The sequence below is a fragment of the Xenopus tropicalis genome, chromosome 3 (genome assembly GCF_000004195.4).
Source record: "Xenopus tropicalis strain Nigerian chromosome 3, UCB_Xtro_10.0, whole genome shotgun sequence".
Classification (NCBI taxonomy): domain Eukaryota; kingdom Metazoa; phylum Chordata; class Amphibia; order Anura; family Pipidae; genus Xenopus; species Xenopus tropicalis.
In genome coordinates this window covers 42304169-42376257 of record NC_030679.2, presented here as the reverse complement: position 1 = coordinate 42376257, position 72089 = coordinate 42304169, and positions in this window count along the sequence as shown.

Sequence of the window (72089 nt, the reverse complement as noted above, 5' to 3'; positions counted from 1 at the left end):
GCTAATAACATTATATTACAGAGAGAGCTCTGCCTCATGTTTCTACCTGCTCAGAAGATAAGGAAGTGAGTGCTTTTCTGACATCACATCCCTCTCTTTCTCCGCCCCTCCCCAGGCCAGCCTTCTCCTGCCTTAACTCTTTCCTTCTCACCTAATCACGGTTGCACCTGGTTCTGCCAATTATTCGGATCCCTTGTCATGCAGCCCCTGTGCTTATATCTCCAGGGCTTTCCTATCCCCAAAATAACAGGCAGGATACAAGAAGGAAATATTGATAACAAAACAAATAATGCAATGCTTTAAAACTTTAAATAGGTCCTTCAACAGGTGTGCAGCGTCTGTACACACATTTGCATTATGTGTGCATCACGACATGTGCCGTGTCAAGTTATGTGTCATGTTATGTCGCAACATACATGAGTCACATGACATGTGTCCTGGAGCACTGAGAAACCTAGAACATCAGGTTAGTATTCTTACAGATTCTTTCTCCACAGCAGAGTACTGTCCTTAAGCAAGCATAAGTACAGGAGGAAGAAGCAGTCAATGCATAAGGTCACCATTGTATTACAGAAGTAATGTCTTTGCACCAGACTTACTCCATCTTCAGCTTTATACTTCTACACCCCACCTTGAGAAAACGTTGCCTTTCAAGCAAAAGGTTGCCAAGAATGATTTTATAAGATGTGACCCATATAGCTAGAAAGCAAAGAAATCAGTGCTTAAAAAATATGCAGATATGACCTAAATTGGTTTCATTATATATTGCATGTGTCCCTCAGGGCAAGCTTCCTGTCATTTATCCTCATTCTGCTGTTTAGAATGTTCTCATAATACATAAGAGATACCTATTTTATCTTATCAAATACAGGCATAAGGCAAATACCTCCTTATTAATACTCCAAGTTTAGCATAATCACTAACATTTTTATACATATGAATATAACATAAAACAAATACTGTACAACATTGTACATATATTAAAATAATTTAGTGTCATGCACATTCTCACATATATGCAGAGATGCATTGCTGGCAGCTAGCCTAATCTGTCTGGGGGCCCATCCCAACTTAAAGGAACATTAACACCAAAAAATGAAAGTGTATAAAAGTAACTAAAATATAATGTGCTGCTGCCCTGCACTGGTAAAAGTTGTGTGTTTACTTCAGAAAGTCTACTATAATTTATATAAATAAGCTGCTGTGTAGTATGGGGGCAGCCATTTGAAGGAGAAAAGACACAGGCACATAGCAGATAACAGATAAACAGTGCCGGATTTCAAACCTGGGCGCCCTTAGGCCGCCCCCCATTTGTGCCCCGCCCCCCCGCGCATGCGCAAACAAACCCACCTCCCCCGTGCCGCGCTGATGCAATCGCACATGCGAGGGCATTTAAACTCCCATACGGAGCAGTGGGGAGAAGTCTCCATTGCTCCGTTAGGGAGCAAAATGTCACAATTTTGTTGCGGTGGGGCGGCATGCCGCCCCTAAATTTCTGCCGCCCTAGGCCCGGGCCTTTGTGGCCTCGCCACAAATCCGGGCCTGCAGATAAAACACTATTGTATTCTACAGAACTTGTCTGTTATCTGCTATGTAACCTGTGCCTTTTCTCCTTTTTTCCAGCTTTAATGGCTGCCCCCATGGCTACACAGCAGCTTATTATATAAATTATAGTAGTGTTACTGTAGCAAACACACCAGTTTTACCAGTGCAGGGCAACAGTGCATTATATTTTTATTACTTTAAAGCTCTTTTATTTTTTGGTGTTACTGTTCCTTTAACTGCTAAAATCATTATCATTCAGTTTTTACAGATCATATGATTTTCATACTTACATAGCCTACGCATTGCATGATTCTCATTGGTTGATTAGAATGCCAGCTTTTCAGGAAAAGGCTTCATAACCATGAAACTAAGTAAATTATGAAGGTAGTTGTTGACATTTGTAGACAGCATTTTAATTTGAGTCAGGGGTATATGGGCAATAATGTATAACACCCACCCAATCAGCTGTTATCAGAAATTTCCATCCTTGCCACTTTTTGAACTTCTTGTTTCCATTTACTTCACCTCATGTCGCCAGTTTTGTTTAGCTCATTTGGAGCTAAGGATTGGACTGCAACAACTGTGCGGTGTATATTAATTCATGGATAACCCTTTTTCTCAGGGGGCATCTGCCATGAGACAAAGTATTAGGTGGCAGGGAGCGGCCAGTTACCAGGGGTGGCAAAAATCCACCTCTAGTAACTTTAAGAGCCAAATTTTCACTTTTCAAAATGAAAATTCAGCTCTCTGCACTAGCAACACAGCCCCCTCTGGACCCAATCTAGAGCTAAAATTGTAAGCACAGAGCAGAAAAGAGGGGGCGGCATCCGGGCATCCCCACAGTAAGTTGTACATAAAACCATAAAACCATTTAAATTTAAGGTACTTGCATGAAAATGCACTCCTTGCTTCTCCCTATAGTTGTGCAGGGCACTGCTCAGTCCTTCTTGCCTTTCATTTCAAATTGTGGGCAAACTTGCAATCTCTGGAGCAGTCAGTAGCACCAGGTTTCCCCAGAGCAATCAATAGGCCAGTCAATAGGCGCACAAGAATAGGGCTCACTTGTCACTTGCCTGCCAAACACTGAAATTGACACCAACAAACACTGCAAATGACGCCAGACAGACTTCAAAAATATTCAGTGTCCAATATGCAATAAAGTGCATGTGCAGTTGATTCCACTATGAATCAAAAGCAACTGCAGCCATGAGAATCACACATTTGTGTCTGCAATGACATGGGAATTGTGGGAGAAATCAGTGCACTGTAGGAGATAAAAACACAGTAATCAAAACTGCACTTTGTTCACTGCATTTGCGGACATAAACAAGTCTTTAATTCTTCATACAAACATTCTTGCTATAGGAGGTAATATCAATCAAAGAAAAAAATGCACATATAAAAAAATATAAGTCACACCTATTATATAAATTCTGTAGCCAGCAGGATAGCAGGAGTGTGGGAAGCCTTCCTAGGAAATCTTACACTACAAAAGTGCAGCTTTATTCTTCAATAAATGTAGCTTTTTTGCCATGTAACCTGCAATTCATTGTTACCAAACACTCCTTTTGAATGAATCGTGCTGTAGGTAATAGAAGAATATTTTAAGCAGAATATATGCATAAGCTTTCCATCAAGACAAAGTTAATTTTAATACAAGCACTGTGCATTTGCTGCTGCTGATTATATGCTCTACTTAGCTTTCCATTAAAATTAAAAGCAGTTGAATTATAGGTATATTAATGCTTTACTGGTCTGTGTGTTATATATGTCTCCCTTTATCTATCAAACAAGTAAAATGCCAATAATGAGAATTTATATTTCTGTAATTACTCTGAAAGAAAACACTCTGTTGGTGTCTTTACTTCGGCAAAGTTTTACTTGATTTTTACTCTGATGACTCATTTAGCTGGAAAGAACTGTTAAATGAATTCATATTGGTTTTTCTAGCAGGAGATACATGAGCACTGCTCTAGCCTGTTATTCAATTGTATTTATCATGAATGATTTATGGCAGCAGTGCATAATAATTCTGCCTGGTTTAAAACTTGTAACCAGACAAAAAATAGGATAATTACAGTCATATTTTTCTACTTATATATTAAGCCATAAAACATTTAACAATGAACCCCCCCACCCCCCATCAAGATGCATTTTTTTATGGGGCAAATGGTGAATGCCCAGATCAGTAGAATGGGCACACTTATGAGCTAATGTCTATATAAAATGGGCAGAGATATCACAAAAGCAAAAGTTGTAAAACACTAAATAGAATAGTGTCAGTATGGCCAATAATGAAAAACATTATATGCTTCTATGTGCCTCTGACTGAAATCGCAATAGCAAAAGCAATACAAGTTGCCAGTTGACCATCCCTGTGCAACATTTTGATAATGTAGGTAATAAGATAAGGAGGATCACCCATAAGACTGAAACATTGGACTTCTGGGCCATGTGGATCCCAGGTTTCCTGGAGCACATTCACACAGGCCAAGAAGAAAGATCCAGCCCTAACCAAACACTATGTTAGAGTGTGGTAGGAAGTGATTTAACCTATGAGCCAATTAGGTACAACATGTAAATATTGTTTATATAGATACAATGGCTTTTGCCTGGTAACAGGGAAGTAAGAAAGTGTAGGGTTTTAAGCCATAGAGGCATATTAACCCTATGGGTCCCTACAGACAATCTCTGGATCTCCAGTTCTTGTCTGATACGGATCCCAAGCAGCAAGACACTGCTCTCTTCATTGAGTCTTGTTTTTTTCTAATTAGTTCAGCCCAAAGGCTTAAATTAATAGAGAAACAAAATTCATACAATTTTTTACAGATAAAGTTCTACACTGTCCTCCTGCCATATTTGCACTAGTATTTATGGGCAGTTATATAAAAATTATGTGATGTTACATGATAATTAGTGAATTTGTCTCATTTTGCTTTGCCAAAGAATTTGCGAATAACAGCAAAAAATTGCAAAACAATGAAAGTGTCATGGGCTGCAGTTTTTTTACACACACAGCAATTAATTTTTTTACGTGGACGACCACTTTCATGAAACAATCCACTGATGGAAAAAAGTGAAAATTTGCTGCAAATCTTTGCCTGGCCAGTTATTTTGCCCATCACTAATGATAATGTGTTACATACATGTTTTGTTTACCTTGTGTATGAGATAGGCTTCAGATTAAAGGGGTGGTTCTTTAAATTAGATTTTCTGATGCACCTAATGTTATTCTGAGACAATTTGCAGTTGGTCTAAATTTTTAATTTTGGGATCTTTTTGAATTGTTTGGCTTTTTGTTCAGCTGCTTACCAGATTGGAATTTCAGCAGCTAGCAGGTTGCTATGGTCCAATTTATCGTATAGCAACTAGGCAGTAGTTTGAATGAGAGACTGGAAGATGAATAGGAGATGGCTTAGAAACAGACAGAAATATAAATAAGACTAAGGGGGCTATTTACTGATTCAGATTCCTGCACTAAAAGTCGCAGGAAAATTTGTAACTTTTTCAAGATTTACTGTGCAACAAAACGGCTAAAAATCCAAATCCAACAATTCGCCAACTAAACTTGCCAAGATCATATAGAAGTCTCTTCCCTGGAGGATTCATTTTAGATTTTTCTTAAAGGGTACTATAGATCGGGGGCAAAGTAATGCAGTAAAGTTTATAGAATGTGACAGTGAAGCTAAACAATCATACGCATAAAAACATGCTATGTTAACTGTACTACCTGCCATAAAGATATTTAAAGGAGAATGCAAGTCAAAATGTAAAAAGCATACTGCCCAATAGTCCTCCTATTATTTAGTAAAAACGCCACACTTTTGGCTCACCTAATCAAATATTTACTCAGTCACACTTACTTCACATTGTCTAGAACAGGCAGCCATCTTTAAAAAGGTATTCTCCCTTCCTTTCCCTCCTTGCTTCATACTACACATGTGTTTCATTCCCTCCCCCCTCCCCCCTCCCCTATGCCAGATCTTCTTCTGATTGGCTGGTGGGCATGTGTAGCTCAGAACAGGAGACAGGATCAAGTTACACACATGCTCAGAGAATAGGACGGCTGCCGCTGGCACCTACAGGAAGGGGAGAGAGATTTCAGTGATGTTACTGTAGGCTTCACACTGCTGTAGGCTGCCAGCACCATATCTCAGAGAAGCAAGCAGGGATCTGGGAATTTAAATATGCAGTAAGTACTTAAAAAGAATGCCTTTAGACTTTCTTTTAATTTATATTAACCTTTTATTGTCCTTTAATCCCAGTAGCTATCATTTATTCTATACACAACATATGCAAAGAAGACACAAATTAAACATACAAATCTGTAATGTAAATAAATGGACATAAAATGAATATTCATGAAATTGTTTCTTTAATATGTGTCATATATCATATATATATATTATAGGTGTTGTTTTACTGATTCTGTGATAAGATTCATATTCTGTGCGACATGTCCTCCCACATCATTTATCATTTGAATTGTAAATGCACCTTAAAATAGAAGGGTATAAAATAGCAATGAGGGGTATAAAAAGAAAAGATTACAAATGACAACAGGGAAGGCTGAGAGGATGATGAATTATTTATTTTATTTTTATCATTGTCAGAACATAACTAGTACTGTTTGGATTTAACCATTTTTTTTTTTTTATCCCAGGAACAATTCATTCCAAAGTGGAACAACAGTAGTCCAATAACTTTTTCCCCGGAATGTACATTTTCTGTCCAGTAAAAAGAGTTTTAATAAACTGGTAAAATATTGAGCTCCTGTGAATGCTGCAGGATTTCCTAAATCAGTATTTGATCTGCCTTATAGAAAAAGTTTACACGAGAAAATTAGAAAAGTTTTAGCAAATCCTACACAAGAGGGCAGAGATAACTGAATAATACCTGGGGAAATATGTATTTAAAGTAAACCTTTTTTTTCTGTCAGTAAAATGACTCTAAATAACCTACAAAATTACCTACCTTTGTCCAAGCATTCTGTCTGACCTGGTTAGAAGTTTATAATTTCCTTTGCTTCCTTGTGCAGAGTGAAGCCCCGCCCTCACTTCCTGTTCAGTTCTCTCATCACTTCGACTACTGTAGTCGAAGCGGTGAGCCTTCTGCTCATGCCTGGAGGCAGCAGGAGCCAGTCTGTGCATGAGCAGGTTTTTTTTTTTGATGAGGGGGGCAGGGCTTCACTCTGCTCAAGGAAGCAAAGGAAATGAGCAGGAGAATTCAACTTCTAACTAAGGATCCAGGTCACTCTCAATGATGGAACAAAGGTAGGTAATTCTGGAGGCTGTTTAGAGTAATGATAGAAAAAAAGGTTTACTTATTCTTTAAAGAGGGATGGTATAAAGACAATTTGCAAAAGGCAAGTGCAAAAGTACATGAGGCAAGGGATAGAAGGGAATAACTTAATGGACATTGCATTATACAGTATACACATTGCATTATGTGTACATTGCATTATAAACACAGGCAATGCACATGAGAATGAGAGATCTAAGGGCATATTGCTAAAAGATGAGTATTAAGTTAAATGTTGCACGTTATTAGCCTGTTTAGTGTATTTTAGATGGCTACCATCAGGATCCCTCTGTTCTAGGTCCTTGGCCTAGGCACTGGATGCAGCTTAATTCAAGGGACCTCAGATCTGAGAGATTTTCAATAGCATTACAAACAACAAGAATATAGTGGTCAAATCATGAGGTTCAGTCACTATTATAATTAGTGTGAGATTAGTTTAAATACTCATATCCTCATTTATAGTCCATTTACATTTCTTGAGACAATGGATAAGGACATTCAGAGAACCAGTCATTCACAATTTACTATTACTATTATTTACTGTTTAATAACAATTCTTAACAAGTTTCAGATAAAAGTGCAAAAGGCATAAATCGCTGCTTTACAGTTATTCAGGGCAGACAACTCAAGGATAGCAGAAATTTATGACTTGGGAGCCTATCTTCTCATTTGGGCTAATTTTAAGAAAACTTAACCTTTGTAATAATGGAACCAAAAATAATGTACGTCTATTTTTAATAGAAACTCTGTTTTCCAATAATCATTTCACGGATGAAGGAAATGATAATTCTTTATATCAAACAAGATACTTGTCCTGGGAGGGTAGTAACAATGAAATATAAAAGAAAAAAAAAAGTACAGTTGAACCCCACATTAGTGATGAACGAATCTGTCCAATTTTGCTTCACCGAAAAATCCACTAAACAAAAAAATTAAAGAAGCGGCGAAAAATTTGCGAAATGTTTTGTCGCATGCAACTTTTTTGACATACCCAATTTGATATGACCACACCCATTTTGATGCTGCAGTGCCTATTTTTATGTCACCGCCCCCAATTTGACACAACCTCGCCTATTTTGATGGTATAGTGCATATTTTGGCATGTCCATGACTTTTTTTGTCCGTGATCCGCAATTAATTTTTTCACTGCAAATTTTCACTGAAGTTTTGCTAAACAATTTGCCAATGGCGAAATGCGGAAATTCACTGCGAATTCATGCCTGCTGAAAAAATTTGCTCACAACCCACAATTGTTACTGCTCTTAAAAGACATTTAATCTATGTTATGCCAATGAAGTGCACTACAAATATTTCAAAACAAAATTCAATAAGGCAGTGGGATCCCCAGTTTAAGATTAACCCTATTCCCAAGAGAAAGCCCTGGTTTTATGTTTCACCTACAACGTGCATTCCATTGGAGTAACATTGGTATTATGAACTGTTAACGGGAAAACAGTTTGAAGGGAGACATATTTCCCCAGGTTCATCTCCTACTCCCTGATGTATAATGTTCCTGAGTGGGGAATAGTTAGTAGGAGTTAGAGAGTGTAGGGCTCAGACTGAGAACTGAAATCAGTGTGAGAGCGCCTGTGAATGTGGGGAACAGTTTGGAGTGCTGCTGGAATTTTTCCCCAAACAAAAGGACTCTCTCAGGTACTGTGACTCTGGGGAGTTGTCTTTTTGGTGTAGCCGGTAATCCCAGTAGGGGACCGGTAATAGAGTAGAGAGGGAGAGCACCCTATGTATCAGTTAGAGCCCAAGTGTGGCAAGGGTTTTGTTTACTTTTGTTTTGCTTATGCTCCTGAATGATACCAGAGTCGATTACTGTACATAATAAATGGACTTCCCCCCCTAATTACTGTCTGTATGTCTGATTTCGCTTGCAGTATATATTGACTCTCAAATGCCAAAATTAACAAACTGACCTCAAGTCAATTACTTTTGTTATATTTGCAGAAGTTTATTTTTAACTTAAAACTAAACTGCTGCAAATATAACAAAAGTAATTGACTTGATGTTAAAGCAGAAGGAAAGTCATTTTTGGCATTTTATTGCCACTAGATTTTCCACATTAGTGCCACCTAGAACACTATATTTATTCTGCAGAAAGCTTTACCATACCTGAGTTAAGAGCCCTAGAAACTTTCTCTGTTTGCTTAAGATTGCAGCTGCCATTTTAGTCTGGTCTTCATAGCTTCCTGCTGTATAGCTCTAGCACTTATTGCTCAGATCACACATTCCTAAGGGAGGGGAAGGGCATTTTTAGCATTCTTGAGGGAGAGGGAGCAGGAGAGGGGAGAGAAAAGAGAGATGAGAACTGGGCAGACTCTGGGCTCAGGAATGAAGGATTTTTCTGAGAGAGGAAGTCAGATACCCAAAGGACATGTTTAGAAAATAAGAGACAAGAAATCCTGTGTTTCTTTTGATAGAGGACCTTTATGATAAAGTGTACTTAGTGTATACCTTTACTTATCCTTTAAGGCCAGTTTGATAATTTTGGCAATTTGAGAGACAATAAAAAAGTTGAAAAATGTATATTTTTTTAAATTATAAATTGAACAAAACAAGAACATAACCAAACAAATTTAAAAATACTGAGTGAGAAACAGGTTGATAATGAATGTTTAGAACCTTCATACCAACAGTTTTCACCATCTTTCATTTTAGAAAATGTCTGTTGAGAAATTATGTAAAGCTGCTTGCTTCTTGGCTTTCCTCTGGCAAGATAAATTACAATTCTCCTCAATGTCATCCACTTCATGTTCAAATAGTTTGCAACATGTGACAAATGTGTACAGATAACAATTTCTAAGCAATTTAATTCCATCTCGAAAGAAATTTATTTTCAAGTCAGATGCTTCATCAATTATAATAGTTGAAATATCATTTATCCAACATGCACACTATGTCAAAAGTAATACAATTCAGGGGAAATGAATGTGAGGACATAATAACATAGCTAGAAAATATTATGTTGTCCAGTTGCAAGACATTTTTTTTTCACTTGCCATGATCATTCTATCCCTCTATTAACCTTTCAAGAAAATGAGGGGTTATCTCATAATAAGTTTTCAGTGACAGGCAGTGCTGCCCTATTTAGTAGAAAGTATTAATGGAAGGCAGCTCTTGGAAAAGTCAAAATTCTCATTCATTATTTTAATTTCACAATTTAAATTGAATGTTCACTGTAAATTAGATTTAAGTAGCTATAAAAAGAGAGGGTTTAAGATATATAGGGGCTGATTTATTAATCCTCAAGCCTTCTTGCTTAAGCAATTGGTTACTGCAGTCGGGAGTTCCTGATGCTGACGTTTTTTTTTTTCCAAATGGGTTTTTCAAAAAGGTATAAAGCTTGTCAAGTTTTAGCTTGGGAGGTTCAAGCATTAATAAATCAGCCCCATAGTTTTATTTTATTTTGATGTTTTTCTGTTATTTAATATATTGTTGTCCAACTTTTTAGTTTGAAATCTGGAATTTCTAGAGTTGTAAATAAAAAGAAGAATTAGCCTCTAGGGATGAGCAAAATTTTTCACCAGGCATGGATTCACTGCGAATTTCCGCACAAAAATTCACCTTGGAAAAAATTTGCAGTACGACAAAAAAAGTTGTGTGTGCAGAAAAATTAAAAACAAGGGGGCACATTTACTAATCCACGAACGTCCGAAAAGTGTCAGAATGCGTTTTTTTTTTAATGATCGGTATTTTGCGATTTTTTCGTAAATTGTTGTGACTATTCAAAGCCATTATGACTTGCTCGTAAATTGTCGCGACTTTTTCGTAGCTGTCGCGCCGAGTACGAAAGTTTTGGATTCATTTAAGCTTCAGTATCGTGACTTTCCTTGGGCCAGGTTGGAGCTGCAGAGTGCCATTGAGTCCTATGGGTGACTTTCCTTGGGCCAGGTTGGAGCTGCAGAGTGCCATTGAGCCCTGTGGGAGACTTTCCTTGGGCCGGGTTGGAGCTGCAGAGTGCCATTGAGCCCTATGGGAGACTTTCCTTGGGCCGGGTTGGAGCTGCAGAGTGCCATTGAGCCCTATGGGAGACTTTCCTTGGGCCAGGTTGGAGCTGCAGAGTGCCATTGAACCCTATGGGAGACTTTCCTTGGACCAGGTTGGAGCTGCAGAGTGCCATTGAGCCCTATGGGTGACTTTCCTTGGGCCGGGTTGGAGCTGCAGAGTGCCATTGAGCCCTATGGGAGACTTTCCTTGGGCCGGGTTGGAGCTGCAGAGTGCCATTGAGCCCTATGGGAGACTTTCCTTGGGCCGGGTTGGAGCTGCAGAGTGCCATTGAGCCCTATGGGAGACTTTCCTTGGGCCAGGTTGGAGCTGCAGAGTGCCATTGAGCCCTGTGGGAGACTTTCCTTGGGCCAGGTTGGAGCTGCAGAGTGCCATTGAGCCCTATGGGAGACTTTCCTTGGGCCAGGTTGGAGCTGCAGAGTGCCATTGAGCCCTATGGGAGGCTTCCAAAATCTCGCAAAGGTTTGCCCGCCGTTTACAAGCACTCAATACGAAAAAGTCGCGACAATATACGAGCAAATCGTAACGGCTACGAAAAAGTTGCGACAGTTCACGCAAGTCGTAACGGCTACGAAAAAGTCACGACAATTTATGAAAAATTCGTAACGGCGACAAAAAAATACGAAAAAGTCGCAAAATGTTCGTTTCCAATCCGAATTTTTCCCATTCGGATTCGTGGATTAGTAAATGTGCCCCAAATTGTTGCATGTGTCAAGAAATTGACATTAAAAAAGTCAATATGCTCATTAATTAGGCAAATTTCCTTTTCTGCAGTTAAAAGTCACAATGTTTTTTTGTGAACACTATAGAGATCAGTTTCTTGTTATTAAGGGCAGAGATTATTGGGTAGGAACTCTCATTCCATATCTTTATTACCCCAACATAGTAATTACAACAAATAACATTTGCTCTGTTTAGTTTTCTATTACCATAATTTAGCTCAATCCATGCATTAGATATTTGAATTGATTGTAATGGTTCTAAGGAAAATTATTACAGCTCTCATAAAATTCATTTCTGTGTTCATGTTAGCAATTTATGATACACAAAAACGCTTGCAAGATCAACAGTAAAATACTGAAAGGGCACATTTTGAACTGATTTGGCATCTTTCATGCATTTATTATCATTGCTGGGCAAAATAGCACATTGGCTGTTTACTTACAGTATGCATAGTCTGTTGCATTATAATTTTTATACAATAAATGATCATTTTTTTGTTAGTGGCAATGCTTTTCCAGGCTGTAGTTTCATAACTGAAAGTGCTGTTTTACAATTATAATCTAATCATTTAGCATTAATCTTTTTTAAAAAAGTTCTTGTCACTAAAATAGGCAGCTTTTTGTTTCCTTTTGTTGTTCACTATATACAAAAGCATATAACTGTTAGCATCAAAGTGTATGGCTGGTTATTAACTTCTTAAATTGCAACTAAAAACTGAGGCTTCAATGAAGTAACTGCTTGACAAGTAACCACAGGCTCCGCCCCATGCAATGCTCCTCCCAGAGTTTACCTTCCAGCTTTCCTGGTCTCTTACTCCAGTTTTTAAATGTGTCTGCCTGAAAAGGACCTGAGTCGACCCAAGGGAAGAAGAGGGTGACTTGAAAGGTTTAGACAGAAGAAAAAAATGGTATTGACTCCACAGACAGCCCTTTAGATAGTTTTATAATTGTAGCTATGGAAGTAGTTTGTCAATTAAAAAGACTGGGATGTTTGGGAATTTTAGCATGACTACCCTTTCAGCTCAGAGAACATTAAAAAAGCATGTAACACCCAGGTGTATGAAGTGCATGTCTTTTCAGTCAAGTAAGATTAGTGCCTATTCTCGTAGAAGAAGAAGATAATGGGCCAAGCAAGATACAAACCCATTTTAATGGCACCATACAAAAAGGCAATAAGCCTAGTTGTTTATTATGAACTTTTTGTGCTTGTGGATTTGTTTATATTTGAATATAAACATCATAAACAGTACCAACTATCATATTTCCAAACTCGCAACAAGTCCACCATATTCAACACCTCTCTGAAACAGCACAAGGGTCTGAACAAAGTGAAGGGATATGGGATGTAATTCATTCTTACTGTGAGTAACCAGCAGCGAAGAGAAGTGGCAGGGAAGAATTTTAGCTTTGTTTCTTTTGGTTCTGCATGATTTCACCTCCTTGTTTTATCAATTTCATTGTTGTCACTAGAATCTGAAAGGTTAAACAAATCCTCTGTGCAATTTGGCTTCCTTTGGAACGGGGAGAATATCATTATTGAAACATCTGTTACCAAAGTGCTATGACCAGAGCTATGCACTAAGACGATGTGTTATCAGTGTTCGGCTAAAAGATTATTTAATTTGAAAATCAAACTGAAAGGTTCTGTATAATGGAAAGGACAGAAATTAATGACTCTGCTTTATTATGTTTTTTTTTTTTTTTTGCTTCCTGTACTGTTTTCATTATAAAGAGCAACAGATGGCATGATGCTGTACTGAGCAGATAACTGTACAGTTAGTTGGATGTAGCAACTGCATGGGGCATAGAGTTGTCTTTCTTTTATGCTGCCCTGCTGTCTTCATATTTATAATCTCAGAGGAGTGTGCGGGATACCCCATTCTGAGATCAGTTTTTATGGCACATATACTACAGCCCAGACTCATTAAGCTGTTGTGTAGAAAACTATAGCAGGGTAACTCACTGGGGACAACCTTCAGAGACAATTTAAACCTCACAGGTATTGCAGAGCATCTATTAAGGTAGCAAAATAGGGGATGCCAAGAAGGAATAAAGTGGACACTCACTGGTAGTTGATCAAATCTTCTTTGCAGCCACTCTAGCTAAATAAGTGCACTCAGTATAGCAAATACTGAGTATAAAATATAAGAGGCAAGTTTACTAATGCTCAAATTCTTTATTTTTTTTTTTTAAAACCAAGAATAAGCTAATTTCCATGAATTTCAGACTTCGGCAAGAAGTCACAAAAATGACAACTTTTTGGAGCAGTTGCACAATAACTGCAACTTTTTCGAACTGTTTTAGATGGAGTATTTTTGCATTTGGAATTGTCACAGTTACATGATACATGATAAATCTCGGAAAATGAATGCTTGTGTGAGGAACTCCCAGAGGGGCTGGGGGTGCTGCCTGCCACTGCAAGGATCAGAGGGAACACATGTATGAGTGCCGGAACAACGAGACTGGGGGCAAATTCACCAAAAAGACAATCCTCTCAGCATTCACACTAGCTCAGCGCTAGTGAAACTTTATGCCTCTTCGCCACATGAATTTTTTCCCAGAACAAATTCTGTAATTTACTAAAAAACAAACTTTTCTTTTCCTTCCCCTTTTTGCTCAAATCCATTTCGCCAGCTTCTAGGTTAACCTAGATCTGTACAGGGCCGGATTTAACTTTTCGGCGCCCCGAGGCCGCCCCTGCCCCCGCCCCCCCCCACGAGTGCGCATGCGCAATCGGACATTTAAACTCCCATACGGAGCAGTGGGGAGAGGTCCTGACTGCCCCGTTTGGGAGCCAAATTTAAAAAATTCTGTTGCGGCGGGGCGGCATGCCGCCCCTAAACTTGTGCCGGCCTAATTGTATTAATGAAAATAAATCCTGCTTTCTCTCAAAAACCTCGTATCCGTAAATTGCGTGCATTTTTTCTTACTTACAGTATTATTCTGTATATAAGTTGTTAAAATAAAACCTATTAACACTACCTCACATACGCTAGCGAATTTTCGCTGAAAGATAGTGCCACTAGAAAAAATTTGCTAGAGAAAGGTATGCTCTGGCAAAAATTCCCCAGTATTCTATAGTCGCAGAAAAAATTTGAATTTTCATTAATTAAGCATAGGCCCTGCAAATAAACACATGCAAAGTTGCACGAGGTATGGAAAAGCTTTCTGAGGCAAAGCTTCACATCTTAGTAAATGTGCCCCTTAGTGAGAAGCCAAAGTGGGTCAGAAGCTGGTGAGCTGGTATCCCAGGAGGGGAGAGACAGCTGGGCTGAGTGTTCACGGGTGGGAGAGTCACTGTGGATGTGTGAAGTTCAATGGGGATGGTGAGAAACCCAGGGAAGGAGAGAGCCCCAAAATAGGGACAAATCGTGAACATGTTTGATGAACTGTTTGCTGATGTTTATGTTGGAAGGAGTTTGCCCCAAATAAACTTGTGTTTTTTTGCCTGAAGAAGTGGTGTCCCTGTCTCTATGCTCCTGGTCCTCTGCTACCCTGCCTACCATAGCTATATATATATAATCTAGACAGTATGCATATAAACAGGTTACAATAAATCTGGGGCTAAAAGTGTTACAGAAAAAGTATGCAAATGTCCTGTTATCCTTTTTTTAATGTGGCTATTGAGACTACTATACTAGTTGTATATATTTACTGACTTCACTGTGCACACTCTCTGCCGATAAGGAATCAGCCATGTTCTATGAGGTGAAAATCAAACATGTGTGCCTCTTCATAGCTTGCAGTGAATTGGCCTATCATCTGTTCCAAGCATCACATAAATGCTGCGGGTACTCCAGGGAGATCAAAGTGCTCCAATATCCATTAGCATTTCAAGAGTTTGCTTATAGTCACTTTCGGTTTTTATCTCTAAGTAAAACCTGTTACCAAGTGCATCAATTGGTTGCATTGCCCCAGACACCTGTTCACTTTAGCAATGCAACATTCCTTTTAATATTTGTCCTAGAAGCTCTAGCTAAGCCATTTATGCTGTAAGTAAATCTTTTAGTCATTCATTTTTAAACATGTTGGTGACAAATATTATCATATTGATTTCACCCTTTCCAGTACAGGTGGATACTCTCACAGTCAATTCCATGTCCAATTTTTTCTCTTTTTATGGTGTCTCCTTTGCAAGTGCAAATTCTGTCTCATCTCATTCCACATCTAATTCCGCAGACATATCTATTAAATTCTCTTCTCTTCCCTGTAATCACACCTGCGCCTTGAGCCATCTGGAGCTTTGTTTCAGTAAATAAGACTGCATATTTTTGAAGCTGCAATGAAAAAAAATTAATTGACTTTTTAATTAACTATTTTCTTTGCTTTTTCAGTGGTGTTCAACAAGGGTTCCTACACATAATCTCCAATTTCCTTACATAATTATATTAATTGTTGGTAATACTTCAGGCACTTGAACTTTTTCCTGTGTGAAATTTGTTTTATCCAATTAAACACAAAACCATTAGCTGGTTTCTCTGTTTTTGCTCCTTTTACAAGAAAAATTACATTTTTTAGAAGTAGGAAAAGGATCAGCATTACATTGCACCCATACAATCTTAACCCTAGTTCACTTACTTATTTACGGTGAATCTTCTAAAGAGAATATTCAAACCACAGTATTGTGACATTGTATACAGCTCATTTTTAGACAAGCTTTAAAAGTTTGTATTATTTTATGTCACATTAGAGCTACGCAGGAGATTTTGTTGGATTTGGTCAGATGTAGCTGCACATGTTCAGAACTGGACCAACACAGTGGCGTGCCCAAGGCAAGCCCCGGGCCTCATTCCCACAACCAACCCCCACTCACCGACTACTTCTTGCTCTACCAGTTCTCCACCCCCCTGCAAATCTCTCACACTGCTGCTTATGCACCCCCTAACCATACTCCTACTATGTTTCAGCTAGGCAATGACTCTCTCCTGCAACACTGTTGATCCACTGGGAGAAGATATAGGTGCCAAGGGTCCTACAGTGCCCCCTCCCATCCTTGTGTCCTAGGCACCTACCTCTGCCTACCTCTATTTCTGGCCCTGCACATGTCTAAAAATAATGAAACTTATATACTGAACTGAAAACTTGCCATCCGATGCAAACTTGAAGTTGCATTTTATCCAAAGACTTTTTTGGCCGTTAAAGTAAGCTCACTGTCAGACACATGAAACAAGAAACCACCTCTTTATTTGATGAAATTTTACATTACAATGTGGAGGGTCACATTTTGTGGTGTTGCATGGCATGATCCTGTAGGTCAAATAAAGTCTTATCCACAGGATCGAAATCTTCTCTGTAGTTCTAGGGTGACCAGATATGGTCCGGCGTTATGACCAATTTGAAATATAGTGCCTAATAATCTGGGTATGTATTGGCAGTTATGGGTCCATTCATACCTGCCATCCTGGTGGATCATTTCTAATGGAACATATTCCCATTCCTTGACCAAAAGGGAGTAACTCATAACCTGATCAACTATTAAGAATGGTGTCAGACCTATTTAGCCAAAATGTCTCTTAATGGTCAATAGTGGATGCTTCCAGGCTGCAGTATGCCAGTCCTCACTGCTGATACATCTATATACTGTAGATATAATACTGTGTTACCTTGAATAGTGATAAGGAAATCAGTCCAGTTCCCAAAACTGGTAAAAAATTTGTGAAATACCAAAAAATTTGGGAAATGTGGCTACCTTGCGGCTTTTTTTATGTGCACACTGTTTTTATGTAACCATGCCTTATTTTGCCACAGCCGCACCTTTTTTGATGCGACCATACATTTTTCGTGGCAAATTTTGTGGCAGTTTCACTAACAAAATTATCCAATGGCAAAATGCGGGATTTCCCAGTGAATCCATGCCTGGTGCAAAAAATTCTCTCATCACTAACCTTCAAATAAAACCCTATCATTATGAGCCAGGGATATTAACAGTGACACTTAAGGGAGCTTAACTATAGACCGCACAGCGTTCCAACCCCAGTTGGAAAGCTATGGGCTTAATATGACTGTACAAGCCTACAATGATGTAAGAAATGGGTTTTAGATAAGAACTGCAACTTGTTTGAAAATTGTTGTTTGGTAACAAAGGATACAGACACCGTCACAATAATACAATAAAATGTACTGCTTTATTCAAGCACAAAATTGACTGTAACATTTGAAAATGAAGTTAATCACTTTTCTACATTCACACTGCATTGCACTTCATTTATAGGAGCAAGGAGTTTTCAGGAGTTTTGATAATTATGGCTTTTAAGGCTAATGCCACACGAGGCGTATGGCTGAAATTTTCGGCAAGCGGATAAACGCTTGCCGAAAATTCAGCCCTACGCCTCCTACTTGTGCCTGCACCCGAATGAATGGGATACGCTCGGGTGCAGGCACAAGTAGCAGGCGTAGGGCTGATTTTTCGGCAGGGTTTTTCCGCTTGCCGAAAAAAATCAGCCCTACGCCGTGTGTGGCATCAGCCTTAAAACTCTGCAAATGTAGCAAAACCCTGTATGTCTTATTACATGCTTTATAGATAAATGGTATATCACACTACTTTTATTTTTCTCTGTTCTAAGTGTATCTGGGAATTGAATGTGCCTCAATGGGGTGCCAAGCGACAAATGAAAAACTTACATGTTCAACATAATAGGTAAAAGTACAGAATTTTATTAAATAAACGTCTCAGTTGGATTCTTTAGTGAAAAGAGTGATTTATGTGTTTAAAAATAAAACATATGAGAGATTTTTTGAGGTTACTTGATATGCTTTGTAACCCTATCCTTTCCTAGCCTTTCCAGCTAGTTCAATTAGCACATGGGTCATACTGACTTGCTTACCCAGATAGGCCCTTGCTAAGTGGAGGAGGAAAGGAGGTTCTAGCAAACAGGTTTATTGAACCACACCAAAGGGCTAATTCTCACACATTAATTAAGGTATTATATATGATCAGGTACAGTCATAGGTAAAGCAGGGTTTTGTGAGTTTTAAAATACAACTTTAGGTTACCAGCTTGTGGCCTGGATCCACTCCAGTGGAAACTATTTAGAGAGCAATATGCTAAAACCTGAATCTCTACTAAGCTCAATGGTTCCTTAACTTTAGGCCAGTAATGCCTAATGTAGCGCTACCTACAGCTATCAATCCTTAGGTGGAGCACAAGCTGCTCTTTCTATCTTGCCAGCTGCTTTGAAGCCGCTCTAATGAAAAAAAAAATATTTAAAAAGATTACACTGTTTTTTACAAGGTGAAGCCTGGCAAGTTTTGTTACCATTTTTTACACTGCATAATAAATCTTCCCTATAGGGACATATTTTTATAGTGTGTAAGCTTGCCAAAAGCAACCAATCAGATCTTTACTTTTGTTTTGTAACTTGTAGGTGACTGTTCACATCTAACTGCCGATTTGTTTCTATGGTAACACTGGAAATGTTTGTCTCCAATGTTAATAAATATAGCCTTGAGAGTATATTTCTCATGCTGTGTAAAAAGGGGAGTGGAGTATTGCCGGTGATGTTACCCAGAGCAACCAATCAGCAATTAGATTTCAACAGTTAAACCAAAGCAAAGTTTCTGATTGGCTGCTATGAGCAACATCATCGGTAATGTTTCACTCTACTTTTTACACAGCATGATAACTATAACCCTAAAGAGTGTTGTGTCACTGTACCGGAATTATACTATGTGCTCAGAAACTATTCTATTCTTGGTAAATAAAATGTTTATCTGAGGCCCTCCTCAAAGTGCTTACAGTTTCAGATAAGCTGTTTTTCTCTAATATGGAGCACCTATACTAAAAAAACAAAAAGAACTCTTAGTTATCTGAAAAGGTTTATATTAGCTTTAATATAATTTGCACAGAACTATCCTGTATAGATCTATGGAATAAATAATTTGTACAGTACATGTACTAACAGTTCATTTAAGTTTATTGTTATATTGAACAAACATACACAGGACAATATAAGTTGTCTTTAATAGCTTCACAATATTAATATTGTACATGGATAAATGAGATCTATAATAGCTTCACTTTATTGACTTAGAGTTGACAAGCATGACTGCTACTGGATGTAAATAACATTTTCACATAATTATATGCTTCTGTGCAATCAAAATTCATAATTAAAAAAAAAATGCTTGTTTTATTAGGACACAATTGGAAGCATTCTGGATCTTTCAAGGTAATGGGTTTCTAATTTCCAGATTATAAATGCCATTGAAAATGAAGAATGTTTTTAATATGATTTTAAATTAAGCAAAACTTTTTTTTCTTCCAGGCCACATGTAAGTATTCACTCTAATAATCAAGGAAACCTAAAGAGGAGAAGGTGTTTAGTTTTGTTGAAAACCAAACCATATTTCCCTGTAAAAATGTCATTTTGCTCCATGCTGAATAGTAATACTGTATTTGTAATACTATGCATAATGGATATCACTTTACTCAGAAGATTTCTGCCATTCATCATTTATATGTTTCATTTGTGCACCTAATATCATATTAAAGAGGAGATGGTAAAAAAAGCAAGCTTTAAGGAGGTTTTTAGAAACTTAATAAAGACCACAAATTTACCAATAAATTGCAGGTTGAAGTTTAAAGAGTTCAACGTTTTTTTTGTTGCATCTCAATATGCCCTTTCCAAAAATATATCATTTTCTGGTACCAACTATCATATCTGTTTTGTCCTAAAAATAGCAATACAGGCATGGGACCCGTTATCCAGATAGGTCACGACATGGGGTTTTCCAGATAAGGGATCTTTCCATAATTTGGATCTCCTACCTTAGGTCTGCTAAAAAAAATATTTAAACAGTAATTAAACCCAATAGAATTGTTTTGGCTCCAATAATGAATAATTATATCTTAGTTCAGATCAAGTACAAGGTACTGTTTTATTATTACAGAGAAAAAGGAAACTATTTTTTAAAAATGTGAATTATTTGATTAAAATGGAGTCTATGGGAGATGGCCTTTCCGTAATTCAGAACTTTCTGGATAATGGGTTTCCAGATAAGGGGTCCAATACCTGTATATAGATTGTTAGGCAAACTTTGCCCCAGAAAATTACTTTACAGTGAAATAGCACAAAATGTTATTATCAGTTAACGCAAATGAAGTACGAGAGTGAAAAGATTAAAAAATTAATCTAATTAAGCTTTTGTCCCCTACATGATTTAAAAAGTTAGCACCTAAAATATCATCATGATATATCATAATGAGCACAAAGGCAGACCATGATTGCTGTCAGGAGTGTCTGTCAGCACTTCTCTCTCCTTGGTGGCGAATTCAAGATGGAGGCCCCATGGTTACCACTTGCGTCAGTGCATGATGTCATCACGCTGCGGTTTGGCACCAAATTCAAAATAAAACAATGACAAGGATGCAAGCTCAATACCTAATTATAAGACTTCCTAGGCACTTTCTAAAATAATTTTATTGATCTGATTGCTGCCTGTCATTACCTGTGCCTCAATTTTCCCTGAGAGATTTACCCTTCAGATACTGCGTATTGGACTAATCTGCTTGACGTCCACCTCGGTAAGAAAAGTGTATGCGGTAACAATAGTGATGAGCAAATTTTTTTGCCAGACATGGATTTGCAGCGAATTTCCACACTTCGCCATTGGCGTATTGTTTTTCAAAACTTCAGTGAAAATTTGTTGCATCAAATTGGGTGTGGTCTCAGCAAAATTGGCGCGGTTGTGGCAAAATGGGCGCAGGCATGGAAAAATAGACGTGGTCGCGTTAAAAAACCGCGGGCAATAAAAAAGCCACTCACCACATGCCAATTTTCTTGTCCTTTCCCGAATTTTACAGCGAAATGTGACAGATTCGCTCATCACTACTTTTGTACATTGTATACCATGATAATATAGTTCAGCAGCACAGGACTACTGTAAAGTTTATTCAGTATTGTTGAGATATACTTTGAAGCAGGGGGAAGTTTGGCATTACAGCAGTTTAGCAATGTTAGAAATAACATACATAATCACCATATTTTCTTTTAACTTCATTGAACTACAGAATGTCATCAGCAATCTCATAACAGCAATAATTGAAAGGATTATGCTTTACCCTAGCTAAATTAAAATCTATTAATCATTTGAAAATATATTGTCTCTGGCCTAATCCTGTAAGCCATGCTGATCATGTTCTTTTATTAAATATATGCTGTTAATTTTATTCTCAGGAAATATATATTTGACAGAAGAGCACACAACAAGGTACTAATTTATATAATGCATAGAGTTCTTCTTTTTATATGTTTGACATGCCAATGATATCTAAAGGCAATGACCCATACTGTAGATAGCAGTTCATATATGTGGCTCTTGTTTTCTTCCTAGGGTCTATATTTAGTAATATACTGATGAATGTGGCTTGAAGCAGAGCTCAGCTGCGCTATCCTTGCAATTTCTAGTCAATAACTGGATTCTTCGTATAATGAACTCATGATTCATCCATGCATTTTCACCCCTTGCATCTTCTGAGGACCCTCCAGGCCATTTTTGCTAAGGTGACTTCACAAAGCCAGTGAGGTCCTTTATTTCTAATTTATACTTGGGCCTGGGTGTATGTTAAATATGCAACATGAAACAGTTGCTATTTAGATTTATAGTAGCTGATAAGACAATATCCATTGGAAATCTCTGTTGTGAAAAAATAGCAAGTTAAAATATGTTACTGTTTAGTCTGAAATGTTTTTATTCAACAGTTCCTAAAAATGCTTCACGGGATGATAAAAATTACAGACATTTTCGATTGGATTTGCCAAGGATCTGTCACGGTCGGCACCCTAAACCAGAACTGATGCCAAGTTCCCTGGTCTCGGCTCGGCTTCACCAGTATTGTGACCGCCTTTGGTTCGGGAGGAGCCCTCAGCTACTCAGATGCCACCTGGACTTAACGAGGGGAACAAGGCGAGGAGTTCTGGCAAGCAAAGGGGCACGACTGTATATAAAGTCAGTTAGGCCGAAGATCACGGTATATATAGGATTAGGCAAATTCGTCGTCAGGCAGGCTGGGTTGAGGCAGGCAGGAATCAGGGATCGTCAGACAGGCAAGGGTCAACCAGATAATCAAATAGCGGGATAAGGCAAAATCGGAGTCAAAAGTACAAGCCGGGGTCAGAATAAGGATATCAGAATAGTCGGGGACAGGCCGGTAGGGATGTAGCGAACATCGCCAAAAATGTTTGCGGACCCGTTTGCGGACTTTTGGCAAAACTCGCGAATATTCGCGAACTTTGCGAACCCCATAGACTTCAATGGGAAGGCGAACTTTAAAACCTAGAAAAGCCATTTCTGGCCAGAAAACTGATTTTAAAGTTGTTTAAAGGGTGCCACGACCTGGACAGTGGCATGCAGGAGGGGGATGAAGCAAAAATTTCTCTGAAAAATACTTTGTAAAAAAATGGCAAAAAAAAAACGCCAAAAAATAACGCCAAAAAAAAAACGCCAAAAAATAATGAAAAAAAAAACGCCAAAAAATAATGCCAAAAAAAAACGCCAAAAAAAACCGCGGCGAACCCAAAATGGCGAACATCGCCGAAAGTTCGCGAATTTGCGGACTTGCGAACACCCAATGTTCGCGCGAATTAGTTCGCCGGCGAACAGTTCGCTACATCTCTACAGGCCGGGTCAAAAACACAGGAAAGCACCAGCAGGATACAGGAAACAAACGCACAAGGCTCAGAAAAGGCACCAGGAACAATTCCTATCACGGGCAACGAAAAAGTAAACAAAGTCCCTTTAAATACATTTAAACTTGGCGCCATAGCGCGCTGACGTCATCGCGCCAGCGTGAAAGCGCCTATAAATTACAGAGATGAGAGCGCGGCGCGCACTAGGAAGTTGCCGGCAAAGGAGCAGGACGGCGCAGCGGGCGTCCCCGCTGATGACGGCGCGGCAGGCGTCCCCGCCGTATGTATTTTTTCATTACAGGATCACAACAACAATCAGCAGTTGTAGCATTTTTATGTCAGGCATATTAAGCTAAATAATTAGGATAAATCTGTTAGAATGAAAATAATGAATACACTGACTAAAGATAAGATTAAAATAAGAGTGTTCCACACTACCAGCTATAATGCTTTAATTATCTCTAATTCTCTAAGTCTTTACAAAGTTACAGTTACATGGTTAGTTTGGGGCTACAAAAAATGACAAATGTTCATCAAGTCGAACCCTTCTAAATGACCCCCAGCGCAATAATATATGCACATACATATACAGACCTATGGATACACTCACATGTATGATATATGTAGGAGGGTAAAGGTTTTCTAACCCTTACATCAGGCAGTCCCCATGAGGGTTGAGATAGCTAAGAGCTGATCCTGTTTTGTATTTGGGAGGGGAAGAGGAAGTATTTCCTTGGGTCAGGCTTCTTTTAGGATTGAAAGGCAGACTTATAGTAGCACGCTGAGCATCCCGAGACCTCAAAGAGTAGGCCAGAAGGGTTAGTACTCTGGGTGTCACCCAACAGTATAGAGAGTCAAGCAGACAGAGTCAAGAATTGGAGATTCCTGGAGTAAGGTGTCTGCACCTACTATGTGTGTCATCATCAAGTGACTGATATTGTCTGAAGTATTTATGAAATAAATGATGTGTAAGGGTGTCCGCCGTCTGCATGGGCTCGATCAGCACACTTGCGCACGAAAGAATGTTCGTGGTGCAACGGAAGTTCGGCGACGTGCGTCCGCACCTAAGTGACGCAGTTCAGCGTGCGTCTTGATGTGTATTGGTGCCATGTTAGTTTAAATAGTCGCCTAGAACTCACCATCTTTGCTTGGTTATCAAGTTTACTCTTGTGCCTGGCATTTATCCTGATCCTGTTTCTTCATTTTTGAACCTTGCCTGACCTTAGCTTCTAAACCTGTTCTGCCTGCCTTGACCTGGACCTGTCTGACTATTCTCTCGCCTGATCCTGTTGTACCTTGTTTGGCTCTCCGGCCTCTCTCCACTTCCGTGCTTCCTGTTCCCATCTTCAGGCAAGCCTCCGGTAGTGTGGGACGTTTGTGGGCTTGCTTACATCGACTTGTCTTCCTGGCCGTGACATGATGATTGTACCATCTGAAGACACAGAGACTGTTTGAGATCTGGAAATAATGATATATGTCACATGGTGGCTTAGTGGTTAGAACTACTGCTTTGAGCTGCTGTGGCACTACAAATCAATTCTGACCTGGACAAAACTTTGGATGTTCTCTCTGTGTTTGTGCTGGCTTCCTCCAACAATCCAAAAGCAAACAGGCAAGTTAACCCTGCTTGACCCTAGTGTGTGAATATGATAGAGGCCTGATGTAAATTATATTCTTCTAAAAACACTGACTAACATATCAGCACCATAAAAGTACAGGATAATAAACAAATTCAAATATATTGTACTTGAAGGCTTGAAATTGTTCATGCTTGTCTATGTTCTCTCTGGTTTGTATAGATATTAAACCTGAAAAAGAGTTTATAGAAGATAAAAGAACAGAAAGATTGCTGGAAGAGAAGTAGAGAAGAGATGGGGAAGTTGGTGGCCGAGGCTTATTATTACAGTGGGTGTGGCTTATAATTGTGAGAGGGGCTTTCCCTTAGCATGCTGCGCTATGCGCAGCACACACAGCATCCCTCCACTGTTTTTACTCCAATTCAAGCACTGAATAAAACTAAAGATTTTTGGCTTATCAAGGGTGTGCTGCAAAAATTTGTGAAGGCAAAAAATGTACGAAATGTGGCTACTGTGCAAGTTTTCTTAGGCATGCAACTTTTTTTGACACGTCCACAACTTTTTCAATGTGACCGCAACTTTTTTATAGCAACCGTGACTTTTTCCTCACTCAGCAAAGTTTTGCAAAAAAAATTGCCAATGGCGAAATGCAGAGTTTCGTAGCAAATCCATGTCTGGCGAAAATTTGCTCATCATTAACCATGAATAAACTCATTCCCAAATGTCTAGTTATTTATTAAAAGATCCAAACTGTAAAACAGGGGTCCCCAACCTTTTTTTACTCAGGAGCCACAGTCAAATGTAAAAAGACTTAAAGAGCAACACAAGCACCATAAAGTTCATGGAGGTGCCAAATAAGGGCTAAGATTGGCTATTAGGCAGCCTCTATGCACACTATCAGCTTACAGGGGGCTTTATTTGGTAGTTAATCTTGTTTTTATTCAACCAAGTCAGGAATACAAAAATAACTACCTGTTTTGGGGGCACTGAGAGCAAGATCCAATGGGCTAGGGAGTAACATGTTGCCCTCGAGCCACTGGTTGGGGATCACTGCTGTAAAAGCAAAAACAAATTCAAATGTGGAATGAAAACAAAAACAACATGAAAACCTCACATTTTTCATTCAAGGTTTACATTTATGTAAGACTTAGAAATGAAAAAAAAAAAGCATGAAAACCTCTAAAAGCACAAATTATATAAACATTGTTACAATTCGCCATTGACTTCTACATGACCTCAATAGCTTTTAGATGGCATATTTTTGCATTTGAGGTTTTTGCGGTTTTGATGCACAAGACGCACATGAAAAGAATCAAGTTTTAATGCAAAAAAACTAATTGCAGAAAAAAAATTACGAACGTCAGTAAATCTGCCCCTTAGGATATTCTAACAATGACTGCTTCTTTTTATTGAAGTCAGTGTATTCAGCTTTATCGAAACTACTAGGGATGAGCAAACTTTTTAGCCTACTACAGGTATGGGATCCCTTATCCGGAAACCTGTTATCCAGAAAGTTCTGAATTACGGAACGTCCATCTCCCCTAGACACCATTATAAGCAAATAATCCTAATTTTTAAAAATGATTCCCTTTTTCTCTATAATTATAAAACAGTATCTTGTACTTGATTCCAACTAAGATATAATTAATCCTTATTGGAGGCAAAACAAGCCCATTCGGTTTATTCAATATTTAAATGATTTTTAGCAGACTTAAGTTATGGAGATCCAAATTATGGAAAGATCCCTTATGCGGAAAACCCCAGGTCCTGAGCATTCTGAACAACAGATCCCATATCTGTTCAGCTGTTTTATGGTGCAATTTATGTTTTTGCCAGTGATGAAAATCTTTGAGAATCTGCAATCGAAATTTTACCACGTTTGAGTTCACAGTGAACAAATCCCAATGTCATTATTAAAATGTGTCCATGCACTTTGTTTTGCCAAAAAAAATAGGTAAAAAAAAAAAGACAGAAAAATGTTGAAAAACTGGCAACAGCATTTAGAATTTTTAAACACTGTTCAATTAAAAAAGTTTTTTTCACTAGGAAAAATGCAAAAAAAAAAACAAACCCTCCAATGCATTTCCATTTACTCCAATGCCAACTCCAACATTTCGCACATATTTCTGTGAAGTAAAACAAGTCATTTTGGCTCATCACAAGTTACTACAATGTAGGGGGCATTTACAGAACCACAAATTTTTGGGGGTCTGACATATTTCAAAGGATGAAAGTGTGACTTTTCCAAGATTTATTATGCGGCAAAACTGCGAGAATTAGGAATCTGAAAATACTCCATCAAAAACAAGTTGAGATTATGTAGAAGTCAAGATTTTTTGAGGCACAACAAATTTTTTTTGCAGCTGATTTCCTTTGAAGTTTCGCAAAACAATTCACCAATGGCGAAATGCGGAAATTCCTTGCGAATCCAAGCCTTGCGAAAAAATGCGCTCATCACCAGTTGTATGTATTTGTCCTATCTTGGTTGTGCCAAAAAGCTTCTCTTCTTTGAAAGCTCAAGGTCAAAATATTCCCCCGAGATTTTTCTTCTCTAGTAACCTTCTACTACAATACTATCACCATATAATATCTAGAGCCTGCAATTGCATGTCCAATGTACATTTTGGGATATATCTAAAAAAACTCAATTTTGAGTAGTAGTTGTTGCTCAGTGTAATTGCAATCTATTTAAATGCAGCAAGGAGTGGGAGAGACAAAACAAAAGGCTGTAAGATATTTTTCTTTAAGTTTTCTTTAAGGTTTTGAAGACTGCTTTATTTTTTATCAGTCTCCTTCTCCATTAACTGTATGGCATCATTCTCTAGCAGAACCTATAATTATATAATATGGAGTGTTCATTTCATCAGATGAACGTAGCAAACATGCTGTGCAATCTCACTGACTGCCTCATATTAAACTATCAGTTGTCCTAATTAAGATGAATTTAGCTGTATAAATACCATTTTCAAATTTATAAGAATATTTAAGAAGTATGAATTTATTAAATCCCCCACTGTGTAATAGAGCCCTGCTGTCTTATTCAACTTGGTAGATATTCTTATCTGAAATCTAACTTAATAACCAGCTAGGAATGGATGTCAAAGTTTTAAATTGTGATTTCATTAACTGAAAAAGTTGTCAATTAGATGTGACTGGGTTCCCAGGTTATGGAACTATGATTTGTCAGTTCATGTAGAATGGAACACCTAGTGGAAATAGCACAGTCACCATACTGTTATCTCAATGAACGGATGACTGGTGAATGAGTATGATTAGGTCCCTGTAATCTATACAGCCAAAGTCTAGCTTTTATAGGTGAAGCACAGCTAGAGTTATGTAAGCAAATAACTGATTGGATGCTATAGGATTATTATCCAATGAATGGTTGAAAATTTTTCCTAACCAATAAGTGTCTGGGGGCATTTGTCCTGTCTCCTAAACTAGCATAGCACTGTGGGATATTTGGAACGTATATGTATATTGTCATTTAATGAACAAATTTAAGGTTTACTGTTAGAAGGCTGAAATTTAGTGAACCCAGTAGATAAACATTGGTATTTAAAAGCCCTATAGGTCTTTTTTGAGTTGTTTTCAAAGGATCTTCTCACAGAGAGGGGGTGGAATATCTACAATGAAATGACAAGTATATCAAATGAATGAAGAGCATGAAAGGATTTTTGAAGATGACAGCCTCCTATTAATGGATGGTTAATAGATGGTTATACAACTCCCATGCGAAGTGATACAATAACTACATAAATATCACAACTGATATAACACTGAATATTTTCGTTTCAAAGCATAAGACATACATAGAACGTTATATAAAAAGTGGAATGGATTTCAAAAATGAAAATATTAAAAGTCTACCAGTAAACGCTGTGGGGAGTTTTCATTGTGTGCAAACCATGATTCTTTGTAGATATAACAGCTACTGAAAGCACTCTGATGAACAATAGGTACATACATTACTATTACTGTATATAAAATATCTATTATTTATTTTGCTCTGATAGTTCCGACCTTGCAGAAGTCAGACCTGAATAGAATCATGTAAAGCTTACTTCTACTACATTCTTTCAAATGACAAGGGTTTTATGAATGTAAATGTTTTTTCATTGGGCAAATATTTATATTTAGGTTTGAAACTCTGATATCCTTATTCAAATGTGCTTCGGTAGAATCTTTAAATATTCGACTACACATTTTTGTTATTGGGATAATGCTAAACATCCCCCAGTAGGGGTCCTGGCTTATCCACAGCTCCATACAGACCTTCTGGGTAGGTATTAATGAAAGCTGACTTTGATTGGTACTTTCATTAAATTTTGTCAGGAAAAACCATGAAATGGCTGCAAAAAAGTTAGGTTTGAGCTTGCAATATAAAATAAGCCAATTTTGCTGTATTCTGAAGGTTTCAAGAGCCATTATACCCTGACATTGAAGGTCCACCTGGATGTGTGCAGATGAAAAAGATAACTTAATACAGATGTAGGAATATCTGCCCTACACTATAATCAGAAAGAATCTGTTACATTTTGCTCTTTACGGACAGTCTTTCTAGGACCTAAACAGTTAAAAAGCATACATCTAGACTAGGTGGTAAGAAAAACTGGTGCTTAACAAAAAGGGTCAACTAATAACTGGGGCAGTGTATGGATTAAGCTGAAGGCAAGGTTTGTGTTTTTTCATTTACATTCGCCTTTTCTCACTTTTTCTGTTTTTATATTTCTCTCTCTCTTTTATTTGTCTAAATCTTATAAAAGAGATGTGGTAAATGCATAGAAATATGGCATACTAAACAACCAGTAACATGAATCTGCCAATGCTTCTGCGACTTCTGTCAAATTTTTTGGATGATTTTCTCTGTTCTCTGTTTTTATAATATTTTTCTATAAGGAAGATACTAAAACAATTATCATGGTTAGGTTGACCATTTATATACTATTTCTGGACCATCTAGATTGTCACATTGGACCATTTTTTTGAGGGATAGCCCCAAGCATTTATGAAAGGCTACTGAAAAAAGGACCTTCTGTATAAATTATAAAAGTTTCTTCAAAAATGTAGTATTAATTTGAACAATAGAAATTCATTACAAGTTATATAAATGCAAGAAAGACTATATAGACTGTCTTTCCTACACTACTTATATAATTTCATCAACCATTACACTGAGTGTGTCTTCCATAATACAAAACTTTCACTGTAATGTAAAAGAATATTTTCTGTTTTAGTTATTTCAGTTTCTAGACCAACTTTCTTTTTATACACTTTGGTGAAGCTGAGTGACTTATGAAATATATCAGACTTTTCTTCCCCCTCTCTAACTTGTCATCCTAACAACCACCATACTTCAGTAACTTTTAATGAACATTTCTGCTTTAATTCATACTCTTTCAATTAAAGTGACAGTCAGTCTATTACTTTCAGAATACAGGTATTCTTTATTTTTCTGTAAAGACTGTAAGAAATGTTGCTGTGTCAACTGACAAAATCCTTCCAGTTTTTTAAAATGTTTGCCTTGTGAGAAAAAGTTATTGTTTTAATAGTACATAGTATAGTTTTAGTATAATATATAGTATAATTTATAGTATATATTTTATATATAGTTGATATATATGTATATATAGTTTATAGTAAATATTAATAGTATCATTTTTAGAATATAGTATAGTATATATTTTTATTATAGTGTACTGCAGTGCTGTCCAACTTCTGTGGTACCAAGGGCAGGAATTCCGGCCTACATGGTGGAAGGCCGATAATGGAAGCCAGCTTTGACCATTCCCCTTTTAAGCCACACCCAATTGAAACCATACCCATGTTATCACATGACCATACTCATATTAATGGTGGTAGTACAGCAAAAACCTGTCATGCTCTGCCTTCCCTACCTTGCCTGTGTGTGCCATACTCTGCCTGCCCTATGCTGCCTGTGTGTACCATACTTTGCCTTCCCTACCCAGCCTGTGTGTGCCATACACTGCCTGCCCTATGCTGCCTGTGTGTGCCATGTTCTGCCTGCCATACCCTGCCTGTGTGCCATACTCCACCTGCCCTATGCTGCCTGTGTGTGCCATACTCTGCCTGCCCTACCCTGCCTGTGTGTGCCATACTCTGCCTGCCCTACCCTGCCTGTGTGCCATACACTGCCTGCCCTACCTTGCCTGTGTGTGCAATACTCTACCTGCCTTATGCTGCCTGTGTGTGTGCTATACTCTGCCTGCCCTATGCTGCCTGTGTGTATGGCACACACAGGCAGCATAGGGCAGGCAGAGCAGGGGCAGGCCTGGTGCCCCCCAATCATTTTGCCTTAGGCAGCTGCCTCTTCTGCCTACCCCTAGTTCCGGCCCTGAGGCAGAGTATGGCACACACAGGCAGCATATATTTATACAGTGCTGGCACTGCTCCTACAGTCTGCACAATAACTATATGTTGAAAAACGTTTTGATTGCAGTACCACCTTGGTATATGTTCTGTTTATAGTGTGCAGGGTTTATTTATGGTTTTCTACTGCTCCTACAGTCTGTCTGAGGTGTGAACAGTTGAACAATGTAGGGCTTACAGTCTGAGCCTGATGTGTGAGCAATGGAGAAGGGTGAACAATGTAGGGATTAACAGGTGTGAACAACTCAGGCAAATGCTATGCACCTATCAAGCTAATATTGCTTCCCCTGTCAGAGGTGCCAGCTAATATAGCACTCCAGTTGGAGGAAACAATATTTAAAAAAAAAAACCACTGTAAGGGGCTATTTTTTTTTTTTAAGACTATTGCTTCCCCCAACAGGAGTGTGGGCGCAAAAAACTTTCTGAATTTGAACCTTCTGTGCATGTTTTTGGAAGCCTCCCATAGTACTCAATGGCACTCTGCAGCTCCAACCTGGCTAAAAGAAAGTCATGATACGGAAGCTTGAATAAATCTGAAACTATCGTACTTGTTGTGACAAGTACGATTTTGTTGCACAAATTGTCGCAAAATATGGAAAAGTTGCGGAAATTAACGAAAATTTTGTAGAACATGCACAGTTCTAAAAATCAGAAAAAATACAAATTTTTTCCATTCGGACTAATTCGTACTTTGCCCGTAAGCATAGTATGTATGGGTTCATAACTGTTCAAGCTGTGAAACGTTACTGATCCAGGAACATGTCAAATTATTGAATCCAAGTGGCAACTTGTCTAGAGAGAAATCTTTTTTTTTTTGGAAGCAGCAACACTCCCAAAAATTTGACTTATCTGGTTGATTTTTCACTAAATTGTTTATTTAACTTCTTCTGGATCAATATTAGTAGCTTATGAATTCTAATATCAGTATGGCATTAGAAATCCGTTAGTCCTGGATGGCATTTTAGTAGCTTTTTGCAGTGTAATACATACTGTAATTTTAAAAATATATAACATCAGTACAGGTATGGGATTGGTTATCCGGAAACCCATTATCCAGAAAGCTCTGAATTATGGAAAGGCCATCTTCCATGAACTCCATTATAAGCAAATAATTCACATTTTTTAAAAATGATTTCCTTTTTCTCTGTAATAATAAAACAGTACCTTGTACTTGATCCCAGCTAAGATATAATTAATCCTTATTGGAGGCAAAACAAACCTATTGGGTTTATTTAGTAGGCTTAAGGCATGGCGATCCAAATTACTGAAAGATACCTTACCCCAGGACCCAAGCATTCTGTATAGGTCCCATACCTGTATAATATTTTCATTTTCTAAATTACAACTTCTCAGATCTAAACTTACTAGAACAAATTCTTTTATCTATTAAATTGCAAACCTAACAAAACTGAACCTACATTGACAGATTGACCACTAAATTGAGGCAAAAATTCCGCACTGCAAAAATTTGGAGAAAAAAGCAGCGGGTCAAAAAACTTGCAGTCGTGTGTTAATGTTGTGGCAGCGTCAAAAAAAGCAGCGGTTACATAAAAAAAAAGTCACTGCTGCATAAAAAATGTTGCAGTTGTGTCAAAAAAATGTTGTGCAGTGTCCGTATTTTACAAATTTTTTGCCATTTCCCAAATTTTTCAATAGTTTCGCAAATTTTTTTGGTGAAGCAACTGGGACATATTTGCTCATCACTAAAGTTGATTGCATCATGTAAGGCTCAATACTTTTGCAGTCTAACTCTTTCTCAACAATTGCATTCTAAACTTCCTATAGAAAATATGAAATTTATGCAGTGACATCACTTTTTTTTTATCATTATAAGAATGGGCTTCTGCGCATCTGTCAAAACCTCATTAGAACAATGATATTATTTCTTACCTTTTGTTATAAATTCTTTAAAAGAATATATTAGCTATATTCATTTTTACTATTTCTATATTTAACAGACAGATTAAAAAGACTCCTTACGGAGGTGTTGGTTTCACATTAATTCCGCACTATGATTATGCAAAGTATGGATTCAGAAATCTTTACTTTAACTTAACAATACCATTGTTTGGCAAATTGCAAGGATATGAGTATTAAAGACTTTGTAAAGAGAAATTTCTTGCTAATTGTTGTATAACGTTAATTATTCATGGCACATCAATGAATAAGCAACCACGCATTAATTAAGTCTTCAGAAAAGGTAATGAGGAGATAAAAGGGGGAAATTTAGAATATTTATGTTATTTCATTTTGTCATTACTCCAAAGCAAAAGAAAAGTACATAGAGTACATAGAAAGTTGGCAAGTACTGCATTTCCTAATTTCTTTATTTGTTTTTAATCTACTGTTTCAGCTGCATACACTATTATTAGCAGTTATGTTGACAGGTAAGGTGGGGGGGACACACCTAATGCATGACCATAAGTGTTTTTCCCAGGGCCGCCATCAGAAATCATAGGGCCCCTCACAACAAAATTTTCCGGGCCCCCCTCCTCCCACGCCCTGCCCCCCAATGGCCCCTCCCATCAGTACAAAGGACAGCCATGGCCCCCTAAAACATTGGTAGCCAGGTCCCCCCTAAAACATTGGTAGCCAGGGCCCCCCAGCATCCACCAGTTACCCCCTCCCCGGTCCAGTTACCCCCTCCCCGGTCCCCCAGCTCCCACCAGAAACCTCCAGCTCCCCCCCTCCCCCCCCCAGAGTACTTCCCAGCATCCTCCAGCTAACATCCCCCCCCCCCCGCAAGCATCCTCCGGCTTCCCCCCAGCTCCCACCAGAATCCTCCTGCGGCTCCCCCTAGTATCCTCCAGCTCCACCCCCAGTGACTTCCTCCGGCTCCCCTCCCTCCACCCCAGCTACTTCCTCCCACCCCCTCCATCCCGGTTACTTCCTTAAGCTCCACGTCCTCTTGTTTTGTGCCGGCTCCCCGCTGCATGTGAACATTTTATAAGGTTGCGCCCCGTGCGCCGTCGGACGCACGGGGCACGACCAATCAAATTTCCCGCTCGCCACCAATGACAGGGCCCGGAGTTCTTTAAAGGGTGCCCGAACTAAAAAAACTGTATCACGGCTGGGCCCCCTTTAAAGCAACCATCGTCCGGGCCCGGCACAACAGTCCCCCCTGTGCCCCCCTGATGGCGGCCCTGGTTTTTCCTAGCATTATAATAAAATATTCAACAAGTCTGTGAATGGCCAAAAGTTCAGAGAAACATTTAAAGTAAATATTTATGCTCTCACATTTCCCATATAAAATGGTATGTGTTTTTAGGTTTCCTTTGAATCAGTAAATGTTAACAAATACACTGAATTGATTATAAAAATATATGATAATATAAAAGCACATTCCAGCATCTCAGCAAGTCTGGGAAAGATCACATGAGATTACATTTGATTACGCATTATGTTTGTTCACATCATTTTTTAAAGAAAAGGTGGGAAAAGTTGGTCCTGGCCCTTGGATATAGCAATGTACTATGCTGCTTAAACAAATTGTGGAAATGTCAGTGTTGGGATTAATAGTTTAGAATATTTCCCTTTGTGGCTAAATAAATACTCTGTTTAAATTAGGAATAGTACAGAGTAAAGGAAAAGATAAAACACTCTTTGAGAGACATCTGCACAATCGCTGATGAAATAACAGAGGGCAAAATAGGTACAGGTATCGGACCCCTTATCCGGAAACCCGTTATCCAGAAAGCTCCGAATTACGGAATGCCCGTCTCCCATAGACTCCATTTTAATCAAATAATTCAGAATTTTGAAATTGATTTCCTTTTTCTATGTAGAAATAAAACAGAACCATGTAATTGATTCCAACTAAGATTAATTAATCCTTATTGGATACAAAACAATCCTATTGGGTTTAATTAATGTTTTATTGATTTTTTAGTAGACTTAAGGTATAGAGATCCAAATTACGGAAAGACCCCTTATCCGGAATACCCTTGGTCCCGAGCATTCTGGATAATGGGTCCTATACCTGTATATGCATTCTTAAGCCCCCAGGTAAGCAGATGTTCATTTACAAAACAGTTTGGATGCCTTATTGCAGTCTTATTGCTACTTTTTAACCCGTTGCACCTTCCCTTCCTGTTTTTATGGATTGCCATATTCTACTGCACTGTATTAATGAAAGACAAAGAGGAACACATCCTCTCGCCCCCTAAATTGCATACAGAGGTGTAAGTTAGGGAGTGGTGAAGGATGAAGGCCACCACGGATTGTGCTTTGCAACTCATGCAGCTAACAGCCAGTCTCTAGCCATAAGAACTAAGCAATACCCCTTGGAGCTCTTGCAATTCTGCCTGTGGGCATCATAAATGAACACTTATGTGTTAAAAGGAGAGTGCCAAGCAATAACTGTCTCTAATATATCAGTGTGAAATCACATCACAGCATGACAGGTACTATCACAGGGACTCGGGATCTCCCTGTGAGTTATAAGTGTATTACAGCTGTTACACTGAGACCCCTTGGCTGTAGTATAGTAGAAAAATGTTTTTGTAAAAAACAGTAATGAAAAAATGTTCTTAAAATGTTTACGAACATATAGATTGTAAGCTCTATGGGGCAGGGACCTCCATCCTTTTGTGTCTTTGACTCTTAACTTATTTTATTTATTTGTATTTATTGTTATACTTTGTAATTATCTATTATTATCTTAATAACCCCCTGTTTGTATTAATGTATTCTACTGTACAGCGCTGCGTACATAACTAGCACTTTATAAATAATGATATACATTCATACATACATACATATTTCTGTATGAAGTCGATGGCAATATGAAGAAGTATTATTTCCAAGATTACCATTGCCATCCCCACCAATTGTTCTAAATGATATATGTAATTCCATGCATTTATCCATAGATGTTTTCTGAGACAGTGTGCCTCATTTAGCCTTGGGCAAATTTGCACCTGAGTAGAAATCCACAGTAAATCCATTGAATGTTTGCTTTTATTGTTTTACTTGCAGTTGGCTGAGCCATTGCTGATTGATTGCCATGACGTACTGCCCAGTGTTGGTATTTGAACCACAGTGACGTCTGATGGACAAAAACCTTAGGGGCTGATTTACTAACCCACGAATTCGAATCCGAATTGGAAAAATTCCGATTGGAAAACGAACATTTTGCGACTTTTTCGTATTTTTTGCGATTTTTTCGGCGCCATTACGACATTTCGGAAATTATCGCGACTTTTTCGTTACCAATATGATTTGCGCGAAAAAACGCAAGTTTTTAGTAGCCATACCGAAAGTTGCGATTTTTTCGTAGCGTTAAAAAAAATCGCAACTTTTTGCGCAAGTTTTAACGCTACGAAAAAATCGCAACTTTCGGAATGGCTACGAAAAACTCGCGTTTTTCCGCAAAAATCGTATTGGTAACGAAAAAGTCGCGATAATTTTCCGAAAAAATTGCAAAATACCGATCATTACGAAAAAACGCAATCGGACGCATTCGGCCCGTTCGTGAGTAAGTAAATGGGCCCCTTAGTGTGCATATGTGGTACTGGCATGGTCCCAGAATGCTTGGGACCTGGCTTTTCCATATAAAGAATCTTTCCATAATTTGGATCACCATACATTGTCTACTTAAAAAACATTTTTATATCAACCCAGTAGGATTGTTTTGCCCCCAATAAGGATTAATTATATCTTAGTAGGGATCAAGTACAAGGTACTGTTTTATAATTACAACAAAAATGGGAATATTAAAAACCACAAATATTGGATTAATATTGGAGATGACCATCCCGTAATCCCAAACTTTCTGGATAAAGAATTTCCAGATAAAGAATTCCATACCAGTAATTGGAATACCCTTGAATTCACAGAAAAAATATATATAGTAGTGTTTAATAGTCTAACAAAATGCATTGGGCTTGTGATCACAGTAGCATCTATGCCATTTAAGATTAAGAGCTCTCCTCCATGGGAAATACCACTGGCGCAGTAAGTAAATATATCAAATAGGAAAAGTAGATTATTTCTGAAAAATTTATTTGCTCCAACTATCAAGAGAGAAGCTGCTAGATGTTGTATTTCTAAATTGTTCCTTAAAGTGCTGGAATAGGTAGGCCTAAATATTTGATGCTGTGCAGAGGCTTCACAGACAAAGCTCACATAGATTCTCTTATATTTCTATTTCATCTTGAAGACACTGTGATTTTAGCAAAAAGAAATCCAAAATCGTGACTTGTGCCGGACGGTGAGTTTCTGTGGGCAATGTGAGAAGTTGTTCTGTCATTAATGTTTTGACCTAGTACCTCTTATCATTGTAAGAGAATCCTATTTTTTATAGCATAAATGTGTGATAGTATCATGCATGTATTGCACATAAATAAAAACTTGGTATAATTTGAATATAATACTACTAATTTAAATTGTTTGTACAGCACAGAGAGAACTATCCATACCAAAAAGATATTATATTTAGTATGAGAAAAATAGGAGTACCCCACTGGTAATCCATAAATGCATTACATTCTATTTCATATTTTCTTGTTAGAATGTTAAAGACATATGTAATATATCCAAGTAACAGATAGTTTTAACTGGTCAGCTGGAGTGCAATTAGAATGACTAGCTAGTAGATAGCTTTTATTGGTCAGCTGAAAGGCAGTTAGAATAACCAACTAGTAGTTAGCTTTAAGTAGTCAAGTGGAAATGATATTGAAATAACCAACAAGTATTCAGATTTTTACTAGTCAACTAGAATGGAATTAGAATAACAAACTATTACCTTTTACTGGTCAAATGGAATGCAATTAGTATAACCAAATAGTAGCTAGCTTTTTACTGGTCAGTTGGAGTGCAATTAGAATACCCAAATATTATGGAAGGAAACCCTCTTATTGGTCTCTTTTTTGGACTGGGGTGAAATCGGATTGATACTAGAGATATACAGTATACTGTATATTTATACCTTACACTGCTGCTAATATTTTCTTCTATGATTATAAGAAAGGGACATGTTCAATAACTTTGAATTCATGCTTTCAATTTGCAGCCTGAGGTACAGTTAATCTATTTATAGCATTCAGTTATTATAATAATGTCTAATTAGAAAGCATTTAACCCCAGTTTAGTAGCACATAGCAAACTCTTCTGCAGGTAAACTAAGAAAATCAATGATTTAATGCTATAAGTTACTGCACTGTAGTAGATATGCTAAGTGCTATGAGCACTACTATATGGATTTTACATGACATACTTTAATAGATTGGCAGCAGCTATACACTTAAATCTTTGATATGATAAACTATATTGTTCTTCAAGTAAGGTGCAGAATATTGGTATTTTCAAAGGCACTTGTTGGCAAGGATAAAAAATAATGCATTCAATTAATAATATGTGGATGTCCTTCCTCCTGGCACATTTCCACTCTGTACTAAATTTTATTTATGATTATTATTTGTATTACATTTTTCAAAATTCCATTCATTTTATTTCAGTTAAGTCACATTCCACCAATCAAACGTAACAGTTTTCTCCCACTGTATTGCACTGTATCCACAATACAAAATATAATTCTTCCTTTGCTAATTAGTTATGACTTTTAAGAATTAACACAGAAATAAGTGGCCAGCTTCATCAAGGAGGGATAAACATAAAGCTGATTTTGCATCTACCATGTTCTTCCCCAACCCTATAAAGTTGGTCATTTTAAAGTATAGTGGACAAAAAGCAAACAGACATTAGTGGGGCATTGATGGTGGAGGAGAGGAGGTCTGGGTGTCTCGTGCTCTTTCTTTGCCTACAGAAGAGCAAGAGTTTTCAAAGCCCTGTAGAAAAGCCTTGGAGCTATAAGCTTAGGGACAAGGGATCCGAATTTCCAGCAGCCAGATTACATTGGTTTATATCTAGAGATTGACTGAATCAAATGTAGCCTTTGAGAAGGAAGGAGTTAAGGCAGGAGAAAGCTGGGCTGGAGGTGGAGAAAGAGAGGAATGTGATGTCAGGGGAAGCAGCTCACCTACTATATTCTGAGAAGATGAGGAAGAGCTGCAGTATAACACATTAACTCCTCACTATACTGCTGCATTTGAGGGTAGAATTATTTGGACAGGCTGCTTGTCTGCTAGTCTCTTGTTGTGTATTAGCCATTTTAGAGCAGTTAATCTCACTGTAGTCATTTAAGCAGCATGGAAATCAGCCTGGGCCCAAAGTATCCTCTGTATTATATATAAAAACCCAGGCTGTGGCAAAGTGGTTGGTTGACCCTATCGTCTATGCTTGGCTCTCTGAGTGGGGCATGTACAGCTTCTGGAGGGAGGTCTCCACAGAGTGGCTGGACCGCTAGGGAAGCAGCATGACAAAGTGGTTGATTGGCCTTATGCTCTATGCTTGACTCTCCGAGTGGGGCATGTGCAGCTGCTGGAGGGAGGTCTCTACAGAGTGGCTGGACCATTAGGGAAGTAGCATGGCAAAGTGGTTGATTGATTTACCCTCTATGCTGGGCTTTTGAGTTAGCCACATATTGCTAGAGGGAGGTCTCTATAGAGTGGATGGCTGCTAAAGAAGCAGCATGGCAAGGTGACTGACTTTATCCTCTGAATTGGGCATGTTCAGCTGAGGGCCTCCAGCAGATGGGCAGGTCGACTTGCAGTTCATTATTAGTATAAGAACAGTAAGTTTAGTATCCAGGATGGAATCAAATTGCCTTTGAGAGTCCGTGTAAGTATCCTAATCTAACACATGGGCAGGGTAAATGGTAATTTGTAGCAAGATAATGCTATGATATGAAGTCAAGTATCCTGGCCAATGGAATGTTCTAGTTGCTTTGTTTTTGTGCTTAGCCAGTTCTCTAGAAGTGAACTATTTGGTTTGACATGGCAGGTAACATAGTGGTAAGTTGGCTTTGGTTTAACTTGCCCAGCCAATAAACATCAACTGGAGGGTGGCTGGCTTTTCAGGCAGTTACACACAGTCATTGATTATTTTAAATGTATTTCAATAAAGGAATGTATTTATCTTTTTTTCATACATATAATGTTAATAACCTTTTATCAGAAGGCTAATGGTCAATTTTATTCCATCCTGTGGTATAGTATGTTTAATACACAAACAACAGTTTATGGGCCCGATTCACTAAAGTCCGAAATAAGGAGTGCTATTTATAGCATGCGTTAAAAATCTTATCACTTCTTATTTTTCGCTCGATTCACTAAAAGGACACTTGTCATAATTAAGAAGCGATATTCTTGGCGTTATTTATCTTGCGACGACATATTTTCAAGCAATATATTACGCAGCGCACAACATATTACGCAGCACGTTGCTTGAAAATATGTCGTCGCAAGATAAATAACGCCAAGAATATCGCCTCTTAATTATGACAAGTGTCCTTTTAGTGAATCGAGCGAAAAATAAGAAGTGATAAGATTTTTAACGCATGCTATAAATAGCACTCCTTATTTTGGACTTTAGTGAATCGGGCCCTATGTCTTTAATTATGTTTTATTATCTAATAAGCAATAATTATAAAGGTATGGTGAGGACAAGCCCAACTGAAGGTTTTCACTTCAACTATGGAAGTGAAAGTCAAGTCTTCAGTAAGGAATGGCAGAGCATAGTGGTGATCACTTATGGAATTCTGGCTTTAGAATATTGCCTTGGGTTAGGCTGGCAAGGTATTATTTATTTGATAAATGCAATGGTCATTTTACCCCATCTCTGCCTCCTGATGTTTCATTAAGGTATGTAACAAGGGGATTTATTGGGATGGCTCAGTTGAGGAGTCCCCTAGTCATGATGTTTTCCCTCATTTGGTTAAATGGTTACAGGCCTACTAATATTGGGAACACTGATATTAGGTATTCACTATGCTTCATTAAGATAATTAGTTTGCTTGTCTCTCTATGGCTTAAATATGTGTTAAAGAGCTTTCTTCAGACAAGAGACAAGCAAAAACTAATTTTGTCCAGTTTATTTACCGTAAAACTACTATAAATAATATTAAGGGCAACTAGATATCTTCAAATTATAAACTAAACATACATTAGTGCACATTAATAGAGATAAGCACTTTTGTTTTTTCCTGATACAGTTTTGCAGCAAAATTAGCAATTTCGCCAGTGGCAAAAAATGTTTTGAATTTGCACTAGAATTTTCCTACATTTTGTTTTGCAGGAGACTTTTTTTTCCATTCATTTTGTTTTGCTACAGAAAAAATGGCAACAGTATTGTTAGAATTTCCTTGTGCATTTTTGTTCACCAAAAAAAACCCTCCATTGACTCCAATTCATTTGTAAAAATTTCAAACAAGAGTTTGTGAATGTCTAAAAGTGTTGGGGAAGTCCTGGACTAGCTAAGGAAAAAAATAAAAGGTTGGTTTTAAACTACTTATTCAGGTATGCAGTATTCTCACTCTGGTTTAAAGTCATGGACATAAGGTATATAATGTAGAATAAAATATGAAATATTGGGCTATGTGGTACATATTTCACATCATCACATCATATTTTCACATTAGTGAAGTATAAAACAGAAAGGCTGCAGAACAGTAAACACAGCTGATAATCAGAAGGAAAGACACAGGGGTCCACTCTTCCAATAAATTACAGCTGCTTTTGATTTTGATTAGGATGATGTGATAGTGGGAAATTCTTCAGCCAATCATCTGAGTATTCTTGAGAATTGCTGATAATAAATTCAACTCTCTGTTGAAGGTAATAAGCTTGATAGCTGGTTTGCATAATAGGGTATGAAATGTCTGAATAATTTGTCAGATTGGTATCTTATCTGTATATAGTGATGATAGACAGAGAAATAAATGATAGATAGATTTTGCACTATTGCCCTCTCTGAACAAGCAATATAGCCCCCCTCAGCCCTCTCGCATGCAAAAACCCTAAGCATGGAGGGGAGGCCAAAAGGCCCCCTGGATAGAAGGAAAACTTCTATTCAGGTGTGTTTTGGCCCCTAGTACCACCCTGAGGCAGCCTAGTGGATCACACCCTTCCACCACTCCTACAGACTTCAATGAAAATATTTCTCAAAGCACAGCTGACACTATTTAATAAAATTTGCTTTGGTAAGCAGCATTATTACCCAGATTACCCAGATGAGATGCCAGGTGGGGCAGAAAAATAGGTATTTTTTTCTACTGCAGAATAAAGCCAGATATTGTTATACAATGGTCATTTAAATGAAAGAACTGAGCGCCACTGTTTAATATGTTTAATGACAAAAAGTTAATAAGTGATGACATTCTCTCATGTCGGTGTTAATACACACATGCATGTGACTATAATAATTATCATTAAATGTAAATTTCTGTGTAATTTACACTTCCTAATTATTGCGTGTGGTTGAATATACTACTGGAAAATTGAAGTTGTGTGACGTTTTCGGAATTTCACAGAATTCTGAATGAGGGTCATGGGCTTTGGTTTCATGTTTACATATCCTGTTCATAAATGTAGCTTGGGTGACACCATCGTTATGGAATTTGGGCTGTGGGTAATGAGACCAGCATCTATATCTGAATCCTGTGCACTGCCCTCTGTGTGCTTGGGATTGAAAAAGGAAAATATGTTATGGCAAATACCTGCACTTGTGTGCAATAAAAATAACGTCTTGAACCATTCTGTAAGTCATTACCTTTTTACTATTTTTGATACTTTGCAGCATCTACAGGAGCAGTGAGATGGGCAACATCACCAGCAGCTGTTACTGACACTTGGGACATACAATTCAGGGGTTAATTATTCCTTTTTCCTAATCAAGTCATGTTCATGTCGTTACTGGGATTGTGGCAGAGGAGGGTCTGGGAGCAAACATGCAGGCACCCTCAGGCCCGGATTTGTGGAGAGGCCACAAAGGCCCGGGCCTAGGGCGGCAGAAGTTTAGGGGCGGCATGCCGCCCCGCCGCAAGGAAAATTTGCGCATGCGCACGGGGGGACACCCACAGGGGCGGCCTCGGGGCGCCCAGGATAGAAATCCGGCCCTGGGCACCCTGTTAGTACATTTGAGGTTAAAATGGACATAAGTGATCCCAGTTTTATACCCCTTAGTGTTCCAACGCTTCCATCCATAGCATTGGTAAATGATCCCATGTGTACCCAAAAGAATATTAAAAGGTTATAGAAAGACAGGTAACATTTAAAGTTCTTGTGATTTGTCATGGTTTCTAATGTATCTGAACATATGCCAGCACGTATCATGTTCAGCACTTCAATTTATACCATGATTCTTGCTGACTGCTCACCCTGCAGTCCAAAATCTTAGGTGCAGAGATTTCTGCCTAAATCAGTCTAAATCAGGTTAAATAGCATTGCTTTGGGTGGATAGAGCTGTCAAAGGAGTATGTGATCCAATTACTTGTATATGGACCTCAGGAAACAAATGCTTATGTAAGGGTTGACTTTAATTAATATTAGAAAAGATCAAACTAAATAAAAACTTTGATCATGTTTTTCGCAACAAAACTATATATTTAAAAATAAATATGCTATATCACCCTTTTCTACTAGAAACAGAAGATATAGAACTGTCCAAAAATCCTAACTGCACTTTTTCTATTTATCTACCTTTTAGCAGATGATGTGTATGAGACTCTTCTCAGTCCTTTTTATTGAGGGAAGTGATGCAGAATTTGTTTTTGGCTAATTACTGTATGTGCTCTAAGAAGACTTTTTGTTTTTCTAACAAATAATGTAATTATCTTATTTGCACTTTAATAAAATAATGTCATGACATAATAGGGTTTATTTGCAACCCCGGGGGGTGCAAGTGCAAGAGAACTAAGGGGCACAAGAGTGAGTCTCTTAATGCTCATTTTAGGATCACTGGTGCCCCCTTTGGCACTGCACTCTGCACTGAGTGCTGAATAAAAATACAGTGTTCAGTGCAGAGAGTAGGGCCAGGATATAGAGCTAAGCCTTGTCCTTATTGCCTGGCTTAGGGAAGGTGGTAAGGACAGGGCACTGATGTGGGCTGCATGTCCTACTGCCCCCTACCTTGCATGTCTGAATAAGGTAGGGACAAGTAAAGGGTGGGCGAGGGAATGCCTATGTACCACACACGTCTCTTGGATCCCATGCCAAAATGCCGTGAATCAGGTCTGCAGCCATTTTCTGTCATATGCATTTTTCCCTTTGAATGCTGTGTTCGACTTTCGCCAATGAGGCCTGTCCACAGCAAGAAGCACATTCTCAATGGATCTACCATAACCTGGAAACTTTTTTTATTCTTTGTAATTCATTGTGCTTTTTAAAAGATTTTACTAATATATCATTGCAGTTACTCAGATAATAATAGCTATGATTAATGCTGTAATGCTGTTGAGGTATGGGACCTGTTACCCAGAATGTTCATGACCTGAGGTTTTTCAGGATAAGGGTGTTTCGGCAATTTAGATCTCCATACCTTAATCTTTCTACAGGGGAGCATGCTCCAGGACAACAATCCAGTTGACTCTATTTTCTGTATTAGTAATCCCTTGTGGAGACCTTTCCACTGTCTATTTGGGGCAACAAGTGAGAGATATATAACCAAATTCCATTCAGTTATCTTGAACTGTAACTTATATTTTGCATTCCTCCTTATATGCCTGCTTACTGGAGAGTTTAGTAGTTTGGCTACAGGAAGTTATGGGGATTGGACACCACCAACTTACTATGCATTCCATTAGTCTGCAGTTGTAGGATGAATATCTGGTCACCCTCATATGTGGCTAAGGGTAATACAGGTTACAAAGTTTAATATCTAGTAACCCATATCAACCATCCTGTAGTAAGCATTTTGTAGTCGACTGCTTAAACATACTTCTGCTTGGTTGCTACTAGAAATGGGTATATGTTTTTGGAGCTTGGCTACCTAAACCATACATGATTAAAGGAAGAATTTTGTTGTGTATCTGTGTACTTATGTGCAATAACAATAAATGTGTTCATTTGTGAATGTTGTACATTCTACTGTAGATCCAATTTATTTGTTTCGGCCAATCTGTTTCACTCATTTGTGAGCTGACCTGATTTCAGGGACATTTTTTCTGGCAGCTGAGAAAATTAAAGATATGAGTTTTCATTATTGTGATTGCTACAGTAATAACAGAATGGCAGCAGCTGCTGGCTCAGCTTCACTGAGTATAAGGTGGATCATGTTTAAAAGCAGGTTTTTATTTTTTTGATTAAAGCTGCCAGGTAATGAGACCTGGTCCATTTAATCCCTCTTTTATTTACCATATTCTTTTATTTATTTATTTTTTACCTTTGGAAAGCAGGATTAAGCCCATCTGTCAAATACATGTTACAAGAAGCTTAGCATGTCTGTAATCTGTCCAAATGAAAAGGATGATCTGAAATACCTAGGGAACATTAGCTTTAAAACTAGATTTAAATTAAGACCTATGTGGACTGGTGCCTACAGCAATAAGTTGGCCAGAACCACCGATCCTATTTCAGTTACATAATCCCAGGCAGCTAGTAAAATATATTTGGGAAATTAAAAAAAACATTGAATGCTTTGGCACATTCTAAAAACAGTTTTTAAGTGTGGGATGTATCTTATAGAAATTCATTATCCAGAAAGCTCTAAAACCCAGAAATGGGATTTCCTACAATATTTTTTTCTTTAATAAGCAATTCCTAATTTGTGACCAATTTGCTTTGTTTATAATAACATAAAATACTAATTTACTATAGAAACAAAGTAGGACTTAAACTCTCAAAAATCCCATATACAGGCCAAGTATTAGAAAGTAAAAATACTTTATTCAAATAACATGTAAACAAACACATTTTGTGCCTACATGGCATTTGATGATAGGCTTCATAACGCATTTTGTGCCTATATAGCATTTAATCATAGGTTGCCTATGTTTCAGAGCCATGTAGACACAAAAAGTGTTAGGCTTTTTGTATACATGTTACTTGCAAAAAGTCTTTTTACTTTTTATACTTTGCCTGTACAAAGTATAAGTCCTGCAAGTCCTACTTTGTTTCTACTGTGTTCTTCTACTCTATACCCTTGGCTGAAGGTTTAAGACTTGCCACCTAGACCCATCGTTTGGACTGGTGAGCTCTACTGTTTTATAGACTTATGGGGGGATGTAATAAAAGTTGTAACAGGATGTACAGTAATTCGCAATTGCATTGCAAATGTAATTGCGCATTGCAAAGTTTTTAAGGCATGCTTGATGGAGGCGTAATCTTTTGGAGCAAGTTTTTTTACATACACTGCACACTGTCGCAAACAATAAAAGTCGCAAACTTTCTTCCACTGTCAGAAATGGTTGCTAAACAGCTTTCGCATTCGCAAAGCCCACATAAAATTTGCGCAAAGGCACAGGCATAAATTTTTGCATAATTTTTCTGTTACCAACTTTTATTACATTCACCCCTTAGGTTTCTATCTTTTATTAAACTTATAGATAGGTTTAGCGCTAGGCACAGAATAGCTGCTATTATTTAAAAAAAAAAAAATATATATATATATAAATATATATATATATAAGTATATATTTTTATAATGGCATATATACATACAGTATATAAAATATACTAAAAAGATTGCTTTTAAACAGGTGACCAGTAAATGCTGCCTTCTGATTGGTTGCAATGGGTTACTGCTCCTGGGCTAACTCATTGCCTTTTATTACATAACCCGCTGGAGTGCAACCCATGTTCTTCTAAAGTAAGTCAAATGGACAGCACTGGGCCAAAATAGCACTGCATACATGTGGGATCAGTTACCTTGATGAGCTTTACTTTTCCAATGCATGCACTATAACAAATAACTATGTACTTTGCAAGAGCTGATTCAGGTAATACACTCCATATCTCCTTTAAACTGTTTTAACTGATAGAGCAAAAGAACATTTTAATTGCTGTACTATTTTTAACTTTCTGTTTTCGCACATTTTACTGTGTGCTTGGCAACCTTCATACTAGCCTCATAAGCTACTTTATTTTATTATATTCCCTATTGTCAGTCCCTCCAACACCTGCTATTTCCATTTACAGTATATACTTTATTTTTCTTTCTTGCAGATTAACTGTAGAGATACCCTTATGAACAGATGATTCTCTGTCAGTACTTTAGACTGTAACAGCATAACTATAAAAACAATTCACTCAAAATAAAGTTGGAGGCTAATACCTAAAATCAAAGCATAGTATTATGAGACAAGAGGGGCCATTTACTGATGGAAGGGCAGGGTGCAAAATGCAAAAAAACAGGAGTGTCGGAATGCTACTCAGAATTGTGCCCTTTATGCCATTTGAGATTGGGCTCTGTAAGCCTTATGTGTGATTTGGGTTTGCTCATGGCTTATACCAGTGATCCACAACCAGTGACGCATGAGCAACATATTGCTCACCAACCCCTTGGATGTTGCTCCCAGTGGCCTTAAAGGATGTGGATTTTTTTAATTCATGATTTGGAAGCAAGTTTTGGTTGCATAAAAAGCAGATGTACTGCCAACAGAGCCCCCTGTAGGCTGCCAATCCACATAGGGGCTACCAAAAAAAACAATCACAGCCCTTATTTGGCATCAACTGAATATGTTTCAGGATTTTACATTTGAAAGTGGCTCATGTGTAAAAAAAGGGTGGGGATCCTTGGCTTATACCATGTCACCCAATAAAAGACCTTTGCATGGGCATTTGGCAAATTTGGTGGCAGGAGGTTTTTCATGAACAACCAAAGCAACTGTATCATACCCTCTAAAAAGGCTGGTGCTGGAACTGAACCCCCAACCTTTTTCTCATAAAGCAGTTCCCCTAAACGATTACACTAATGAAGCACCATAACTGGAGAGGAAAATATAGTATTGAATGGTACTTTATACTGAACCAAAGCTGCTGTAACCAAATCATCAAAAATAAATGAAAGAAGCTGGGATTGAGCTCTCATCTCCATAAGGGCTGAAATCAAGGATTTGAACTTTAAACATTATTTAAAAAAAAACAAACTGCTCACCTAACCACTATACCATTGCATCTCTGCGCTTATAATACAATAAGTCCCAAAAGGAAGACGAGCAATCAGAACAGTGGTTAATGCAGCCACCTAAAATGCACAGTGTACTGAAAGTGATCCCCATCTAAGCTGCCTGGGCCAATCAGCACTAAAAATGTACCCTAAGGAAGCGATAAAGTCTCAGACAAAAGGTAAAGAAACAAAACATGATTTCAGAACAGTGCCCTAACAAGCCATGCTATTCTGCACACCAGTGCCTGATGCTTCTGCCCACTACTTGACATCTATCTAGCATCTCCTTAATGCACCCAAAGCTTATCTGCTTATCTCATCATTCCATTATAAGCAGCTTACTGAATGTTCCTCCTCCACTCACTGTCAGACTCCTCCCTTCTCCATGGCACCTCCTCCAAAACCAGCCCTTGTTTTAAGTCTGACCACTCCCTCAACATCTGTCTTAGCCCCCCACCCACCAACACCCCCATCTAACACCTCAACAAGCCCAAGCTCCTCTTTTCATTTTATTCCACTCACCAGGGGTCTCTTTCAACCATCTATTCTGGCCGCTCCTACATGCGCCATCCACATTTCTCCCCACCTCTCGAGTTCAGCCAGGACAGCTTACCTTTCCCTGTCAAGGCTCCCCCCCCGGTTAAACAGTCATCTCACCACTATCTTAGGGTAGGGCTTAACCCCACCAGTGGAACGGAGGATCTAATAACGTGATTATCCATCAGCATTTAAGAGAAGCCCAATTCAGGAGTAATGGGCCTATGGTGCTTTATATGCATATATATGCATTCTTGTTGCGATTTATTCTTTGTGGCAGGTGATCCTTCAGGAAGACTGATGCTGAAAGAGAAGCCTCAACCTTACAAATCACTACACCACTGGAGCATTATTATAGGTGGCACATAGCTTTTTATGATGAAGCAAGGTCATATAAAGCAAACACTGCCAAAAAGACAGATGCTGGAATTGTACTTTCAACCCCTTTCTTATGTCAGAATCCAACCATTTCAGTAAGTTTCTTGACAACAAGCAAGCTGGCATGGTTTTTGCCAAGGGTTAAAGTTCCTTGTGTTCCACCTATGAATGCACCGGTTAAGCAGTGCTGTATTGATGAGTGGTGGGCAGGGGAAACCCTCTAACTGCCTCCTAATTTTCCTAGTTAGGAAATGACAGTGAGTGCAGGTTTCAGAGGGTCCTTGTATTTCCACCCTATCATCGAAGGGAGCTTACAGATGGGGTAGTTTCTCACTACAACCAGTTTTTATTTTTTTATTCCAGATTCAGAATTGAGAAGTAACTGTGGTGGTGGCCCAAACACTTCATGTCTTGGTCTGACAAACTGGTGTTAAAATAAGCACACAGGACCTATTGTGGTACATTGCATATTATAATAGTTATCTTACCTTTGTTGTAATAAAAAGAGGGAGGCGCCCGTTTCTGGGAGACAATGCAATATATTCATCAAATGCTAGTACCCTATAGAATGGGGCTCAGACTTATTAAAAGGAAGGGCCTTGACTGGGTGAGGAAAGTCAGGCACGTGCAAGGGATAGAGATGGTATTGAGTTAACTGCTGGATGGGCGGAGTAGAAAGTTAACAGGCAGAAGGAGGAGACAATGGGGTATAGGGAATGCAAGAAAAGGAGTTCCTACCTTTTTCCGGTTGGAGCAGAGGACAAGCAACATCCCACCCTCCTGCCCTGGATTTGTGGTAAGTTTACAGGTGGGGGCATTGTAATTGGATACGTATGCCTTATTGTCACAGCTGCAGAGGAATGCTTGCCAGGGGTGGGGGCTTATGCCCCAGTTTTAGGCACAAGTGTGCCAAGGTGGATATGGTTTCCTCGGTCGCAGGACGGTGGTTTTATGGTTACCTGCTCCCACTTGCCCACCTGTTGCTCCTGTGACAGGCGGCCGGCATGGCAGGTAGCCCAGTTGGTGGTGGTCTTCCAGTGGGCAAGCATTCCGGGTGGGGATATAATGTTAATATAATGTTGATACAATGTTGATTCTTATTGTAAAATCTTAACAGTAATAATTAAGTTAGTGTTAATAAAGCTGTGGCCTGTTTTATCCCAACCTGGTTGTCCTTATTGCCTCCTGGGGTGGGGTAGTTTGGGAACCCTTTCAGGTTAAAAGAAAAAGCCGACACAATTGACGATGCACAGTCAAGCACAAATCTCATTCTGGCACTGTTGTTTACATCTTCTGCAAACAGTTTTAGTTACTTTTTACAGTGACTTTTTTGCCTTTCAGAACCCCCTGCTAAAATATATACATTTTGATTAAAAATATACATTTTTGAAAGGGAGATTGCACTCCTTTATTTCATTGGTGTACAGTGAAGGCATAATTGCTTTTAACTACTACAAATAGGAGTCATTTGTGTCAAACCATGGCACTTTAATTGCCACTACTGGATAACAGCATTATAAATGACCTGTGAGCCAATCATACCATAACATTTTCTAATATGTGCTTTGCCAGTACTGCGTTGTACAAACTTTCCAGCAAAGCAGAGCATTTGGAATAGACACATGTAAGTGTTTAAATAAACCACATCTAACAGTACTAATGAGAAAATTAAGGTCAATGTCTAATGTAGAAAGTAAGAATTAATCAAGCAGGGCTGATAAGCAGATGTCCAAGCACCTCTGGGCACATGCTTCTTGCAGAGGTTTTTAAAAAAAGAAAATATCCACGTTACAAGGTCACATTACATGTACTCACGCTAATGCTTAGGTCACTTCATGGCACTAGTGTATTTTTTTCATCTTCATGAACAGTTTTACAGAACGTTTCTTGTTCATTAACAAAGTCTTATGTCGAGGAACAGATTTAAATGCCAAATGTACCTTCAGATAATTTCCCTCTTTTACTTTGTCTAATGGAATTGTAAAAAAGTAAATATATTGCCAATTAGGGCAATGGCACACGTATTGTTTTGTCATCAATTTTTTGGCAGGCATGGATAAGCAGCAAATTTCCGCATTTCGCCATTGGTGAATTTTTTTCACGAAACAATGCAAAAATTTGGCAGGATAAAATGTCTCGTGTGTCAAAAAAAAGTTGCACACGTCAAAAAAATCGTGTTTCATGAATTTTTCCCTGTTCAGTGAATTTTTTTAAGTTTTGGTAATTTTCCGGCGAATCAAAACAGAACAGATTCACTCATCACTAGTCTTAAAGCGTTTTAATCTGGAATCATACACACAGCTATCCCTATTTTGTGCATTTATAGGTATTTTTTGGCCACTTTGTTACCCACAGAAGAGGTGATTACCAGCAAGAGACAAAGCGGCATTGCCCTTAATGACAACAATTTTCCTTATAACCTGCCATAGCAAACCTATTGTTTTATATGCCCTTTAGAAGAGGATGCAGGAAATAATGGTTTAGTGGACATGATCTACAACAACTTGGTCATGGTTAGATAAACACAGGGCCGTAGATAAACAGTTGTGGCAACCCTGTTTTAATCACATTTACCTATCTCTCCATAGTCTGCCCCTAAAAATATGATAATGTATGGAAATCATGATTAAAGTACTTGAGTATAAAATGTTCCTGCAACCTGGTCCTGATCCTACTGCTACTGAACTGTATTTTACTGAGCAACGTATTCATCTGTACTGTATGTGAATCTAATGTCCCCTTGACGTGGCCTTATTCCACGTGCACTATTAATGCTTATAAATCTGGGGCCAAAAATTGAATCTACATTGAATTCACCAGTCTTTTGGGGGGGGAGGGGTTTGTGTGTTTTTTTAAATAAAGCCTTTTGAAAAATACATAGGCATAAATGGAACAGTTGATAAATACTGTATATATATATATGCTTGCACTTGGGCAGGGTTCCCCAACCTTTTATACCCGTAAGCCACATTTAAAAAAGCATTGGGGAGCAACACAAGCATGAAACAGATTCCTGGGGGTGCAAATATGAGCTATAATTGGCTACTTCATAGTCCCTATGTGGACTGGCAGCCTATAGAAGGATCTGTTTGGCATTATATTGGATTTTTATTGGGTTTGCCCCCAAGCCACTGGTTAGGAAACACTGCACTTGAGGGTGTATAGAAGAGGGGAGGAGACTGCTATCTTAGACTTAAAGGGGATCTCCACCTAAAAAAAGTGTTTTGTGTAATGAACAAAATGTACAGTTTGAGGTCTGTTTTTTCCAGGTCTAAAAACTCATTGTGACATAAAAGCGTATTACCCATAATTATTTGTTGAATTTTCTGATTTTATGTATTTTTGACATTCTTTTCCAGGTGTCAAGAGAGGTGTTGGTTGCACTGGTGTTTCTCCAGTTTTGTTTTTCTCAGCTGATTATTTAGCTGGGGAAGAACCATTTTATATGGAACAATGCACCAGTGCCTCAAGAAACAGCAGATTTACAGAGATACTTTTCTTGTAAAATAGCTGTTCAGTTATGTTTTATGTTATAATAAATCTTTTCATGTATAATGACCTATGGCTGCTGGTATTTGTCATTTTTAAACTTCTAACAAGATGACAGCTGGATGATTACTTAGCAGAAAAGGTGAAACTCAGGGACATTTTAAGTCAATATAACATAGAATATACTAACAAGTAACCTGCTAATTGATGGTTGGCTCATAAACTTAACAGACTCATCTAATTAGAAAATGTCCAAGAGACACAGACATCAAACCTAAACTAAGATTATTAAGGAGAATATTGTGTATTTCAGTATTTGGGATGTTCAAATAATTAACCAATTTAAAGACAAAACCTTATAAATGTGTATAAATGATCATGTGTGTTTACCTTTAGCAATATTAGAGAACAGCTAGAGTGGTTTTGCTAATGACATGAGATGGTATAAGTGGGTACATTAGCTTATGAGATTTGATACGTTGTAAAAGAAATAGAATTTGAATGTCATGTCACCGTCGGTACAGTATTTGTTATGTATAAACTGCTAACAAGATGACAGCTGGTTCATCACTCAGGAGAGAAGGTGAAACTCAGGGACATTTAAAGTCATTATAGCACAGAATATACTAACAACTAACATACTAATTTATTGATTGCTCAGAGGCATCTTATTAGAAATGTCCAACAGCCACATACATCAATTCTAAACTAAGATTAGAAACTAGCACATTTGGCATGTTTAAATAATTAGCCAATTAAAAGACAAACCCTTTTTTAAAGTACATAAAGGAATATGTTTTTATCCATAGTTATATTATAGAAAAAGACTTCAGTGGTGCACCTTTGCCTGGATAGGCAACTGCTGTATATTCACTTACATGTAGGAAAAAAAGAGTAAGAGTTGATATGCTGAGAAAGAAATGGAGTTTTAAAGGTAAGGGGTGAAGCAATAAAGAACATGGAAGGACTTTGTAGGTCTTTAAATTTTAGATACTGCTACCCTACACTGTCAAAAAATAGTAATTTTACAACAGTTTCTATAAATAAGCTGCTGGGGTCAGATAAGCGATAAACTATGTAGAGTACAATGGTGTTAATTCTACAGAATTACAGAATGACAACTTTTCTCCCCTCCCCCACTTCTTGACAGAGAAGTACTCAACACACATAGGCCAGACTGTGCAATGACCCCTAGTTGCTGAATTACCTTATAGCTGGCCCATTTTGGCAAATGTGTTAAAGGCGATATTAACCAATAAAGGTTTATATGTACCAGCATATCCAATAAAAATATGAGCGCACTAAGCAGAGTAGAGTGTCAGGATCAGCCAGGTTTCGAACACCACTTGGGGTGTTCCTGGCGGCATGCATTTGCCTCTGTAGCCACTGGAGGCATTTCGGTCTGTCTGTTTCTTCTCTTGTCTCCTATTTTCTGTCTGCTCTCTTTCCTCCGCCCACCTCATTAACCTCATGTTTTTCCCATCTCCTAATCTTCTCCCTTTATAAGCTTTTCCCTGACCATTGCCCCTTGCTTGGTCATTAATTGTCTCTCGTGACCCTGCCTTCGTGTTCCCTGTTCCTGTGTCTGTTCTTGTTCCCGCTGGTTCCAAGCTCCAGTTCCGTGTCCTGATCCTGCCTTCTGCCTTGTTCCTGAGTCCTTTCTAGTCCTGCCTTGATTTCCCGGTTTTGACCTTGGCCTGTCCTTGACTTCGCTTGACTGCCGCTTGCCCTGACCTTTTGCCTGTTTTTGGATTCTGCCTCTGCCTGCCATTCTACATTCAGTTTGTATATCCGTTGTGTGTTCGGTTACATCACTAAGTTTATTAAAGTTCTTCACTTTCAACATGGCCTCCGACACCAGTTTTGTGACTTATGGTTACACTCCGGGTTACCCAGTCTTCAGGCTCCCACCTTCCTGGTACTCCACAGCGTCTCCTCAGGGAGATCGTGACATAGAGCAACATTTAGCATTGAAGCCGGTTTTAGGTATATCCAGATCTGATACTCATTAAAAAATGACTTTAAATACCCTGCAGAAATAGTAGAATGGAACACTTATTCTGATACAGGTTTATGATGATTCTGTATAGGCTATTGGAAAATCTAGGCCATTTCCATGCTTTGAATACTTTCATTTGTTCCTCACCCAATCCCAAACGCTTTAAATTCATGCCCCCATTTGGACTCTAAGTGGTAGGTTTATAAATGGTTGAAGGTTTTTTTTGCAATTTGTATTTTTCTTGCAATAATAATATCTTTTTTAAACACATTTTTTCAGAATTGATTATGTGTCAAAACCACAAATAATGCAAATAAAAAAATACACCATCTTAAAGCTTGCAGGGTCATGTAGAAGTCAACGGGAGCCGTCCTAGGCATTTTTTGTTGTGGTCCTTTCTCTATAAGAGTAGTGATAAGCGAAGGCATGAATTCACAGCGAATTTCTGTATTTCAGAATTGTTTTGCGAAAGTTCAGAGAAAATTTGGCGTGAAAAAAATTGTTACGCATAAAAAAAGTTGCGTGATGAACACATTTTGTGAATTTTTCACTGTTTCACTAATTTTTCTATTGTTTTGCAAATTTTTGCCCGAAATGGCCCAGATTCGCTCATCACTAACTACGAGTTATCCATTTTTTTTTATTTTGGGGAGCTATTCAAGCTATTAAAGTAATATAAAGTTCACAACTCCAGGTGTTTGCTTTTTTATAAGGAAACATTCATGCTTTTTAAAAAAGTTAGTTTAGTTGAGGTTGAGAAAACCTCTAAAAATACACAAATATGAATTTTAATGAATGTGCCTCTTAGTAAAAAATCTTGCATGTTATTTTCCCTGCATGGGTCACGGCCCAGCAGCAATTCTCTTTCTCATTTCTTCGTTAAATAATTAAAGATATATTTGTGTTTGTCCTTGCTCTTTATGCAGAAGCTTAAAAATCCATGTGTTGAATGGTGCTGTCAGAATTGTAGGCTCTGACACTGAATTAATGTGTGGGTGCAAGTTATTGCCTGCTGCAATCTCATATACTTTATCTTGTCAATTTCTTTGGAAGTTAATTCCTGCGAGATCATATTTTATGTTCCATTTAACATACCAATCATCTAAAAATTCTAATTTAGATTTCCTGAAAATGTCAGCTATAGGAACAAATTTCCATTTGCCAATTACAATGCATTGTTTTGTGGCTAATATATTTTATAGCTGTCATTTTAACCGGAGAAATGCAGCATCCACTTAGATAACTTTAAAAAACTTCATTGATAACTTCTTTTAATCTCTATGGCAAATATAATTTGTGTTTCATTATCTTTATCTTGTTTTTAATATTATATACTGTATAGGGCTACCCAGGAAAGTCATGAGAAGCAAAGAGCATTAACAGTGGCATTAATAATGTATCTTATTTACAATAATATAGTTTTACCCTTGGTTCAGTTGCTAGCAAAATATATTCATGTTTCATTAAAAAGTTATTACCTGTGTCTAGCAATGGAATAATTGTATCTACATTCTATCTCATGGTGTCCCCTTTTCTATGAAGTAAAACAGAATGTCTTTTGTCATGTACTGAACAGTAAATATGAGATATTGAACTATTCTGATTCGGTGCTATACACTATCTAACTTTCTAGCATAGCTGACTACATGGACACTTCTAGCACATATAAAAAGACATAGTTTAAAGGACAAGGAAAGGGTCAATCACAGGGGGGAAAGTGCCTAACCTCAAACCCTGGGCTAGCATTCTTATTCACTGAAAAACACACCAACCCCATGGTACTATATTGAGTACCATCCTGCAATTTTGTCTCTTGAAGCTGCCCTAGACCATCTAAATGTGAAGAAGATTAAAATCTTTTACTCAACTGCCAATATGTACAGCATAGGGCAGCCAGAGCAGATCCCCAGGACAGAAGAGAAGATGGTGGAGATTAAATCCAAAGTGAAAATATATTATTGGGATCCTTGTCCTTTATGCTAGCTGTACACAGTAGGTATGTGACAAATTATAAAAAAGAGTGAATCTAATCTTATCATGAATTGGCCACCCCTGCACTGGGCCAAATGAGCAGCCATCACCCAACAGGGTTTTTAACCCTTCCTATAAATTGGTAGGCCCAAAAAACAAAGTTGGCAACTAAAATCAGACCATGGATGGAAAGCTTTGTGTCCTATATCTGAACATCATTAGCAATGTGTTGAGTAGTTCACCTTCACAATATATTTTTTCTGATAGTACAATAGAAATGACTTTTACCAGTTTGTGTCTATTTCTATTTTTTATTATCTTTCTAAAATGTACATTTTCAAAAGGAGTTATCTTAATTTCCCTACTCACCAGCAACAGCTCAGGTTTCAGCAGCTTCAGCTTCAACCCTACTAAACATATTCAACCCTGAGTTTTGGCCTGAATTCATCATGCAATTTTGCATTTCAACCCAATGACCTACTAAGGGAACCCTGTAATTACAACCTGGTCCAACAGACCATGGTGAAGGGGCACATTGGCATTTGCAGCAAGTTGCTAGAAGCATGTAGGGGCACAAAGTATCCTTGAGAATAGCATCAGTGAGTGTATGCTTAATTTTGTGCCCATTCTAGTACTTCATAATTGAATTGATAAAGGAAACTCTAAGTTTTTGTTTGAAATCATGTTTAAAAAATAGCCTATAAATGTTACATTTTGTTTCAAACAGAGGATTCAGATTTCTAATGTCCTTATTATATTTCTATGTCCTAATTACGCCCTAGTTAGCTTCATTTCCCCAGTGGGTGGGGACAAATCAGCATTCCTTTGTTTATTAAAAGAATAGAAACTACTTGCAATCTAAAAACATTATAAGAATTGTAACAACAGCCTAGACTCTATGCTGTAATGCAGTGATACCCAACTAGTGGCTCTAGAGCAACATGTTGCTCCCCAACCCCTTGGATGTTGCTCCCAGAGGCCTCAAATCAGCTGCTTATTTTTAGATTGCTGGCTTGGTGGCAAGTTTTGGTTGCATAAAAAACAGGTGTACTGACAAACTAAACCTTCTATAGGCTTCCAGACCACATAGAGGCTACCAAATAGCCAACCATAACCCTTATTTGGCACCCCCAGGAACATTTTTCATGTTTGTGTTGCTTCTCAACTCTCTTCACACTTGAATGTGGCTCATGGGTCAAAAAGGTTGGGGATCCCTGGTGTAGAGGGACTGGATTATTGCCCTCAACTGCACCAAGATGCACCAGTGATTGTACTATTATTCAACCAAATTCACTTTTAAATATTAAATTCAGCCTTGAAAGGCTACATTCTTCCTGGTAGAATAACAATACTTTCTACTACTTGTGTCACTGTTTTAGCATAATTAGAACCTATGCATAGTTTGTCACATGACTTTTATTCAGTCGGCTATTTTTGTATAGGTTATATATGCACATACTGTGACTTTTTAAAAGGTGTGCTTAACAGTGGTCTGTTTTTTACCGCTGCACACTAGCAGCAATGTAGCACTCTTTATTATTATTCTCTTAATGGAAACACAAATGTGTGCATCATGTGACTTTTTTCCTATACAGTATCTGCAAAGGTTGAGTTGTAATTTTGACATATGAAGATGCCTATTCTTTTTGACCAAAATAGGGTTTATGCACTGAACCAGTAAATGACAGGCTACATTATTTAGTCACTGATTCATTAATATTTCATTTGATTCTTTGAACCATTCTCTTAGTAAAAAAAAAATGAAAAATAATATTCATAAAACATTGATTGTAATGTATATTCCAACAGTTTAAAGAAACACATACATGCACAACACAATATAGAATGAATAAAAGCTGATACATTATAATCGAGCATGTCTATCCTATACAGTTAGAATTTAAAACAATTTTATTCACTAAGGATACACTTTAAATGTATTTATTGTGAAAACGTAATTAGGGCTTAATTGCAGTTTAGTTAGGGCCCTCTTGTTAGCTTGAACTTTTGATCCCATTTACAGAAAAGTCCATTACATTAGTATTAAATGCTATGCCATTCTGTAATTAGATCATAGATTCTTCTTATAACATTTTAAAAAATTCAGGCAAAGAGAAATAGATGTATTATTTTTAACATTTCAATCTTGTGTTTGTGCAGGCTACAATAATATGAGTAAATGCTTCTATTAGTCGCTCACCTTTTCACCCTTTGTTTACCATAAGGCTAAAATGTTTGTTGTTCCCTTGTAAATATTAAAGCAAATTAGCTCAAGGTAGAATTCACCTTCAGGCAAAACTTTCATATTTAATATATTAATATTTTATATCCGAAACTAAAGAACCTCTCATTTATTTTGTTTTTTATTTTTGCTTAAAGTTATAGTTATAACATACCATTATCCTTTTGGCATTGATTTTCCATCCTAGGTTACTTTCTCAGTGGCAGAGGACAAAATACACTGCGTGGATATGGGATATACTGTATATATTACTTACTGAGCACCAGGCTCAGAATAATTGATGCCAGAAAACATGAACAAGTTCCTTATCTCTCTCATTTTCTGGAATGAATTTTTCTTTTTTGCCATTGTTTTTTTAATTTTACAATCAAATTTTTTTAGGGCATAAAGGTGGAAAAAGGTGGATAAGAGACCCTGGATGTTTGGACTTAGCAGACAGTCAGGATTGAGGGACAAGGGCCTTGTAACATCTTATGCTGGTTCCCTATGCTTCTATTTTTATGTAACTGTACCTATGTTGTATCTTCATTTAACAAGGAATAAATATACTTATTTTTCTATAAATTCTACGGGCCTAAAGATTATCATCCTACCCTTAAGGTGGCCATACACGTGGCGATCTGACGATGTTTCGTACGACTATCGGTCGCACGAAACATCGTATGATCCGCCACACACCATTCAGGGCTGAATCGGCAGGTAAGGAGGTAGAAACAATAGGATTTCTACCTCCTTCTGCCGATTCAGCTCTGAAGGGAGAATTTTGGTCAGGCGCCTTCTATGGCGCCCGATCAAAATTTTCAAACTGGTCCGATCGGCGAGTCGTCCGATATCAGCAGCTTCCTGCGATATCGGTCGACTCTTCAACATGCCATACACGCACCGATTATCGTACAAAACGAGGTTCGTGTATGGCCACCTTTAGACATCGGTGCGTGTATGGCCACCTTTAGACACACAAGTATCAGTAGTTTTATACTGCTAAATTGGTAAGCAGTAGCATTAACCACTTCCGACAACCACCTCCTGCTTTACGTTTGAAAATGGATCAGCTAAGACAAGGCAGCTTCCTTTCCACAGGTATGGGGAAAATGGGGACTAGTATCTTGCAATGCTAAATCTACACTATATGGTCAAAATTATCCAGGCACTTGCCTGTCCTTTCCATCATTTCTAATCCCAGGTTATAACTATAAAGTTGGTACTACCATAACAGTCTCTTCTCTTATTGCAAGGCTTTTCAGTATATTTTAAAACATTGGTGGCATTTGCTTCTTTTCAGAGCATTAGTGAGTTTTGGCACTGATGTTGGGGATCAGGCCTGTCTTGCAATTGGTGCTGCAATTTTTCCCACAGGTGTACAGTCAGTTCAGGTGAGGGCTCTGTGCAGGCAAGTCAACTTTTTCCACTGCTATCTCAGAAAACCTATTCTGTATAGAACTTGCTTTGTGCATGAGGAGATTATAATTCTCAAATGGGAAAGAACCTCCCCAAGGTTAGGTTTGTTTGCCTCTAATATACCATAAACCCCACACTCCCTAACAATAGTTCTGGTGCTGACACTGCTTCCTGGGACAGTATGAAAGTTTGGAAGTGTTAAATGGAGTAACTGGCCATATAGTAGATGCAACATAGCTTTCATCAATATTCTTTAGTATTAGATCCATAAAAGGCTCAGTTTATTCCAGTTATCCTTAGTTCAGTCACAAAGGCACATACACTCCAATAGCTCCAGTGCAAGGTGGTTTTAAGGTTCCCCATTGAACCAGTTTTGTTCCTCAGTCAAGTGTAACATTCTCTGCCCTTGACACAATCAAGCAGGTTTAGAATGACAGCAGGGGAAATGGGGCTACCTTCTGATGAAGGGGGGGGGGATAAAGTCATAAAGAAGTTCTGTGTAAAGTGCAGAAATGTGAAGCTGCCTTGGGAGACATAATTTCACACTTTTACCTTCAAGTTCATTTATATGACAGATTCCCAGGAGTATAAAAGCAAAGCGTATCTCAAAATATCCCAGGATATTTCATTATCTGGCTTGTTATCATTGTATCTGCACTGGAAATCTAATGATGTTCTCGATAGATAGAGGAAGTTAGCAGATGAAAAATAATGTCATGTTAAAGGGACATCTTACATGTGCTTTTCCAAAGCATTATGCTGGATAACCATTAAACCATCTTTATACTGTATTTTTGCTTTTATGAAAAGCAAAATAACTGTTATAAGAAGCAACATTTCTCTCTCAATATTCTACCTCTAAATGAGTAGGATTCATTCTTTCTTTTGAATGTTCCAGCTTGGGGAAAAAATCTATAGATAAAATCCATTATATCTTGCACAGCACTAAATTAATAACAATATTTCATTGTTTCTCAGCAATAGTAAAAGCATTCACGTGTATCACTAAATGTAATGCAGGTTACTTACTCCCAGCTATATTACTTAAAGGCATCCATATAGTACAGCTGATGTACAATAGCATATTTTATTAAAGGGGCTGGTCACCTTAACAACTCCTGAGTAGACTTGGCAATAAACTCTGAAGGAAAATCAAAGGAAGGCCAATGCCTTAAATACAAAGAAGTAAATCATAAATGTACAATTTAGGTGCAGTTTTAAAGGTTATGCTTGTAAAAAAAAAGAAAAAGATAACTGCATTGCCAGACAGAATGATGTTGGCATATTAAATAGTTATTTCTGCTTTGCGATATGCCATTCTCCATAATACATAATTTTGTGTTACCTGCAAACACTGATACATTATTTACAGTACCCTCCTTTAGGTTATTAATGAACAAGTTAAATAAAAATGGACACAATACAGAACCCTGTAGGGACCCCACTAAGAACCCTACCACAAGTAGAGAATGGAACATTGACAACCACCTTTTCTACCCAATCTACTGCCTCTCCACTGTCTAGCGTCTTACTAACCTCATCATAAAAACCAATTACATTTGCCTGACATGACAAAGGTTCGGGACCTTCTAAGGAACAGGCCTCAAAACAGTACTACATAATAATGGGTGCATTTATTAACGCTCAAGCCTTCAGGCTTGAGCATTTGTATCCCAGAACCACATGAGACTTCCCAAACTCGCGTGTGGTTGCTTTATCCGAATAGCGGGTTTGCGAATCAAGTTTTTCTTTTCCCCGACCAAAAAAATAAAAAGCTCTACACCTAAAACCTGCCAAGCTTTTTATTTTTTGGTTGGGGAAAAGAAAAACCTGATTCGCACAAAATAGGCTATTGGGGTGAAAAAAACATGTGCGTGGTTTTAGGATAGGAATGCTTGCAAGCATTCAAAAATGTGCCCCTTAATGTGGTCTTATCCGGGAACTACAAGGCATAATTAAGTTTTTTCTTTTTGTTATTGTTCGAATATGGTGGGTGTTAAAATGTATGTGTCTTATTTGTTTTGTTCCTTTTATTTAGTGTACTTCACTGGTATATATATTACATGTATTATACATTATCATTTTATAATTCATCCAAATGACAGAATGATTCCTTACCTTGCTGGATATGCTGATGTACATAAAACCACAGAACTGGTCTAATTAACGTAGTCTTTAAACAGGGCATTGCTATAAAACCCTTACAGCACAATCCTTCATCTATTCTAGATAATCTGTGGAAAACTGCAAAATGAATGCTGATGTTTGATGTATCATATTCCACTTCAGTAATATTCTAGATCATGATTAAATCAGTCAGTGATAGCTCAAAGCCACCACTGGTTATCCTTCTGCCCTGATAAGCAGAGAATTCTGTAGTATGCAGGCTTGGATAATAGTTTGCCCTGGGTCAGTTTCTTTTCTTGCAAGGACATTGCAGAATTTTAACAATATGTTTAGCTTATCAGAGGTCACATTCCCCCACTTTTTTTTAAATCCTGCTCTTTAGCCTATGCATATTAATTGTATTTCAAAGAAAATGTCAAAAAATCAGAGCAACAGCTTACTGCCATGTGGCACTGCAGTAGAGGTTTCTCACCTTTGTACCTTTTAATTCTGCCACTTGTTTAGCATTTCTTTCCAATACATTTACGGATGCACAGTGCACTACCAACACATACATTTCCATGTCATTTTTTCAAGCAGAACAATTTCTAATTATTTGATTTTTAAGTTCCCAAATTAAATCAAATCTAGAAATGTTTTAATGCATGGGCACAAGACTAAGAAAAAGTTTAGTAAAAGTGTGTACTACAGGTATAGGACCCGTTATCCAGAATGCTCGGGACCAAGGGTATTCCGGATAAAGGGTCTTTCCGTAATTTGGATCTCCATACCTTAAGTCTGCTAAAAAAATCAATAAAATGTTAATTAAACCCAATAGGATTGTTTTGCATCCAATAATGATTAATTATATCTTAGTTGGGATCAAGTACAAGGTACTGTTTTATTATTACAGAGAAAAAGGTAATCAGTTTTAAAATTCTGAATTTTTGATTAAAATGGAGTCTATGGGAGACGTAATGTGAAGCTTTCTGGATAACGGGTTTCCGGATAAGGGATCCCATACCTGTACTGAAAAATACAGGTAAAAGCATTCAACAAAACAACTTGCTGAACAGTAAGATTCCAAATAATTTGAACCTCAACTCCTTGTGTAACCTGAATTGCATTTTAACCAGAAACACAAGCAGCATGGAGAATGCTAGACTGTAGAGTCCTGCAGTGGGTCGGTTAACCTGCAGGTTGTGGGTAGGACTGTCGGACACACAGAGTAACATATAAAGAAATCAATAACCGATACAAGAGGTGAAGAGAGCCCTGCCCAAAAGAGCTTACAATCTACAAGGGTATATCACTTCCAGTTTGCAGCAACAGCACTTCCTGTTTAATAGCGGGTTGTGGATTGGGTTGTAAATAAGGCAGTTGTGGGTCAGTTTGGGTAGCAGGTGATTTGTGGGTCCAGGTAGGGTTTCGCTTTCAAAAATTGGACTCATGCAGGACTGGATTATTAACAGTGTTCACAAAACCCACTGAGCATCTAGATTCCCTGGTGGCAGTTGAAGAACAAGCTTCCAATCAATGCAGAAGGTTTGTAATCAAGTTTATTAAATATTAAAGAAGCAGAGAATGAGAATAGCACACTGTCTCCTTTCTGTTCACGTCCATGATTTTTCTCCTCTATGTCCCTCGAATGACAATTTTGCCAAGAATAAATGGAAACGCACATGGCTGAAATACTTCACAGTATAAGAAACATACTTTTAAACTGCCTTTAAAAATCGGCATTAACTGGAAACATATCCATCAAGCACACCTAGAAGTAGCTAGTAGAATCCTTGTAAGCTGCTAACAAAACGGCTCATTGCTCTGGCTGCTGAGTTCTCAGATTGGTTACCTTAAGACAGCAATTTACTGGGACACTAACATCCAAGCAGAACAATGACAGCACAGGACAGCAGAAGACAAGGCAACAAATACATTTTCAAATATAATACACATTTTATCTTTTTGGTATGGTTCCTTGTGTTCATGAGAAGGTGTGCATATATTAGGAAAGCTAAGAGAAGTACAGGAGTTTTAACTCCTGTCTAGGTCAACCAATGGCTCAAAGGCCTGAGATGAGATACCAAATTAAACCTAAAACCTATACCAAGTTGCAGCAATAAATGACAATGAACATTGGACGATGTCTGAAACAAATGCTCACAGGGTGCCAAAGGCTTAGACATTCAAAATAAGCAGAAGAAAATGACCAAGATAACCATACGGACAGGAAAAAAAGGATAAATGTAGATTTAGGAACTGTGAATTTAAAAACACAAGGAGACAACACAAAAACATTGTATTTGTGAAAACACAATGGTATGAGAAAATATGGCATTTTTTTTTTACTTGTTTTTTCCAGAACAACTTCTGCCGAAACTTGAATTTTTCCTGAATTTTCCACATTGACTTCAATGGATTACACAAGGTCTGGTGTGAAAGATGCCATCAAATGCTCCATTCAGGTGGCGTAAGTTAAAACAAACACCTTAATAAATAAGTAATAAACCATTTGATTTACACCACTTTTTTACATTTTTTTTTCAGCATTAATCGTTTTGCACAGTTTGATAAATAGGCCCTATTCTGAAAACCTGGAAAAAGATTACTTAGCAATAGGTAAAGTATATAGTAGACTGTACTAAACAGAATATGTTTAAACTTGATATTGTATATTGACAGTAATATAACTTGGTATAATCAGTTGTGCTCTTTGTACTAATCCCATCCCCTTGTGTGTGTAGTTTAATTTTACTCCAAAAACATCATACAGATTGGCTCCAACAGACCAAAATTATCCACAACGCTGAATTAAGCTGAAATGCCATGAAGGCCTCTGGGATTTATAAAAAAAAAAAGTATTTATAGAATAAATTCAGAGAAAGATATGTCTACCTGCAGGCATAACATTAACACTGAGTCTTCAAGGATCTGATGTTAAAACAGAGTTAAAAGTGAAAAAATAGTAATACTCCCTATTATGCCTCCTGTATAACTATTCATGGATGGCATTAGTTGTCTTGCAGATTACTTTTGGGAATTTTATGGTAGAAAATTAAAAACCTCTCTCATTAGTCTAAAATCAAAGTTTTATGTACTGTACAGTATGTTACAAGGACATTGTAAGTCAATTGTTAAGCACATGATTTAAAAAAATAAAGCTTAAGCCTGTAGCAAAAGAGAACATTTTCTCAATCAATAGTTTGAGGAATATAGAGTGAATTATACAATGCTAAGTATAAGGTAATATATTTTAATCCCTAGTTGAGTGGCAGGGTGGTAAGATGGACAAAGGAAAGTAGATATGATTCATGCAATAAAAAGAAATGTAAAAAATGATTTGCAGCAAGTACATACAGGATTTTATATTTTATCAAATTTCAAATGGTTCAGTCAAGTAGTGATGAGCGAATCTGTCCCGTTTCGCTTCGGTGGCAAATTCAAGAAACGGTGAAAAATCCACAAAACTGTGCCTATTTTGTCATGATCGTGCCTATGTTGACGTGACCACGCCCATTTTGCAGCGACTACAAAACAATTCGCCAATGGCGAAATGCGCAAATTCACTGCGTATCCATGCCTGGCAAAAAATTCACTCGTTACTACAATCAAGTTTTTTAGATAATTTAATAATCAAACATTTCAGTGTGATAAGATTTCGGGTTCATTCGAACTGAAAAAAACCCTAAAATTGAAAAAATTTACAAATTGGAGTTTTGTTAAATAAACTTTAAATAATAATAATAAGTATGTTTTGTAAAAAGAGTTGAAACTTTTACTTAATTTGTACAGGTATAGGACCCGTTATCCAGAATGATCGGGACCAAGGGTATTCCGGATAAGGGGTCTTTCTGTAATTTGGATCTTCATACATAAGTCTACTAAAGAATCAATAAAACATTAATTAAACCCTATGGGATTGTTTTGCATCCAATAAGGATTATTTATATCTTAGTTGGGATCGATTACAAGGTACTGTTTTATTACTACAGAGAAAAAGGAAATCATTTTTAAAATTCTGAATTATTTGATTAAAATGGTGTCTATGGAAGACAGGCATTCCATAATTCGGAGCTTTCTGGATAATGGGTTTCCGGATAAGGGATCCCATACCTGTACTTTAATGGTATCCCTTTGGCCCATTTAGTCAATTCATTGCATATCCAGAACAACTGTGTAAAACAGTAAGGTAACATTTTTAGCTAAATGAAAGGAACAATTAGACTTGTAATTTTATGACTGATGTTGAATAGCAACCCTTTACAGACACAAATGTCTAAAATGATTTATTTTTATAAGAATCAATAAGAATTCATCACCTAGTGACTAAAATACACTCTAAATAAACAAAGAGAAAGTCTGCCCTGGCTACAGAGCATTTTTCTATGCAGAGAATCTAGTTGGCTATGACCTAGTAACCCCCAGTGTGATGTGCTGCGCCTATCTTGCTTACCTGGTTATAACACAATAGAAAAGCAAAAGAAGGTCAAAAGGAAGCCTGTGATCATCCAACCTTAAAGGTGATGGCAGCTTGGACAAGACTGTAAAATGAGCCAATAAAAAATGGTAAAAAAGGGAATCATGTATATTCAGCCTCTATTATATACATTAGACTCAAAAGGAAAATTAAAAAAAAAATGTATTTATAGTAGCACCTTAATAATGCTGTTAAGTTTACTCAAATGCCTTAGAAAATATTGAATTTGCTGTTCAATACTTAATTTGTAAAGGAAGTATGAAAATGGTGAACGCTATAAAACACACATAAAATTGGCAAACAAACTAAAGACCTTTGGTCACTGAATCAGAGCAGAACAAAACCTAATTGGTTTGGCACAGCGCAATTTGCTTCCAGTGTTTGGGAAATAAGCATTCTAAAGAAGAAAATGGTCCCAGATTTAATGTGCAATTAACAGGGGACTGTAAGGTTGTGCTGATTGTCTCACACTGGTGATGTCACTGTGTCGCCTTCAAATCTATCATAAAAAGCCCTACCTGAGCAGGGTTCAATCCCCTATAGTATGCCTTTCTCTGCTGGGTGCACTCGTAGAGGCAAATTTCTAATTTTCTAAATAAAGTCTTTTAAAATGAACAAAATCAAGATTGATCACTGATGAAGCCACTTGTAAAACTTTTTCAAGATTACTCAGCAAATCAACCTTCATAGACATGATTCATACCCCCTATATGTAATAATATACATAGGTGCAGTAACCCAAAGCAACCAATAAAGATGTTTACTGTTAACCATTAATAAATTATAAATTGTTTCTAAGGGTTACTGCACCTGGGAAGACTTAGTGCCTTTCATTACATAACCCCATATGGCTCGAAAATGGGGCGTTATATATTCTGAATGGTAAAGACAACCTGATCATACAAGCTAATCTTTACCAACTAGAAATACCATATGTTCATATAAAGAAAAAAAGACCAACAAAAATTCAAGGCTTCCATGCTGAACATTCCTTAAATTGGCCATATACAGGCAGATTTAAGCTGCAGATTCAGCCCCCTCAGATCAATGCAGGCCATGCATAGGTCCCTCCTCGCTCTGACATTGGGCCAAAAATCAAGCAGGTTTATTTTTCCTGTCAGATTGAGGACTGCATCTTCCTCAATCTGTGGGCCAAATAATCAGATCAGCCCAATATTGCCTACCTCAAGTGAGCATGTTGGTGAAAAATCTGCAGATCTGTTTGTTTGCTAACCTTGTCAAATTATTCGGCCCCTTCAGACTGGTCTGGCCATGTAAGGGTTTCTCAGTCAGGCCTACCCAATCAATATAAGGCCAAAAATCCATTGGATGGAGGACTGTATCTGCATGTTAATCTTACTGCCTGCATATTGGCAATTATGATCAGCCTGATATTGCCCATCTCAAGTGGACATTTTGGTGAAAGAGCCGTTCATTTTCTGACCTCGCCAAACGAGCAGATCTTCACGTGTATGTCCAGTTTCAGTTAGGAGTAGAAAGGATATGTGTAATTACTCTCTTTTCAAAACTATCCTATGAAATATTATTGCTGCAACTAAATTACCAATCTGTAGTGATGAGTGAATTTTTTTGGCAGGCATGGATTCGCAGCAAAGTTCCACATTTCGCCATTGCGTCGTTGCAAGTAAAAAAAATTTGGGGTCCCGTCAAATTGGGCGTGGTCGTGTCAAAATTGGGCCGCGGCGACAAAAAAAAACGCACAACAAATGCGTTTCGCTAATTTTTCATCATTTCGGGAATTTTCTTGCCTTTTTTACGAATTTTATGGTGAAGTGAAACGGGACAGATTCGCTCATCACTGCCAATCGGTTAAATATTGTATTTTTAAAAGATTATTATAACGTTTCTCCACTCAGCTTTGCCTTTCTCTCTGCTCTCTGTTAAGATGACATTTAACACAGTATCAACATTAATATATGTTCTATCCTTTAATGATCTCTTTGCAAATTGTAAATTGGCAATTTATTATGCTGTTTACTTTTTGTTTTTCTCTCTTTCCCACAGCCTTAAATCAATATTGAATCAAAAGTCTGTGCTGCAACTCTGGGTATACTGTAAAATGGGAACCGATTAAAATATTAATTACATAGCAATATGTTAAAATCAATACTGAAGGTTTTATTCAGTGTACTCTGTGACATATATGTTACCATATTTATGCCAGGAAAAAGAAAAGAAATTGTTAAATGAGAATGTTTGGTATTTTTTTACTTAATGTTTGTAAATTGGCCCCTGGGTCTCGAAAAGAAAAATGTCTGGGAGGGTAAAACCTTGAAAATCCTTGATGTAGATTTGTTTTTTCTAAAGTGCCACAAAGGTTAAATGAAACAGCATTGCTGTTGCTGAATTTATAAAGTGCTGGTAAAAAGCAATTTTATAAAGAGAATTTTCTTAAACGCCCAATTTAACTCTTAACCTTCCAGATTAATCCTGGTTCTAAAAATAAAAACAACAAAATAAGACTCACTTACTTTAATATATAAAACTATTATATAGGGAAGGCTTTATTTGCCATTGTAAAATATAAGACAGTGGAAGTTCCATAAAAATAATAAAGCCCCAGGCTACAGGCAGAGGGCTTCAATGCCAGTCACAGAACTCCAAGGTGATATCCAAAACCATTTTATTTTTCAAGTGGGAGCACATTATTTTCTATAATATGGTTTAATAAGTCATGTAATACAAGTGACCTCACTTAACACTAATTAATCACTAATGAAATTATTAAGCAATATTCATATGGGAAATAAAGTGCCGCCTGTTATAAAATACAGGTACATTAGAACTCACCGAGGAGTTCCATGACCATGATCAGGGCACAAAGGTGAAGGCTTACATTTTTTTTTATAAATATCATGTTTCATTGAGTCCTAATAAACAAACTGCACTACTAAACTCTACTTATAATTGATGACATTTCTCAGCACAGTTTATAAGCATATATTTTGCAAAATATTCATGCCCCTTGTGTATTGTAAGGACATATTTTACAAGTCATTCAGGCATTTTGTTTATTATATTGTTTTATTTTAGCTATTATAGGTATGGGACCTATTAGCCAGAATACTTGGCACCTGGGGTTTTCCGGATAAGAGATCTTGCCGTAATTTGGATCTCCATAACTTAAGTCTGCAAAAAAATCATTCAAATATTGAATAAACCCAATAGGACTGTTCTGCCCCCAATAAGGGGTAATTATATCTTAGTTGGGATCAAGTACAAAGTACTGTTTTATTATTACAGAGAAAAAGGAAATAATTTTTAAAAATTAGAATTACAGTGGCTTGCAAAAGTATTCGGCCCCCTTGAAATTTTCCACATTTTGTCACATTACAGCCACAAACATGAATCAATTTTATTAGAATTCCACATGAAAGACCAATACAAAGTGGTGTACACGTGAGAAGTGGAACGAAAATCATACATGATTCCAAACATTTTTTACAAATAAATAACTGCAAAGTGGGGTGTGCGTAATTATTCAGCCCCCTTTGGTCTGAGTGCAGTCAGTTGCCCATAGACATTGCCTGATGAGTGCTAATGACTAAATAGAGTGCACCTGTGTGTAATCTAATGTCAGTACAAATACAGCTGCTCTGTGACGGCCTCAGAGGTTGTCTAAGAGAATATTGGAAGCAACAACACCATGAAGTCCAAAGAACACACCAGACAGGTCAGGGATAAAGTTATTGAGAAATTTAAAGCAGGTTTAGGCTACAAAAAGATTTCCAAAGCCTTGAACATCCCACGGAGCACTGTTCAAGCGATCATTCAGAAATGGAAGGAGTATGGCACAACTGTAAACCTACCAAGACAAGGCCGTCCCCCTAAACTCACAGGCCGAACAAGGAGAGCGCTGATCAGAAATGCAGCCAAGAGGCCCATGGTGACTCTGGACGAGCTGCAGAGATCTACAGCTCAGGTGGGGGAATCTGTCCATAGGACAACTATTAGTCGTGCACTGCACAAAGTTGGCCTTTATGGAAGAGTGGCAAGAAGAAAGCCATTGTTAACAGAAAACCATAAGAAGTCCCATTTGCAGTTTGCCACAAGCCATGTGGGGGACACAGCAAACATGTGGAAGAAGGTGCTCTGGTCAGATGAAACCAAAATGGAACTTTTTGGCCAAAATGCAAAACGCTATGTGTGGCGGAAATCTAACACTGCACATCACTCTGAACACACCATCCCCACTGTCAAATATGGTGGTGGCAGCATCATGCTCTGGGGGTGCTTCTCTTCAGCAGGGACAGGGAAGCTGGTCAGAGTTGATGGGAAGATGGATGGAGCCAAATACAGGGCAATCTTGGAAGAAAACCTCTTGGAGTCTGCAAAAGACTTGAGACTGGGGCGGAGATTCACCTTCCAGCAGGACAACGACCCTAAACATAAAGCCAGGGCAACAATGGAATGGTTTAAAACAAAACATATCCATGTGTTAGAATGGCCCAGTCAAAGTCCAGATCTAAATCCAATCGAGAATCTGTGGCAAGATCTGAAAACTGCTGTTCACAAACGTTGTCCATCTAATCTGACTGAGCTGGAGCTGTTTTGCAAAGAAGAATGGGCAAGGATTTCAGTCTGTAGATGTGCAGAGCTGGTAGAGAGATACCCTAAAAGACTGGCAGCTGTAATTGCAGCAAAAGGTGCTTCTACAAAGTATTGACTCAGGGGGCTGAATAATTATGCACACCCCACTTTGCAGTTATTTATTTGTAAAAAATGTTTGGAATCATGTATGATTTTCGTTGCACTTCTCACGTGTACACCACTTTGTATTGGTCTTTCACGTGGAATTCCAATAAAATTGATTCATGTTTGTGGCTGTAATGTGACAAAATGTGGAAAAGTTCGAGGGGGCCGAATACTTTTGCAAGCCACTGTATTTGCTTATAATGGAGTATGGGAGATGGCCTTTCTGTAATTCGGAACTTTCTGGATAACGGGTTTCCAGATAAGGGATCCCATACCTGTACTTGTTTTACAGGCAGACCAGAACTTTAAAGATAGTTTGCAATATTTGGTGGTAACTTAAAATGTCTGCTTATAAATGTGCTATTTTACTTTAGTGTTTTGCTGAATATTAATGTGAAGAGTGCCCTATGGCGCCCCCCCTCCTCCTCCTCCAGCACCACATCATAAAATGGCATCACCGAAACAGTGAGGTCGGCACGCAGGAACGTGACATCATCATGTTGCTCCTGGCGCAAAAATCGAAATAAATTTATACTAAAGAAGTGAAGTTCCTGGGTGCACCTGAATTGCTGTTCTGACTTGATCTTCCAGACTTCATGCTTTGATTCTGACTATGACTGATTGCTGCCTGTCCTGACTTTTGCCTGAATACGACCTTG